Source organism: Coptis chinensis, chromosome 6 (assembly GCF_015680905.1).
Source record: "Coptis chinensis isolate HL-2020 chromosome 6, ASM1568090v1, whole genome shotgun sequence".
Classification (NCBI taxonomy): domain Eukaryota; kingdom Viridiplantae; phylum Streptophyta; class Magnoliopsida; order Ranunculales; family Ranunculaceae; genus Coptis; species Coptis chinensis.
Window position 1 is genome coordinate 94859804 of NC_141461.1, and position 72089 is coordinate 94931892.

The following is a 72089-nucleotide window of genomic DNA, read 5'->3' on the forward strand; positions in this document are numbered from 1 at the left end:
GGAGTAAACCATCTTCTGTTATTTATCGTAAACGTCAACGCACATGCCTATATAGAATATCACACACTACACCTGCATTAATGGCTGATGAAACAGAGACTCCTCTCTCTGACTTTTATAAAGCCCTTAACGATAGCCCTAAGTCTTGCATTGTTCTTGCATACCCAGTGGGGGATTTTCAAATTCCCTCAAATATATTTAATTTGTTACCGGTTTTTCAGGGGTTAGACCACGAGAAACCTTATCAGCATATGCGTAGGATTGAACAAGTTCTTACCACATTTCATTATCATACCGTAGGTTCTGAACAAATTAAACTTAGGGTGTTTCCTTTCACCCTAGCCGATAAGGCAACATCTTGGTTAACTACCCAATCGCCTAATTCTATGGACTCATGGTCTAACCTCGTTCAATTGTTCATGGAATAGTTTTACCCACCGCTGAAGACAGATGAAATGCTTTAAAAGATTCATTTCTTCTGCCAGAATCCTCATGAATCCTTTCCAGAGGCCTGGAATCGTTTCACTAATCTTCTTATCGAGTGTCCACATCATAACCTTGCGAAAGACATATTTGTTCATGTTTTTTTCAAAGGGTTTTTACATCACCATAAAGAGGTTCTTAATATAATGACTGGGGGTAGTTTCCTTAGTAAAGGTGCCTCAGAGGCTTATAGGTTTTTAGAAGATCAATCTAAGCATCAAACTAACCGGGGGGTAATGACATCCCCCAGTCCAGTAATTCCTCTTCCACAGTTAAGGCTGCCAGTATGTTTAAGGTTAAATATGATCCCGAGCTTAGAACTCTAATCGAATCTCTCACTAAAAGGGTATAAGCCATTTCTATTCAACATAAGCCTACTCCTATCATGAACATAAGCACTCTTTCATGTAATTTTTGTTACAGCCTTGAGCATATCGACTCCAATTCTCCTCCCCTCTTTGAACAACCACCCGCACAGCCAGATAATGTTTGCTCCGTAAATAGTGAACCTAACCCACCTTGGAGACAACACCCCAACTTCGGTTGGCGAAATAATCAATAAGTTACACCTCTGGGGTTTAATAATCAAAATGTTAGGCCAGCGAACAATTACAACCAAACTCCACCGAGACAAGGACAAAGACAAGGTAATTATAATAATTATAATGCTAATAGAGGTATCATTCCGGTTAATAACAACTATCGCAACCCACCTGTTAATAATCAATGTGAGATAGTTCTAGTCACACCACCTGTGGCCACTACACCTTCACAACCGGATCGCTTCGAAGCCTACATGCAGGCTAACCAATCGATTTTACAGTCCATTAATCATTCCATACAATAGTTAACCTAAGAGAAAGCCCAACCAAAAGGTGTGTTTCCAGGTCAAGCTATACCAAATCCAAAAACACCAAACACAGCCTTTGAAGTAACCGGTAATACTAGTAATGATAATTTTAACGTAGGTGAGTTAAATGTCATCACCACTCTTCGTTCTGGCAGAGTGGTTGATAACGCCGTAACTATGCCCATTAATACACCACCAGTGGTCGTTGAAAATGAAAAATTACTAGATACTGATATAGAAACTGAATATCCTACTCCTGTAGATGTACCAGTTAAACCACAACCCAAGAGGAAAGCAGCCAAGGTTAAAAATCCTATTGATCCATATGCTAAATATAGAGAGAAACCACTGTTTCCCAAGAGACTAGCCATGTTAAACAAGGATACAAATTTTGACGAGATTAGGGATGTTTTTAAAAATCTAACAATAAACCTACCTTTTCTTGAAGCTATTAAAAAATTACCACAACATGCTAAGTTTTTAAAAGAGTTATGCACTACTAGGCGGAAAACGAACATTCCAAAAGATGCCATTTTAACTTAACAGTTTCCAACTCTATTTGAACATAATGGAATTGTTAAGTACAAGGACCCTGGTCATCTTATTGTACAATGCACCTTAGGGGATACCCACATGACAACTGCTCTATTAGACCTAAAGGCGAGTGTTAACTTACTCCCTTATTATCTATAAAAACAAATAGGCCTAAAATAGATGCAACCAACTAAAATGACAGTGTAATTAGCTAATCGTTCTATTAAGTATCCTAAGGGTGTTGTTGAAAACATGCTAGTTAAAGTTTAAAATTTTTACTACCCAACCGACTTCGTTATCCTCGACACAGAAGTCGCTAATGACTCTGTTTCTATCATATTAGGGTGTTCTTTCTTAGCAACTGACAACGCACTCATAAACTGCCGTGATGGTTCGATGTCCATGTCCTTTGGCCATCTTTCTGTTGAAGTAAATGTTTTCAAAATGATACAACAGTTACCCAATACGACTATCAATGGAGAAGTTAGCATGATCGAGAGCTTAGCTCAAGATTATTTCAACAACACGTTTCCTGATAATCAGATGCACCAATTCCTTTCCTTCGGAAGTTCCGACTTCAATGCTTTCTTCCCCACACTAGTAGATACCCCTCTTATGGACGAAGACAAAGATCACAATTTCGACTCTTTGGATGAGATTTCTGACTTTCTCAAAGATGCGGATGAAACCATAATTATGTGGATGCGACCAAGCTAGATGAGGATTTCGACGAGTTCCTTAGAGCCTATGATGATCCACCCTCTCAAGAACTACCTAGAGCACCACCTACCTCGATTCCCCTCCCTCCACTTTTTCAAAGGAACCTTGAGTTTACACTTAACCTTTTTGCTTCTCCTGTGCTTCATGACTTCCTAATCCCATCCGGGTCGACATAATACCCAAAAAGAGTCACCTGACATCTTCATTTTCAGATGTGTGATATTACCAACCCATGCCACAAATAAGTTTTGTGCTAAATCCACATTCTCATTTTTTCCATTCCTTACTTCTAAAACTTATCCATATCACACATATCTTCCACAACCATCCATTCATTCACGACTATTCACTTGGCCACCCTTTCGTTGGAGGAAAAATAAGAAATTTGCATACTAGGTTAGGTCCTAGATCCTTCAGTGTTCACTCCCATTCCGCCACGCCACGTCATGGGAAATCATGGTGTTTGATTTTGTTTGGGTATGTTTTTTGTGATCATTATTTATGGAAAGATCCACAACTATTTCGGTTGTTGATATATGATAAACTATATGTTCATATATATATATATATGTGTGTGTGTGTGTGTGTGTGTGTGTGTGTGTGTGTGTGTGTGTGTGTGTGTGTTTTAGATAAAGTCTCGAGTATCTGACTATAAAAGACTCATTTTGTTTGGTGTACTTCCTTTCATTTCCATATATTTATTGGTAAGTGCACCATTAAGGTAAACATACACTCCCATTGGAGTGTATGGCTATAAGTACCGGATCCTAAGTCCACGTTTAACATAATTCATGCTTTCCACTCTTGCATGTTTTCTCTATTTTTGAGTCATGTTTATCTATGGAGTGATTTATGTCTTTATTGTTTTATTGTTTTTCCTTTATATTAAAACTTATTCATAAAAAATAAAAAAATATTAAAACCCTATAAACAGTAATCTAACAAGTATTGGGAATCTGACTTTAAAAGACCCACGTTTTTAAACAAAATTTCTAAACTATGTTTGCAAAAAAATTGTTTGGGGGTGGGGTGTTTTGTCTTTCCATTCTTGATCACTCAACTTTCTATTCTTATCCTTTCCTCATCTCGTGGCTAGTTGCTTTGATTAGATTATTATTGTTAGGAAATTTCCTATTTTAAGTAGAATAATTTTTATTCGAAAGTTGTTAGTTAAGTAGTTAATATTGAATTTTGTATTTGGTTGTTATTTGAATTTCGAGTTAATTTAAATTTTTGTCCGAGAATGCTTTCTATTTTTCATGAATCCCACCTTCCCGACTTGTTTTGGGGGTGGTATTATTTATTTAAGCATTGTATTTTTCCATATCCACTTGTTTTTTAAGTTAAAATTGCAAAGTTGTGAGAATATGGGTTATGTGAGCATGTTGCTAATGTGGTATAGCTATAATGAGCTACTCTTGGGTTATGCAACCTCAAAAGTTAGAATTTGGATGATTGTTGTTTTTATTTTCAGGCCTAAAGCTATTGGTTTGATTTTGGTTGTTGCACCTTATCTGTTTCTATTTTGGATTTAGAAATTTTCTTTTTCCATCATCCTGCCTTCACAATTTGGGCAACTTGTGGAACTTAGATTAAGAAACTAGTCCTCTATAAATACATGGTTAGCTATAATCTTCTCACTTTCACCTCTAAACTTCTCACTTTCACCTCTAAGTTTCATAACACATCCAACACTCGGAGCACGCCCGTGCCCTCTTTGGTCTATACTCAGAGCGCGCATGCGCCCAACAACCTAGAACACAGAGTCAGACTTGAGCACGCCTACGCCCTTAACTTAACAAGCCCTCCTGTTTTTTATTTTTTCTAGGGTGTTTCGAGGATACTTCCAGGAGTTCAATAGTGTGTTTGGTTGCTATGAAATCACCTAGAATCATTCCAGAGCAGTCCATCGAAGATTTGTTCGCAAGTGACACCTATGGGTCTTGGTTCCATGACTTGATCATACAGGCAGGATGGCAGCCTTCTAATGGTACATTCTGATGAACTATATTTTTCTGCACTTACAGCTTACTTCTATGATCATTGTAAGTTCTTTTATCGAATGGATGGAGAACAAGTGTTCTCTATCACCATTGGTGATGAAACAATGGACTTAACCAAGTTTTTGTTGGCTTTTGCTATTGGACTTTCTATGCCTACTGAAATCCAAAACTCATGGGGCTATTTGGTTGATAATATGTATGTGTACAAATATGAGTTTTTGCATAAGACCTATGGGGTAGGGATTTTTTGTGTCGAGGACCAAGGGCAATATAACGTAGCCCTTGTAGCTTGTCCCTTAACGTGGGCAATCAAGTATGTTCTTTATAATGCTAAATATCTTAGGGGAATGGCATTTTTCTTCTGCGAATGATGCCACTTGTGAAGTTTTCCTTGCTTTAGCTAAGGGATGTATACTCTATGACCTTCCCCAGACCTTAGTGTCCAGTTTAGCACGGGCCCATAGTATGAGGCTGACACATGCTCCTTTTGTGTGTGGAGAATGAGATGGTATATGGAATGTGTCGTTGAACAAAATAGAAGCGTATCAAAACCTAATTATCCATCAATGAGTAAAAGATGAGTAGGATATCGTTCCACTTTTAAGTGTATATTATATAAATGACAGTACTTAAAAGGGGGTTTTAGGGATTAAAAACTATAATTATAGATATTGTAGATTCTAATGCTAAACTAAACTAAACAAAATAAACTATTGAGAATTTATAGGATAGGGAATTCAAGAGATTAGAATCCACCAATACCTTTGATCTGTGACATTTTGCTTCATGGTTGTTCTCACAAGTAGAATACAATTAGGCAATCAAGCGAGTGTCAATGCCATCTTGGACGAAACATCAGTAACAAATAACTCTACTTAAGGTTGTTCCTATGTTTATGCTATTAATATATTCTTTCCTTTTATGTGAGCTTGGGTAGCTATTCAATGAATCACCATCTAAGGCAAACACAAGGAATACTTCTCTTACTCTAAAACACTACACAACTAGAAGAAAAGTAGAGAATAATAGTATAATATTCAATTACAATAAATAAAACCCTATTCTAGTATTATATTCAATTGCAATAAATAAAAGCATGTCACTGCAAATATTCAATTGCAATAAATAAAACCCTAAACTAGCATGATATTCGATTGCAATAAATAAAAACCTTAATCTATACTTCCATCCCCTGGTCTGGGCAATGGAACTAATAACTAAAAACATAAGGAACTAACCTGATTGGAGAATACCATGAACCAGAAGAATCAACGAACCCTAAGCATCGGCTTCATCTTCTCCCTTGAAAGAGAAGATTAGCCTTCCATAAAGAAGGAAGAATATGAAGAACGAGAAGAAGAAGAGTCAAAGAACATAAGACTAGAAAGACTAATTTATTAAGACTCGACTAGCTAAAACCGAATCTTTTATTATTAATCTCTCTCTGCCTCAAGTTCTGGAGACAAGAATGTAAGTAAATTGGCAAGTTTCATGAGGCACTTAGGTCCTCTATTTATAGGGTTTACAATGAGTTCTAGAAACATCCCAAATCGTGGTTTCTTTCCTATTACAAATCGACTTCTTTCAGAGTCCAACTTCGTTTCCGAAATAGTAAAAAGGGTGGGCTACAGTGTCAGTTCTCATGTCTAGACGCATAAAACTTGCGTCTCAGACGCGAGCATCGTGTCTGGACACACGATCCCTGCGTCTCAGACGCGAGAGTCTATTTTTCCTCTTTTGCTCCATCTTTCTTTCCTCTTTTGTGGGCTTTGGTCTAAGCAATGAATCATTTTGCCTTGGGCTTCCAAATAGGCTTTAAAACAGGTCCAAGTCGCATCTTTCACTACTTCAATTCCTTGGCCTTCTCCATGATTGTCCACGGGCTTCCCATGTGATCCATAATGCTCCGAATTGCTCCGTTTTACCCCTTTTTCTCTAATATTCTACAAAACTCTCTTTTTCACCTGTAGAATCATAAAACATAACTTACAAGCACTATTAGTCCACTAAGATGGCTAAACAAGAGGTATAATCAAGGTTAAAATGCACTTTTTGGGCACTTATCAGAGGCATAAGAAGGTGTTCTTATGCCTGTCTTGGTTTGCTGCATAATGCTATGTTTCTTTCCTGAGTTTTATACCCGTTTCACGGATTGGGATGAGGTTGACATTGTGAGACCCACCAATTGCATTATACGCTCATTTCGCGCAATGACTTGGTCGGGGTGGATGCTACAACCTAATTGGGTTGCCCCTTACACCCCATCCGACCAAGTGGTGCTTAACAGGTTAGAAAAGGTAGATGATAAATAGTGTAAGGCCTGGAAAATTGTCATGGCGTGGCAGGATGCAAAGGAGCCTCACTTCTTCATAGAAGAGGAGGACAACGCTTAAATGAGGGATATGAGCTAAGTTTTACTTTTTGTTAGTGTATGTTTATGTCCCAAGCAATTTAATTTTTTGTTATTCCCATAACGGGTGAAACTCATATAGAGTTGCGTTTGTTTTTATTTATCTATATTAGTATGTTCTGAATTTGTTTTGCAGGTGTTCTTAACTTTTCACGCGTTTTCATGGTATTTCATATCCTTCTTATTTTAATACTTTGATGACAAAGCATGTTTTTGTTTGGGGGTGGCATAGAAACACGCGTAATTTAAGACACCTATTAGAATATATATAAGTATAATATGCACTTGTTTTCTAGTAAAAAAATAAAAATATATAAATAATAAGTATTTATACTATGCACTTAGGAATATTGATATTGTTTCTTTCTCCATGATGATATTAATATAGAAGTTTCACGTTATCTCTTAAATTAGAATAGTTTTTGGAAATTTAAGTTAATATGTAGGTAATAATCATTGCATCTTTCCAAAAATATATTGCATGAACATCTATGTTTGTATTGGCAGTAAGTTTCTGAAATATAGGCTAGAGTACTTATTCTACAAATCCTGTGAGAATATAGCCTAAAAAGCCATATGAGTGAAATATCTAAGTAATGACACAAGGGAGAAGTAAATTCCGAATAGAGCAATCACACGTCCACTTGTTTGATCACATACCATATCCTAAGTGAGAATTTAGGCCATTTTTTAATCGATATAGCCAGAAATTCAAATCTATAAAAAATTATTTTCCGCTAGTCGCCCTTTTGAGCCTTTCTTTAGCCTTTTCATAAACCGCAAATCCTTTACCATTTTACAAAACAAAATAAAAATATAATAAGCCTACCCATTTTTGAATGAGTCTGAGAATAGAGATGAGATGAAGAAAAGAAAAGAGAAATACCTGTGGAAAACCAAGAATTTGGTAGTTGCCTCAAATAAGTAAAAAAAAAGAAAGTTTCCATCCAAAGAAAAGAAAAATAATAATAATAAATAAAATAAAAAGTTAGAACTCCAAAAACCGAATCAAAAGAGTCAGAAGACAAAAGAAAAGAAAAAAATGGCTAAGAATAGAAACAAAGTGTAGAAGCAAGGTTTTCTCTAGTTACATATTTTGAAGACCCTATTATCTCGGACTTGTCCTTTTGAATATCCATTTCCTTCCGTCTTTAAAGCATCACCTAATCCCCGCAACACCTAATAAAGACTTCTAGCTCAATTAGGAATAGGTTAGTGTGATAGTAAATGGTATATGTGTTTGATCGACTTTGGCTTCCTTGTACGTCATTGAGATTGTAAGGTAAAGTGTGCCCACCGCATTAATGGAGTGAGCTTAAACTTGAGTAGAAAAAAATCGAAAGTGTTTTTGTCTTGACATATATGTGAGGACCTACATAAGGACACTATTCCAAAGTTTCAAAAATAGACCTGTTATTGCATTTCATAGCATAGTTCCTTATATATGTGTTTATTCATAGATGATTGATTATTATGCACGTATTAGCTTAGATTTTGAATTGATTATTTTGTATTCATTGCTAGTGAGATGTATAGATATTTGAGAATAAATTAGGAAACAATAATTTTTATTTCTTAGTCGTTGTAGTATAGATGAAGTTTGTGAGTACCTTCTCTGGAAAACTCTCACGAGGCTATAACTCGTTCACTAGGGAATTCCTAGTGGTTTAAGGCATTATTGCATATGGTAAATGCAATCGCATCAAATCAAATAAACGAGATTAGTTAGAACTCCAGTTTTGGTCACTTATTTTAATTTCTCATATTTCCTTGCTTGAGGACAAGCAAAATGCTGTTTGGGGGTTTTTTGATAAGATAAGAGCCTAAAACTATAATTTTAACCCCTTAATAATATTACATTTAGACCAATTATGTGTATTATAAATAAGAGTTAGTACTGTTTACGTGTTTTTGTATATTTCAGGTCTTTGAGTCAAATATGTGAAGAAACATGTCACTTTTGCAAGATAAAGGAGCAAAGGTTGGTTGCTAAGAAGTTCTATGACTAAAGGCCAATATTCAAGGAGAAAAAGCTTTTTTAAAGCCCGGTCAAAGCTGAAAAGTCAAAGTTAACGCGGGCAGAAATAAAGCATAAAAGTTAACAGGACTTTTGCAGGTCATATCTTTATACTCGGAATTGGGCCTATTATATGTCAAAACGACCGGCTCAGAAGGAGCTTTCTAACGGTCTAGGCCTTGATCCAATAAGAGGAGTAAAAGTGAATGAAAAAGCTGTTGCAGTAATTTTCATCAGAGAAACCCTTTTTGGATCGAGTTAAGTAATTAGGTTTTGGGCTTGATTTAAGGGCCCAAAACATGGCTCCAAAGCCCATGCACGAAATTGTAAACCTAGCCCTCTCCTATATAAAGAGGACTAAGGCATGACTCTCAAGTACTTAGGTTTTAATTCATATAACCCTTCCATTAGTTTTAAGTTAGTTAATTATTCACTATTAGTTTTAATATAGTTTTTCATTCTTAGATTCTCTTCCATTAGATTAAAAAAGCCAAGTTATTGTTATTATGATGTCTTCTTCTTATTCTTCTATTAATGATAGTCTAATGAATCTTAGCTAAACCTCCATTAGAGGGGTTTAATGAAGCTTTGATGAAGACTTAATGTGTTAGTGTAGAAATAGTTGTAATAATCTATTCCACTCTAGAAGGTAGTTAATTCACCATGAGAATGGGTTTAAATTGCCTCACATGCTAATTATTAGTTGGTAGAGATTACCATGAATAATTAGGGATTAAAAATACCCAACCTTCATGTGAAAGCATAAAGATTAGGATTACAACAAATCTATACTGACGCATTAAAAATGAATCAAGGTGGAATCAAATCCACTTAATACCTCTCTTCTCATTCACATTTTATACTCAAATTGCCATATTATAGTTTCGAACATTTTCATTAGTTATTTCTACATATTAGTTTTATTCAATTATTGCTCTCGTCGATATTATAGAATTATTAATCTAGATAAATTATTACGTCTACGAACGAGGAGTGGAATGAATTTTTTACTCCACCATATCGCAAGATAATCGAGAGTAGAAAATTTTAATCTAGAGTAAATCCTTGTTAGTTTTACTTATTTTTAGCATAATTAGTTAAGAGTAGGTAAAACCATAGTTTTAATAGTTATCAGGAGCAAATTTGTTAACGGTTTAGCTATTTTTTTAAAATCTTTTATGAAACGTCTATAGAAACTTGCATGGCCTAAAAAGACCTTAATGTCACGTAAAGTGCGTGGTATAGGAAGAGACGCTATCTTATCTAATTTAGCTTTGTCTAATTATATGCCATCTTTAGATACAATATGACCTAATATTATGCCTCTTGTGACCATAAAATGACATTTTTCCCAATTTAAAACTAAGTTCTTTTTCTGACACCGTTTCAAAACTTTAGAAAGATTTGGAAGACAATCTTCAAAGAAATGACCATGAATGGAAAAATCATCCATAAACACTTCCATGAATTTCTCCACCACGTCATTAAAAATATGAAGCGTACAACGCTGGAAAGGTCCAGGCGCATTACAGAGGCCAAAGAGCATTGGTTTATATGCATACGTACCGAAGGGACAGGTGAATGTAGTCTTCTCTTAGTGATCAGGGTCAATAACAATATAAAAGTAACCTGAGTAGCCATCTAAAATCCAATAATAAGCATGGTCGGCTAGACGTTCAAGCATTTGGTCTATAAAAGATAAAAGAAAATGGTCTTTATGTGTCATGCCATTTAACTTCCTATAGTCGATACAGATCTTCCACGTTATAGGAACTCGAGTAGAAACGAACTCGCCATCTTCCTTACGGATAACTGTAACACCTGATTTCTTAGGGACTACATGAACTGGGCTCACCCATTCACTATCTGAGATGGGGTAATTAATCCAAGCATCGAGAAATCTCAAAACTTCCGCTCTAACTACCTCTTTCATGGCAGGGTTCAAACGACGTTGTAGCTCACAAGAGGTTTTCGCATTATCCTCCAAATGTATGCAATGTTTGCATACGCTAGGGTTAACACCTAATTTTTTTTTTTCTTTCTGTAAAAACATATTTTCTCTTTTTTCTCTAATGGGGAACTTGAGTTGGAGAAAGGGAATAACTTAGCTTACTCTAATTCTGCTGTCAGGTGCACCTCTTTGTTTTTCATTTTGACTATTTTTAGTCTTCTCCTCCAGGTCTATCTGTTTTCTACAAGGTTTCTTTCCTTTTTCTATTCTTGTTTGACCTGCCTGACCAAACCCTTCCCGCCATCCCCTCTCATTTGTCTATTTACTAAAGAGATAGATCAACCCCATCCCTCCATGATACTAGCCACCCCTTCCGCTACAAATGTTTCGTCTGGTCTGCATAACCAAGACTCATGGAGCTCTCTTTTTAGAGGAGGGTCTAGTAATACAAACACTTCTCTGAGAAGTTTTGAAACTCATCAAGTTGATAGAGTAGCTGAAATACGAGCTAGTATTTTAGAGCAAGGAGTATCTTTTTGGAGTGACTATGGCGTTGGCTTTTTTGTTGAGAAAAGACTTCCATTCCCTTTGGTCAAATCCACTCTAGCTAGATTATGGAAGAATAAAGGTAACTATACCATATATACGGATAGAGAATTGTTCTATTTCAAGTTTAATCTAGATGAAGATAGAAGACAAGTGTTGGAAGCATACCCCATCTTCATTGCTGGTCAATTATTTGTTGTTCGACGGTGGACTCGGGAAGTTGAAGCTCAGAGGCACAGGATCACAAAACTTCCCATTTGGGTTAAGATCATGGATATGCTAAAAGAACTATGGACTGATGATGGACTAGGTTATGTAGCGAGCTTGATAGGGAAACCAGTAAGTATGGATGAGGCTACAAGGGCAAGAACCAGGCTCAATTTTGCTAATTATAAGATGGGTTAGTTAGACTTACCCCTCCCCGCCCCCCTCCCCATTTTCAAAAATATTAGTGATACCCCCCTAGTTGCAAGATCCAACGGCAACGAGATGATTTTTTGTTCAGATGAAGAATCATGATTGTTGGATCTTACAAATGGGGGGGTATCACTAATATTTTTGAAAATAGAGGGGGGTAACACTAATTGCAACTAGTAATGGTGGGTAAGTCTAACTAACCATTATAAGATATGTGTTGAGGTCCCGATAGATTTCTCTTATAGGACCTCTATACCAGTGAAAATGGGTGAAGAGGTTGTAGAACTAGCACTAGAATATCCTTGGGTGTCTGCATCCTGTACAAGGCGTAACTTGTTTGGGCATAAATTCTCAAATTGCCCAACTGGACCAAAGCAAGTTTGGAGAGCCAAGACTATACATAAATAGAGCACAACACCATATATGGGGGAAAAAACAAGTCAAGAAGATACCTCTACTGATGGAGGCTCTACCTATGTTGAGTGTGAGGATGGTGAGGTTATGGAGATGCATACCTCTGGGTTAGAGATAGTACAGTATGAACCACAAGTGATACCTATTCAGAAAGATGCCTTGCAGAGTTTCATCCTTGTCTCCAACAGAATATCTCAAGCTATACAAAGGCCAGAAGTTGAGGAGTACCAGATCTCCACTGCTATCAGAACTGAAGAGTACAATATTGTTACCTTGCAATCATAGGGAAAAGGGAAGAGGGTTGATAAGAGCCCAAAACTGTAGTTTTAACCCCTTAATAATATTACATTTAGACCAATTATGTGTATAATAAATAAGAGTTAGTATTGTTTACGTGCTTTTGTGTATTTCAGGCCTTGGAGTCAAATATGTGAAGAAACATGTCACTTTTGCAATAGAAAGGAGCAAAGATTGGTTTCTTAGAAGTTCTATGACTAAAGGCCGAGATTCAAGGAGAAAAAGCCTTTTTAAAGCCCGATCAAAGCTAAAAAGTCAAAGTCAACACCGGCAGAAATAGAGCATAAAAGTTAACAAATCTTCCACAGGCTGTATCTTTGGACTTAGACCTCGGAATTGGGCCTATTATATGTCAAAACGACCGGTTCGGAAAGAGCTTTCTTATGGTCTAAGCGTTGACCCAATTAGAGAAGCAAAAGTAGATGAAAAGGTTGTTTCAGTAATTTCCAATAAAGAAACCCTTTTTGGACTTAAGTAATTAAATTTTGGGCTTGATTTTATGGCCCAAAACATGGCTCCAAAGGCCATGCATAAAATTATAAATCTAGCCATCTCTTATATAAAGAGGACTAAAGCATAACTCTTAAGGACCTAGGATTTAATTCATATAACTCTTTCCTTAGTTTTAAATTAGTTAATTCTTCAATACTTAGTCTTTAATATAGTTTCAATTCTTAGACTCTCTTCCATTAGATTAATAAAAGTCAAATTATTGTTCTTCATTATGTTTTCTTCTTATTTCTCTATTAATGATAGTCTAATGACTTCTAGCTAAACCTCCATTAGAGGGGTTTGATGAAGCCTTGCTGAAAACTTGATGTGTTAGTTAGAATTATTGCATTTAAGAGTTTCACTCTAGTAGGTTAGGTGATTCGCCATGAGAATGGGTTGAACTTCCTCACATGCTAATTATTAGTTGGCAAAGATTGCCATGAATAATTAGGGATCAAATACTTAATCTTAATTAGTTAGGATTGCAATAATCTACACTAGCATATTAGGAATACATCAAAGTGGAATCAAATCCCCCCAATCCTTTCTCCATATTCACATCTTAGTATTTAATTGTCATAGTATAAGTTACAACAATTTAATTAGTTAAATTCCCATATTAGAATAAACAAAATCCATTACTCTCATTACTTTTGTTAGAATCGATTAAACTAGTGAAACTTACGCCTCGAAAACTAAGAGTGGAATGAATTCTCTACTCCACATATTGCATGATAGACGAAAAGTAGATAACTTTGATCATCTAGTAATAAGCAAGCTTTAGTTTTACTTATTCATAGCATAACTAGTTAAGAGTAGGTAAAACTATTGTTTTACATATTTATCAAATGGCTTCACCATTGCCATCTTAGTTTTGTTTAGATTTGTTCTCTTTAGTATTTTCGTCCCTACCAAAACCCCATTAAACCCACCCACCCTTATTTGGTTCTAACTGTGTTTGTTTGGTTCAGAAGTAATATTTTTCGAATTTCTACCATGAAATACCATACGACGCTTATTTTGGGGGCCTTACACACCCTCAAAACACTGGAACTCGTGTCAAGCAAGAGCGCGCTCACGCCTTTGTTAGCCTATTTCCAAGTGCACCCGCGCCCCTTTCTGAAGTAGCCCGATTTTTCATAGGTTAGTTTCCAACTCTCTTCGTTCAAGTTATTCAGTGTTTCCAACTTCGTAAATACACTATGCTTGCGCATACAAGACGCTATTCAAACGCGTAGCAAGGAGGCATTCAGGTACTCCTTCTTCCACTCCTCACCTCTTCTGTTAGAAGAGTTCTTAATTTTAGCATATTAGGGTTGTTTGACTATTGTTAGTGGTTTGCTTCTTATTGGCCTTAGCCTTGCATGAGATTAAGGTCCGGTACTAGTAAACCATCTTCTGTTATTTATCGTAAGCGACAACACACACGCCTATCTAGAATACCACACACTACACCTGCACCTATGGATGACGAAACAGAGACTCCTCTCTCTGACTTTTATAAGGCCCTTAACGATAGCCCTAAGTCTTGCATCGTTTTTGCAGACCCAGTGGGGGATTTTTGAATTCCCCCGAATATATTTAATTTGTTACCGGTTTTTCATGGTTTAGACCACGAGAAACCTTATCAGCATATGCGTAGGATTGAACAGGTTCTTACCACATTTAATCATCCTACCATAGGTTCGGAACAAATTAAACTTAGGGTGTTTCCGTTCACCCTAGCCGATAAGGCAGCATCTTGGTTAACTGCCCACTCACCTAATTATGTGGACTCATGGGCCAACCTCGTTCAATTGTTCATGGAACAGTTTTACCCACCTCTGAAGACAGATGAAATGCTTCAAAAGATTCATTTCTTATGCCAGAATCCTCATTAATCCTTTTCAGAGGCCTGGAATCGTTTCACTGATCTTCTCATCGACTGTCCACATCATAACCTTGTGAAAGACACGCTTGTTCATGCCTTTTTCAAAGGGCTTTTACATCACCATGAAGAGGTTCTTGATATAATAACTGGAGGTAGTTTCCTTAGTAAAGGTGCGTCAGAGGCTTATAGGTTTTTGGAAGATCAATCTAAACATCAAAATAATCCATCCCCGGTCCAATAATGCTTCTTCCACAGTTAAAGCTGCCAGTATGTTTGAGGTTAAATCTGATCCTGAGCTTACAACTCTAATCGAATCTCTCACTAAAAAGGTAGAAGCCATTTCTATTCAACATAAGCCTACTCCTGTCATGAACGTCAACACTCTTCCATATAATTTCTGTTACATCCTTGAGCATTCCGACTCCTATTGTCCTCTCCTCTATGAACAACCCGGGCCCTTTTGCCGGATAATGTTTGTTCCATAAATAGCGAACCTAACCCCCCTGGAGACAACACCCCAACTTCAGTTGGCAAAATAATCACCAAGTTACACCTCCGGGATTTAATAATCAAACTGTTAGGCCAGCAAACACTTACAACCAAGCTCCACCGAGACAAGGACAAGGACAAGGTAATTATAATAGTTATAATAATTATTATAATGCTAATAAAGGTATCGTTCTGGTTAATAATAACTATCGCAACCCACCCGTTAATAATCAACGTGAGATAGTTCCAGTCATACTACCTGTGGCCACTACACCTTCACAACCGGATCATTTTGAAGCCTACATACAGGCTAACCAGCTGATTTTACAATCTATTAATCATTCCATACAACAGTTAACCCAAGAGAAAAACCAACCGAAAGGTGTGTTTCCAGGTCAAGCCATACCTAATCCTAAAATGCCAAACACAACCTTTGAAGTAACCGGTATTACTAGTAATGAACATATAAATGTAGGTGAGTTAAATGCCATCACCACTCTCCGTTCGGGTAGGGTGGTTGATAACGTTGTAACTATGCCGGTTGTTACCCCACCTGTGGTCATTACACCTAATAATTTACTAGATACCGAAATAGTAACTGACGATCCAACTTCTGTAGAGGTACCAGTTAAACCTCGGCCCAAGAGGAAAACGGCCAAGGTTAAAACTCATATTTATCCATATGCTAAATATAAAGAGAACCCACCATTTCCCCAGCGACTAGCCATGTTACACAAGGATACAAACTTTGATGAGATTAGCTCTCGAGTATCGCAGTTTACAATATGGGCGTTTACAAATGACCAAGTAGCATAATCAAAGAGGCAGAATGCATTATGAGAAATTTCTTGTGGAGTGGCAACCTTGCCACAAAGAAGCTTGTTACAGTATCATGGGAAAAAGTTTGTAAGCCACAAGAAGAAAGAGGTCTCGGAATTAGAAGACTTAAAGAACTAAACATGGCTCTTTTAATGAAGCTAGCATGGCATATACTTTACAAAGAGGACGACTATGCTAAATTCATGAAGCTAAAGTTTTTTACTAGAGATGGAGAGCTCATTAATTATTAGACTAAATCTACAATTTGGTCTGGTGTTAAATGGGTGTTACCTGAAGTGACTAGTAATTCTCGGTAGCTTCTTGGTATGGGGGACAGATTTGATTTATGGAGAGATGTGTGAATTGGATAGCAGTCAATCAAACAAAAGCTCCAGTTGTTGCCACAACATTTAAAGGGGTGTAGATCCAAAGTTAGTCAAATTATCATTAATGGTGAATAGGCAATCCCCTTTAATTTGAGGTAATTAATGTTATATCCAGGGTACAATATGAATCAACTACCTACCATGGCAGGGGAGGACCATGATATTTGGAAGCCAAATATGAAAGGGATTTTCTCCGTCAAGTATGTTTTTGAGACCATTAGAAGGAAAAATGCAACTACATGGTGGAGCAAGAAAGTGTGGTGCAAATGGATTCATCCAAAGATAGCAGGTACTAGCTGGAAACTGGTGAGAAATTGTGTTGTTACTGATGAAGGCCTGCAAAAGAGAGGATTTAGAATTGCTTCAAGGTGTTATAGGGGTTGTGAGGTATTCAAGACATTACAACATATATTGTGGGAATGCAAGGACTCTAAACTCTTGTGGGAATGGATGACAAGTCAGTTTTGTTTTAATACATCAACAACATGCCAGATGCTCTTAAAGTAAATAGAGGACATGGTCCTCTTATCAAGCAATTGTGGGATGCAGCAGTATTAGTTGGTATGGTGATTAACTAGAAGTAGAGAAATAAATGGCTTTTTGAGGACAAGAAGATCACTCTAACCCAATGCAAATGCCAGATGAGAAGTCATATTCAGAACTCTTTTTGGATGACTATTGGTTACATGAATAGAGGAGCTCATGATTATCAGATTCTTAAGAAATGGGGGTTACCGGATAAGCTTGGAAGGGCGCCAATATTCAAGGACTGTAAATGGTATCCCTTGGATGGAGATGTTATTAAAATGAATGTGGATGGTGCTTTGCAAGGAAACTCAGGCCCTTCAGGCTATGGAGTTGTGTTTAGGGATAGTAGGTGTCACTTTGTTGTTGTGGTATGCAGACACATAGACCTTGCCACAAATTATATAGCTAAATGCTTGGCTATACTTGAAGGTGCAGAATATGCGGTTCAAAGGAATTGGAAGAAGTTATGGGTTGATTCGGCGGCTGCAGTCCATGCTTTTGGGAGGTCACAACTTCCATAGGGGATGAAGCAAAGATGGGATAAATGTAAGGAGAAGCTAGAGTACTACAAGATAACACCTACATGGAGGGAATGCAACTTCTCCGCAGACAAAGTGGCCAAATATGCAGCAGACTTACAGACAAATGAACAACTAGTTTTTGATGCAAAACCACCATGGATTACCACATGGGAGGTTCCGCAACAAGTTTACTTTAGATTTGTCTAAAAATCCTAGTAGTGCTACTGTTATAGTGGACTATAGGATACACATGTACCTTCTCCTCTCTTCTGTTTTTACTCTCATCAATACAATATTTGCTTACTTAGAAAAAAAAAACTGTCTTGGTTGGTGGTCAACTGTGCAGCATATTAAGGGCAATGTGCATATGACATATGTTTTGTTAAAGTTTCTGGAGCTGATAAACAATAAAGCTATCAGTCACCATGTTCTTTTTGTACGTGAATAGATATAGGAACACAGTTATTCTCTTGAGTAAAGGGGTAGCAGGCGGCCATATCCTGAGCTGTGACATATTTATGTCTTCTTTATTATAAATAATTGAACAACTTAAAACAAATCAACTGATTGACCAAGTATAACTCTGTGATTCAAATCACATTATTCTTGCATAATATCGTTGTGTTGCTACAACAATCTTGGGATACTCGTTACAGACAGTGTAGTATGATTTGAGCTCCGTGTTATGGCTAAAGAGTGATGATGGTATAAGGGGAATGGGCATATGAGGGTGAGAGCTAAAATGCACCATCTCTTGTTAAGTCTCATCTTGACTCTTGTAGAAGCCCCATGTTTCTCAAGTCAAATAGGTCTCCTTTATTGACTTAAACAACAGAAAAACATGTTTAGGTTTGGAGTAGTAGTTAGAGCTCCAAGCCTAGTAGTTGAGCTCCGGATTTGGAGTTCATAGTTAAGAGTTGGTTATACGAACCTACTACTCCAACTAGTTCCAAAGCCCACGAACCTCCTCTTCTTGTCTCACTTTCGAACCTAGGAAGTGAGAGGATTTGGACTTGAAGTGTGTTCTGGTACTATCTACCCACACCAAGACCATATCCGAACCTTAAAAAGATGCTGCCAGGTGTTATATATCTATTTGCTAAAATATGCACACACAGATGCCCCCCTTTTTTATTCATGGGTTGTGAATCAAACCCTTAAGGAAAAAGGCCGGGTAAAAATATACGCGACGTCTTATGCCTCTATTTTCTCTGTGGAATGTATCGGAAAATTTCTGCATTACTTCAGTGCAAGGAACTGTAAATTCGGACCTACCATGACCATTCCCCGAACCTTGTATATTAGGCTGAACTTGGTGAAAACCGGTCCTGCCATGCCTTGTGATGATCCGGACTTGGTCAGATCAATCCGACCCATGTTTCACAAAGATCTGGACTTGGGATTACATTCCGAAACTAAACTTCGTGAAAGCCGAACCTGTCATGCCTCGTGTTTACCCGGACCTAGAATACTAGCTCATATAAGACACCGAACATGGTCACATACTCACATGGCCCCAACTTAGGTAGATTTTACTAAGTCACCTTGACTCGAAAGTGTAACCCAGAACTGGGCCTTGCGAAACTGGAACTTGACCTAGAGTTGAGAAATCACTCAAAGCCCAGCACATGTCTTGCTAATCCATCCGGACTTGGTCTTATTTCCTTTTCCTTATACCATTCGGCTTCGTTTATATTTACACCCAATGTTATTCATCCGGAGTTGAATTCACTCCATCAGGAACTAAACTTTTTGAAACCCGGACTTCACAAGTCTCGCCATGAATCGGACTTGGAGTCTTGAACAAATCAGCCCATGTCAAGCCCCGAATCACTCATCTGGAGTTGAGTTATCTATGGACTGCCGACCTTGGAACCGACGAAGGTCCCTTGATATTCCTTGGACTACTAAAGGCTGGACTCCGACTCCCCTTGCCTTTGTTAATGGCAGGTGCCCTCGAGTACTTCCAAGTCTCAATTAACAGAGTAATGCCTTGGTTTGTTCGCAACGTCACATACATGCACATATTGGGCCAAAAGCACAATATATTGGTGACTTGAGGAAATCGAAGTTTTGGTAGCCAATAACCACGTTAAGAACTTAAACAATCAGTTCCAATGTTAGTCAGTACTCAGTATCGGCTGTGCTAGTGAACCAGCACGTCCATATTGATCAAGTTAGTACCGCTGCTATCATTGCATATTCCCAAATCCAATGTCTCACCAATCAATGTCGGGCTCTTCAATCTACAAATTTCAGTTCCGAATCCAGTACTGGGCAATGCTATTGTCGAGGCAATTTCGGATATGTCAAGTTACAATGCAATTCGGATAGGCCGGGTACTATAGTTAACAATGTAGTTTCGGATTCTTTCGTCCACAAAACAGTTTCGGGTTTGTTACTCAAGAGAACAGTACCAAATTTGGACTTTCTGTGTTCCTTATTAGCTAGGAAGTGGAGTTCCGAACTTAGACAAGTTCCGAACGTGGAGTTCCAGGCAAGCTAGGAAGTGGTGTTCCGAACTTGGACAAGTTCCGAACGTGGAGTTCCTAACTAGCTAGGAAGTGGAGTTCCGAACTTGGACAAGTTCCGAACGTGGAGTTCCTGACTAGCTAGGAAGTGGAGTTCCGAACTTAGACAAGTTCCGAACGTGGAGTTCCTGACTAGCTAGGAAGTGGAGTTCCGAACTTGGACAAGTTCCGAACGTGGAGTTCCTGACTAGCTAGGAAGTAGAGTTTCGAACGTGGAGTTCCTAACTAGCTAGGAAGTGGAGTTTCGAACTTTGACAAGTTCCAAATGTGAAGTTCCAGACTAGTTAGGAAGTGGTGTTCTTTTCTCCTTATTTGCATAAATATGTATACACAGATGCCCCACTTTTCTCTCAGACGATGGTTGCACATTCGACCGTTGAAGGAAAATGACAAAAGTGTCAAATTATATTTTATACAAATTCGTATTCCGAATCTTAGAAAAACAATGTTTTGTAGGAAAATAGAGTTTGCCCCTGTGTCAATTCCTGTAAATACCTTTAGTTTTGTTAGGAAATAAGACTTTGTAGGAACGTAGGGTATGCCCCTATATTATTTCCTGTAAAGTCCTTAAATGATCTGATATCTAATGCATAAACCGACACTTATAAGCATAAGACATTATAACTGCTCTTAGGAGGATAAAATTCAAATTAAGTTAAACTTTCTCCATCACACAGGGAACAACACATGAGATCTTTCACTCATCATCCCGAGAAAGCTTTCTAAAGGTTCTGATACAACTTTGGCCAACATATGGGATCTCTCACCCAACATCCAAAAAGTATCCCAGCAGAAAATTATAAAAGAAACAATGCTCTGAAGAGAGAAATATAAATTTTATTGATAATTGATTGGCATAGATCATGCCCCCAGTATAGTGGAAACAAGTCCAAATTTGTGAAAATTTTGTCTCTTAGAAGCTAAGAGTAGTATAACATTACTTGGAAACAGTACATGTTAGCATCAAGATTCACCGCTGGAGGATCTTTCATGAACATCTTGTTCCTGGTTAACTTCAAAGATGTCCTCATAAGGATAAGTTAAAGTGGTAAAGTCCCTATCCTATAGGGGTAATTGCTCATTTCCTGACATGTCACCAATCTTCTGCCTCTTGGACTTATCTTGATAGGAATTCCTGTCGACTAACTTGTGCTCCGACTGTGGTTCCTCGGACTTCCTATCATTATAATGACTAGCAGAGCTCCTACCAATAGGAGCGGAGGTGACATTGGTTATCACTCTTTTATGAGAAGATTCCCTATCCAATTGGTCTTCTTCCAGTTCCATATACTTATCGATCCGAGCATGCAACTCTGTCATGTTCGTAGGCTCTTCTTTCTTCAAGGACATGTATAGACCAGAAGTGGGATCTAACCCCTTTCTAAAGGCCACAATGGCGAGGGTCTCATCGACGTTGTCAACATGCAATTTAACATCGTTAAATCTTTTGGTGAAATCCCTAATACGCTCGTCCTTTCGGATCTTCATGTCAAATAGTGCATCATCGGTTTTAATGTAGGTTCAGTTGCAACTGAATTTCGCAATGAAATTGATGGATAACACCTTAAACTCGTGAATGCTGCCCCTGGGCAGCTTTGTGTACCAGATGAGTGCCAAGTCTATCAAACTTGAAGCAAAATACCGGCACAAATAATGATCTTTCTTAGAAAGACCCACCATTACTTGACGATAAACTAGCACATGAGAGACCAGATCTCCTTTGCCATTAAATTTAGAGAACTTCGGTGGTTTATAATAATGGGGGATGTATCCACTCATAACATGTCGTGAAAAAGGAGTTCCAATGTCTCCCTCGATTGCTGACTGAACAACTAACTCATCCATCTTAGTTGGTATCGAACCTTGCAGTTCCTCTAGTATTTGCGCCTTGAGCTGTACGTGTAAGAGTAGGTTCATGAATTGGAGTAGTAGGTTCATGAATTGGAGTTCTCTCGTTGTTATACCTCGGACCTGGACTCTCGTAGTTCTCATCTCGATGATAACGTGGTTCTGGATCCCAAGATCGAGTGGAGGAGTTTGCAAAACTAGATCGGGGAACTGAGGGATTCCGAGGCAATGAAGGTTCCCTTGGAACTGAAAGTCTTCTTCGTACCGAGGGTGACCTTGATAGTTGTGGATTGTGAGAAAACACATTCGGACATCCATCCCTCGTACCTTAAGAACTTGAATACCAAGAGAATTCAGTTCCATGTGAACTCGAGTGTCGGGTTGGATCCAATTCCGGATTATAATCAGAATCTGGTTGGTCGCTATGATACCCAACAAAGTAAGGGAAATAAAGCGTAAGGACGTAACCCTCACCATGGTCGAGACTTGGTTGCGAGAACTGCCCCCTCGAGTTTCCATCAGTAGGCAACACCTTTGGAGGTGAACGACCCTCCTTCGTGCGGTAGTAGTCTTGGAAAAAATGCAAACGAGCTCCGGCCGACCACATTCGGCCATCACAGCATCCATAACGGCTTGGTTGGTTATGGCAGATTGGAGAGCATCATTGTTAGGCTCATCTTCTTCACTCCTCTGTCCAAAATGACGATCTCCTCTACGTTCAGATTATCTTTGAGAATTAACATGTTGATCTCGTTATTCCCCTCATTACCTTGATTCGCGTTGGCTCTTGTAGTAACCATGATTTTGAATAAAAGTGAAGAAAAGAATTATTTTTATTTTTTTTAAAGAACAACAAACCCAAGAAAAATTGGTGGGTAGGAAAACCTACAACAGAAAAAAATTCGACCAAGAAATCAAATCAATTCTATATGGTGTCCCCACAGACGGCACCAATTGTGTGATGATTTTTCCTAATCTAGAAATACAAATATTTTGTTGATGATCAAAGAACAATAAGAAGTATTGGATCAAGAAGAAGAAGAGATGTAGAAGATGATGAGTTGAACCACGTTCTTTAATGGCTGCCTATGTATCCTGTCAATAGGAATCAAACTCAAAGCGTAGTTCAACTATTCTATTTATAAGAATATATGAGGTTTCCCAATTAGTGTTTAACTAGGAGACCGTCTCTTGTTAAGTATCATCTTGATGAATAGATGAGGTTTCCCAATTAGTATTTAACTAGGAGACTATCTCTTGTTAAGTCTCATCTTGACTCTTCTAGAAGCCCCATGTTTCCCAAGTCAAATAGGTCTATTTTATTGACTTAAACAACAAAAATACATATTTAGGTTCGGAATAGTAGTTATAGCTCCAAGCCTAGTAGTTGAGCTCCGGATTTGGAGTTCATAGGTAGGAGTTGGTTATACAAACCTACTACTCCTACTAGTTCCAAAGCCTACGAACCTGTTCCGAACCTAGTAGTTGAGTTCTGGATTTGGAGTTCATAGTTAGGAGTTGGTTATACGAACCTACTACTCTAACTAGTTCCAAAGCCCACGAACCTGCTCCAAACCTAGTAGTTGAGTTCCGGATTTGGAGTTCATAGTTAGGAATTGGTTCTCCAAGCCTACTATTCCGGCCAACCAGTTCCGAACCTTCAGTTCTTCGAGCCTACTCCAACCAATTCCGAACCTCCTATTCTTATCTCACTCCCGAACCTCATAGAGGTGAGTTAGTCAGGATCTGGACTTAAAGTGTGTTCTAATACTTCATACCCACACTAAGACCATACCCGAGCGTTAAGAAAATGTTGTCACGTGTCACATATTTTTTTACTAAAATATGTACACACAGATGCTTCTCTTTTTTCTTCATAGGTTGTAGTTCAAACCCTCAAGGAAAAAGGATAAAAAGGTAGACACTCGTCACGTCGCGCAATCATATAAAAAGCAACGAGCAATATACCACTATCTGCTCCTTGAAATTTATATACAAAATTAGCCATGATCGCAGCTCAAGGAACAATGTCGGGCATACAATGACCATGACTCGGACTGGTCTTATAATAACCCGGACTTGAACATATCAAGACTTTTCCAAATCATCATGACCCGGACTTGGATAGATAAACTCCATCTATATAGCACGCATATATAGATCATTTGTGTCACGCGTAGGAACTGTAACTCTTTTTTTTTACAACCCGAACTTGGGTAGATCCCGACCAAGCCTCCTGATAACCCAGACCCTGAGCACATACCGCACAAGACCCAGACTTGAGAATAAAAAGGAAATCACTAAATCAACACATGTGATGTGACCTTAAATCCACAGTTTCCCCCATTGACAATTTCTTAAACTTCCAGGTGCTTGCTTGTTGTTTTAGAAAATAACTTGTTTCTTCACTGTCGATTGATTCCGTCAAAAACAGAAAACAAGCACTGAAGATTTTCTAGCAAAACTTGAGTTTGGTTGCTTCGAAGACCGCCATACACAAGGTGTTGAACCTGTTCTTTGTTTTATTGCTGCCATATTGGATTCATAGGAAAGTAGGTATACTGCAGTCGTTTTTCTCTTTCTTTCACTGATTGAGAGTTTGAGTCCAAAGTGTGTTAAGGTTTGTATAGAAGAACTTGAAGTTTTGGGTGTCAACAGCCACGTTTTCCTTTCTAAAGTTGAACAGGCAATTCGGCTTTGCTACCACCACTTCCAATTCGAATATATCCTTTTGACCGTGCACTCTTAATCAACTTTCAATGTCTCACCCATCGACTTCCGAGTCTTTTTTAAATAGCAAGGCAGTTTGGATTGATCGGGCAATGCTCTTTGTTTTCAGTTCAATTGCTATAGCAGTTCCAGGTTATATAGCAATTACCGATGTTTCTCTTTCGACCGCGCCAAAAACTAAAATCCCCACTTTTGACTGGAATATTATTCCATTAGGTGATATTCCGGATTTGGGAAATATCCGTAACACATTTGCAATTCCAAAAGAAATCAAAATTGAATATCCAAAATCATAGCCAGCCCTACGCAGATCCTTGGTTCCCATCCAAATGAAAAGTATGCTACATGATCCTTTGATGCCTTTGCAATTCCTTCTGAGAATTTCTCTGGTCTGAATTCATCTGCATCATCGCCCCATACTTCATTATCATGATTAATAAGAAGTGTTGGGCGAATGAGATGGACCCCAGCTGGGAGGGAGAATTCTCCAATTTTTATTTCCGTGGATGTGTATCGAAACTGATGGATCACAGAGGGATATAACCTTAGGACTTCATGTAGAATCATAGTAACCTGCAGTGAAAGTTGGTATGTCAGTCACAATGGCGTACGAATAAAACATTTTTATACTTTTAAAAGGCCAAAGAACGACTAATTAGTAGTAGTGTAGTACTGTATATGAGCATCTGATGACACCTTATTGTGTTAACTTTCTCATCTCAAGTTCTTTTCTATTACAAGTCATCAAATAGGCTAGTGATATCCCTATAAATTGCATATTGAAGGAGAAATACTCGCAATCTTTAAATGGTTTAGATTTTCGAATTTGGGCATGTCTTTCCCGCATACTGGTAAAACCTCTTCCCTCGCCTTCTCTTGCCAGCTTGGATGCATTGGTAAGACAATCATTGTCCATGTTAGCCAGGTTGAACTTGTTTCTTGGCCAGCGAAGTAGAACAACTTGCATTCCTCTATCACCTCATCAATTGTCATCCCATTAACTTTTGGATCAGTTGCTTCTATGGAGCACTGGTTACTAGACTGCAAAAGCATGCCTATCAAGTCATCATCGCCTGTATCTCCATTTCTTATTGCCTGTACTTTCCTTTCAATCAGATTTCATAGTTTTGCTTTGATCTCTTTGTCCAGATTCATTGAATGTTTGTGTGGTCAACATGTATGAGAGCTTGTGTGAGCAAGCATTTGAGCTTGGGGAAATGAAGTAGCCATAATTCAAAGAGAATTGAGAATGTACCTAAAACCTGGCATGTAAACAGATTTAAAAGCTTCAAGGACTAGTACATCTTGCTCCTTTTGAAGTTCAAAGATCCTCTTGCCTTCTTAAGTAGTTACTTCCAAAGGCAGTCCGTGAGACTACATCAGAGCTAAGGTTTGGATATCTGGCCATACATCTAATTGGTGAGATCCTTGAGGACTTACCATCTTCTTCCATTTCTCAATCAACTTGCTACAACTGGTCGAGAATGCGGGCATCATCCCCTGTTGTCGAGAAATTCATGATTAGATGATACGGAACCTAGAGGTGCGGAAATTTCAATCATAGTTTTGGTTATATTTTTGTCTGCAAAAGAAACATTCTTTAGCTTGGAAAATATGAAATACAATGTGGTATTAAGTTGTACTCTTGAACTTATTATCTTTACAGGATTGTTGCTGATAGGGAATAGAGGGGTAGAGGGGCGCACGCCCTTGGTTTTTACTCTCAGAGGGGACGCACGCCCTGGTGTCTCAGTAGTCTTTTATTTCGAGTGTTTTAAGTAAGGGGCGCACGCTCTTGGCTTTTGATGTCAGTCTTTGGTTTTTGATGTCAGTCTTTGTTTTCAGTCGGTGGACTTAGATCACCGCCATTCTTTGTTTTAGGTTTAGCATGCATAGGGTTTGTAAAAGACACTTTTGGTTAATTTATTTTATTTGATCGACGACTATTTTATCGATTCTCGGTTAGAGATTGATTATTTTAGATTGTTTGAGAGTTAACGCTTCGCATAACTGCATCAGTTGCCCAGAAGGCACACTTAGTTTCACTCGATAATAGATGATTGCACTCATTGACAAGGTTACATCTTGAACTACTAAATTGTCACAGAGATTTACCAGTCTCAGGGTCAATATTTTCTTTGAACAGGAGCGCTCATTGTATCTCTACTAATTCTCTGTATTACCACTCAATCTGTCTATCTTGAGTGTCAGTGTCTCTGGGCAGTAGCACTACGTTGCAGCTTGAGAAAGTCCCTATAGAAATGTAACTCGTGTGGTGGTATGTTTTAACAAGTATATATGACCTAACCATACCTAGTTTACTTCTTTCTTGAATAATGGGGGAAGTTTTATCTGATTAGTCTGTTCTTTTATGCAATCTTGCAGTTAGTATCAGGACTCAGGAGGACGTAGATATACAAAAGTCTGCATTAAAATGAGTAGATATGGATGGACGGAACAAACCTTCAGTTTTTCAATATGAAAAGCTGGGGTAACTATTTTTCTGGGTTCGAACCATTTCTCTCCTTCCATAGTTGAGAGCATACTACTCCAACTTGAGAGTCCCACAGTTAGAAGCTTAATATGTGGATTCTCTGGTGGTTTTTGAACTTTACCAAACTTTTCTGATAGGATATCCTTCACTAGTTCTAGATCCTTAATGATCAGAGTAGGAGTCGTTCCTAGCCAAAAAGAGAGTGATCTTCCCTGTGTTTCAAGTATCAAACTATCAAACGCAACTGATATATAATGAGAATTGAGAAAGCATATCGTAATAGTATGAACTTTCAAAATCTCAATTCCTAAAGCTGTCTAAGAAGAACAAAAGAACATAACATACCATGAGTTCACCCAAAGAAATTTAAACAGAATGACCAACTAGTTAAGATTCATCCAAAGATGAAACTATGTGACCATCCATATTGGTCTATTGTCATTCTACAGGGATGCTATGGATTATGTGTCCCTTCATTCACCATAATAGACATTCATGGAAAACTTAGCCAACAATGCAATAAGCATATTTTTTGTGGAATCGCTGTCAACAAGCACTACCAAGTATTTTGTTGTTTGTACATGAAAATAATTTATATGAAACAGATCAAAGTTGCGAAGAGAAAGCACATTTGAGATTTCGTCATTTGCATGAGTTATATATATGTAACCTAGATCTTATTTGGTGTTGAAGGGACTCAAACTTGAAGGTTTTGAAATATCAAATATTATGGGCACATTTGTAGGACACATGGTCCCTGGTTGGGCTCTCATTATCTTCCCAAATTTTGGACTTCTATCACTTTGAGTTTTCGTTCATGCTGGATAGTTTAGAGCATGCAACCATGTTTCTTCACCTTGCCATCTATGCAGGAATCGCCCTTGTCGTCAAATTAACACAGTTACCAGAGGTTTTTATGTGGTTCGTTGGACTCCTTGCAGCGTCAGTCTTTAGCCAAGAGTTATTTTTACTACATTTTCACTCTACAGACCATGTTGGTCTTGAAGGTCACTACCACTGGCTCTTGCAGCTTATAGTGCTAGTTTCATTTGTATCAGCTCTCGCAATGATCAGCTTCCCTAGCAGTGTATCAGCAGCTATAGTCCTTTCGGTCTCTGTCCTGTTCCAGGTGTGTTGGTTTTTGAACATGGGATTCATACGATGGGTCCCGAGATTTGTTCCTAAGGGTTGTATGGTTAGTTTCGTGGAGGGTGGGAATGACATGCATGGAGCAGTAAGCACTGGCCAACTTACAATTTAGTTTGATACTAGCTGCAATCATGATTCTCACATCGAGCCTTTGTTTGACGTTGGCTGGAAAGTATATTGCGAGGAGGCAATCAATCGAATATGAACGAATTCATAGCAGAGGTGCAGATGCAAATCAGATACCAATGGATGTTTAATTATGGCACCAGGAAAAATTCGCAACATATAAGTAAGAATATGTTTGAGGGCGTCCAACACTAGTTACGGAGAATGGATCCAGCAATTATCTGGAAATCTGAATTTTCTTCTTGAAAATTCTGTGAGAAATAAAATGTAGGCCGAAACAGAACGTCTATATAGTGTGCTACAGAGCCAAAAACAAAAATTGGCTCACTTATTAATCTTGGTGTTTAACGCAACTGCTTGCTTCTTTATACGTCGTATTTGTGGTATTGTGGTAAGCCTTTATACGTACCAGATGAAAGACTGAAAGAGGAAAAGAAAGACAAGAGTTGCTATAGCCTATAGGTCTAACAATTTCGATCACTTTGCAAAAAAGCACTTCAAAAAGCTTATGTTTTTTGTCACTGTCACTATAAACTAGCTAGCTACAAAAGTAAAAAGTAAGATCAATTTGAAGTCTTTGGATTTGCCAATAAAGACTACTTTAGGCCTAACAGCATGCATTAACAAAATTAAAGAACAACCAAAAAGTAAGTTGGTATTAGAAAACAATAGAGATCAGATAAGCAATTCTGAAGACTTCCAAAATCGTTCATGTTTTTTGTAAGACAGCCCATTGGTTAGCCCTATTGACTTTAGTTGTTAATATTTAATTCAGTGATGTATACCTTGTGCTGTATTGTAAACAATAACATATGCCAAGCAAAACATAATTACATGCAGATTGACTGTTAGTTCTGAAATCTGATGAGCATCAGAGCATCCATAATCCATTAGATCATCAAGTGTGACAAGCTGTTGTTCTGTGACTTGGCTGAGAATTACAAATTTATTCTATTCACCTAAACAGAATTATACTATGTACGTGATAACTTGTGCACGCTTCATTGCGCATGTAAAATAATTTGAGCTCCATGTTGTGGTTGAAGAGTGACAATGGTGTTTGGAGCATGGGCATATGAGGGTGAAAGCTGAAATGAGAAGTGTTGCAAAATCATAGCCAACGCCATCTTAGCTTCTATCATGGCAAAGTTCTGGCCTATGCAGATCCTTGGTCCCATCCAAATGGAAAGAATGCTACCTTTCGATCCTTCAACGCTTTGGCTATTCCTTCTGAGAATCTCTCAGGTCTAAAATCTTCTGCATCATCCCCCCAGAATTCACGATCATGATGAATAAGTAGTATTGGTAGGATGAGTTGAACCCCGGCTGGGAGGGTGATATCTCCAAGCTTTGTTGTCTTGCAAGTATACCGAATTTGTTGGACCAATGGTGGATACAGCCTTAAAACTTCATATAGAATCATAGTAACCTGCAATTGAATTTGGTACCATAGTCAAAACAGATGTAGCTAGTGAAGTAGTGAGCATATCTATTTCTCAACGAACATATGCCTGCTAAGTCATAGGTGCTGTTGCAAGCAGAACAAAGCCATAATGTATCACTATGAATCTATGATGCCAAAAAATTGATTAAGGTTTGACGTTTTCTCATATCAGAATCTAGGATTCTAATAAAAACCGTTATAGATAAAAAGTTTTGAAAGAGATGTACTCACAATCTTTAAATGGTTTAGATCTTCGTAACTGGGCATGTTTTTCCCACAAATTTGTAGCACCTCCTCCCTCGCCTTTTCTTGCCAGCTTGGGTGCATAGCTAAACAATCATAGTCCATGTTAGCAAGTTTGAACTTGTTTCTTGGCCGGCAAAATAGAACAGCTTGCATTCTTCTATCACCTGATCAATTGGCATCCCGGTAGTTTTAAGATTATTCATATCTGCTTGAGAACTTTCTCTACTATATTGCAAAAGAATGCCTAATAAGTCATCAACGCTCGACTTTCCACTTTCCAATGCAAGAGTTTTTCTCCGGATCAGATCTCTTAAGTTTACTACGATCTCTTTATCCAGATTCATTCTTCTCTTGTTTTCCTTCGTTGGAATAAATCTGTAAGATGTTAAATTGAATAGTGATGCTGTTGGTATGCTATTGGACCAGTTGCTGACTTTGATTGTTTGGGGAACCTGAATAAATTAGAAGAACCTAAAAGAAGTAAAGAACATGCTCAAATTAGAAGAAAAATGGCAATGCACCTGAAACCTGGAATGTATACGGATTGAACAGCCTGCATGACTAGTATACTCTGCTCTTTTTGAAGTTCAAAGATCTTCTTTCCTTCTTCAAAGTTACTTCCGAAGGCTGTTCGTAAGATAACATCAGCGGTGAACTCTTGAATATCATGCCACGCATCCAGTTCACAATATCCTTGGGAATAAGTTTTGTTCTTCCATTTTTCAATCAACTCAATGCAACTAGTCAAAAATGCAGGAGTCATACCCTACAATAACGAAATCAACAAGTATAAGAGATCAGTAATATTGGTCGCCAAATTTTACCTCTTCAAATCCTTACTCGTTGCCATTTGAAGCAGTTATTGGATGCCCAAAAGAAAATTTTCTCTTGTTGTTTCTGCGTTTATATGTACCTGCCTAACCTAACCACTATATTGGCGGATTGGCCTACGTTTAGGAGCATAATCTACGCAAGATTGCTTAAATCAATTCCAACGCATAGCACTGTGATTTTAAAGATTGCCAGTATAAGTTGAAACTGTCCCTCACAACCTAGTGCAAATTGAACCATAGCATCGGCAATAAGTCATAGGTGAAATATGACCTGACCTGTGAGTTTTAGCTTAAATTATCTATATTGTTAGTCAAAATTATTGGCATGCACTAGAAAAGCTGTTTGAAATTAGTATACAATGATAATCAGAGAACCTTTAATATTCCGTGAAAAAGAGAGAGTGAAAACCTTCAGTTTTTCTTGGCGGAAAGCAGGACTAATTAATTTCCTCTGTTTCACCCATTTCTCTCCTTGCAATGATGAAAGTCCATTCGATAGAAGTTTTATATGTGGGTTCCTCGGTGGTTTTTGAATGCGACCATACTTGTCTGATAGGACTTCCTTCATCAGTTCTGGATCTAAGATGATGAGAGTAGGCTTTGTTCCAATCCAGAAGAAAGACATTTTTCCTGCATTACCAATATTCCAACATCAGTGCTGTATAAGTATAATGAGGTTCTCGAAATCAAAGTGCCACAAGGGATCTTATAAAACAACATACAATGAGAAACATATCAGATAGGTATCGGTACAGTGAGGGCAACTGAGAGAAAAAGGCATTCGTTTTGGTTCCTAGTTATTGTTAACAAGTGGCGTGACCTCTTTAAGGTTCATTATTTTCTACCTCTCCGATCCATATTGAGCAATTAAACAACAACAACAAAAAGAGAAATAGCAGCTATGGTGATGTAGAAAAGCATTGGGAGACTTACATCTATACATGATACAGAAAAAAAATGTGAAATAAGTTCATCCTAAAAACTAATGAAGTTGACAAAGATAACTCGGGCCATGTTACGATTTAAGATTCCTAAACTGATTCCTATTTCGTTTTCTAAGATGAATAGTCTCTATTTCGTTTTGAGTTTTTCTCACCATTTCTTATCAAAACTAGCAAAACACCAAGGAAGAAATTTGTAAAAACTAAAGAAGGAAATACACACAGAAGTATATGTTACTGAAGAACATATAAGTAAAGTCTCTCAGAATACATACCATAGATCTTCACTGTTCTGTTGATGAAAGGGATGACGCGTGGCACGATCTGATGAGTAAGATTGATGGGTTTGGACCATATGCTTCTCTAAGCTTTTGGGCTTCCACCAAAGTGAATGAAATACTTTCACAGCAAACAAAAACGATAATAGGCAAGTGATGAACAAAGTCATGGACATGAGACCTTCCATTGTGTCTGTAAGCTAAACTAAACGAGCTGAAAAACCAAGATGCAAGGCAGGGTATTTGTATTTTCAAGTGCCTCTCTTTATTCCCATTTGGTTTCTTGTTGGATTGAATTGTCGCTGTTTCTTGATATCTAAGACGAGGAAAAAAAAATATATAACATCAGCATATTTTTGTTGATGACGATGTCTTTAAAGCAATATGAAAAGGATACGCTGGCATGCTGCTGTGGGAGCATGCATTAACCACAAACCAAAAGTTGCGTCATTCTGCCCCATGATATAACTTGTGCTTGCTACTTGCTAGCGACATTTGGCCCATGATGAATATTATCAATTTTTTTTTTTATTGGCAAGCCTGTTTCAAATGCGTTCATTGATGCTGGTATTATCAGCCAAAGGTTTTACAAGTTTAAGATCCGTTGACTTAAAGATACCTCTCATATGTACAATCTTAGTATTAAATATAATGGGGTAATTATAATCTTAGCCCAAGTTTGTTGGTGTTATCCCTCACACGAGGAAGAAGGAAAAAACAGTGCTTGTTTGTGTGAAGAAGTCGAGCATCTTGGCTCAGATTGGTGGATTTAATTGCCCAAAGGCGGCGCCCATATATGCCGTGAAAAAGAAGATAATTTTTTTCAGTCTCTCACGAAACATGTCTACTGGAAGTTTGGATGGAAAAATAAGAGGGCGCGTGCACGCTCGAATTGGCCTTGCCTAGAGCGCGCCCGCACTCATGCCTAAACATGTCTACTGGAGTTTGGGAAACTATAAATATAAGAGGGCGTGCACGCGCTCAGATTGGCCTTGCCAAGAGCGCGCCCGCACTCATGCCTAAACATGCCAGGTTTTGATTTTTCTACAGTAAACATGAAATTTCGCAGACGCGCCGAAATTTCAGATTACTATAAAAACAGAAGTTAGGTTTTGGAAAACCAAGTCTTGAATAGAAACCCAATTTTGAGAGCAACCAAAATTGAGATAAAACCCTTGCAAAGAGAAAAGCTTGTAAGGAGAAAAGAGAAATCTAGTAAGTTTGGAGAGACTTGAGAGGAGTGATTGTAATCTTCCTTTCCATACTTATAAAATGATTAGCTCTTGTGGAAGTAAGCATCATTGGCCAAACCACGGTACATCTTTGCATTGTGGTATGTTTTACTTTCTTTGCTTTATTATTATTTGTTTGTGATAGTTGTTGATTGCTTAGGAAGTTGGTTTGGTTGTTGGTTGTGGTGAAAGTTTAGATTTTTATTAGAGTAGTAAATTGTCCAAGTGTAAGCTATCTTAGTGGGAATCGATTAGTATCATTTTCCCCAACAAGTGGTATCAGAGCCGTGGTTAGATTAATCACAAAGATAGTTATCCAAATCTTGCTCGGAAGGTGTTTGATAAAATTTCTGAGAGGTGGTTTGAGTTGAAATAACTTGTTAAGATGGATCATTCTATAAACACTCACATGACTAGTCTAAATAGAGGTAACTACACCGTACTTTTGGAAAACCAAAAGATGGAAGACTTGCTTTATTGCAATGACTTGGCACAACCCATTGAGAATGGAGGAGTAAAACCGGATACAGTATCCAATATCAATTGGAAGATGCTTGATGAAAAAGTGATTGGGTGCATTAGACCACGAATTGACAACAATGTAATCCGCCTTGTATCCCAAGAGACCACAACTTTTAGCCTGTCGAAGACATTAAAAGACCTCTACGAGAAGACAAGAAAGGACGCACAAAGTAGCTCCTATCACTCAGAGATCCTTGTTACAGAAAAGCAAGAGAGAGGCAAAAGTAGAAATCTATCTCATTCTAGAGGCGATGACAAAAGAAAATCTAGGAGCGCGAGTAGACCTCCTAAGAAAGACTTGTCGTGCTATCATTGCAGTATCCGTGGCCACTTAAAGTATGAATGCATAGAATTGAAGATGGATGAGAAGACTAGTACCGTACATGAAGACAAGTTAGAGTTAAAAGAAAGCACCACCGATCGAGACTCCACTATCATAGCTTCAGAAGGTGAAGTAGGAATTGTGTCAGATTGTGACGAGTTATGCTTGAGCACTTCATACCAGGGTACAAAGTGGGTGGTAGATATAGGTGCTTCCTACCACGTCACACCCCACAAGAGTTTCTTCACTACCTACAAATCGGGTGATTTTGGTGAGGTGAAGATGGGTAACAATGAAGTCTCGAAGATTATAGGCATTGGTGATGTTTATATAGAAACCAATGTCGGCTACACGTTGACACTCAAGAATGTAAGACATGTCCCTGACAATCGGCTAAGCCTAATTTCTGCTGGAAAGCTGCCTCCTCCAACTTAACTTGTTTGGCTGCATTGAAGGAGTCTTCAAAAACATCAATTACTCTCAGAGCAAAACGAATGGCATTTTCAGCTGACCTCTTCTTTATCTCCTGCACCACTTTGGAATAGAACTCAGAGGTCTCCTCCAAGAGATCACCAGCTTTCTTTTTAGAACGTAGACGCTTCTCTTTGAGAGCCCTCTCATAACCTATCATGACTTCATTTGCATGAGTAATGACTTGGCCAAGGGTTCTCATCTCGGTATTCCTACAGTGAAGCTCCCCTTGGACTTGGTCATGCTTTGCTTGCAGGGTGGTAAATTGGGAGCGTAGTTCCAAGAACTTCACTTTCCAAGAGGCAGCCTCAAAGAACTCCTTTTTGCTTTATCTAGAGAGTTTCAGAGGTTGGAGATCACATCTCTCGTGTTCCTAAAACCAGCATCAGATTTCTTCTCTTTTGCCAAAAGTTGGTCAACCTGGGTTTGCAGCTCCTCAGCTCTTTTCTCAACAACTTCTTTTCGCCCGGATCGGCTCCAAGATAGCCATGTCATCGGTCGATTGTCAGATGGGCGGTGAGGCCGCAAAGATTGGGTCTTTCATGGCCAAAAAGTTATTTACTAACTGAAAAAGAATATAGAATGTGTAAGCAACATAATGAGATGAACAAGACATGGTATATAGAAAAAATTCTTACATTGGCCAGATAAACAACAGATTTGTGGAATGACAGATCCAGGCTACCAACCATATTGGCTTCAACTTTATCAATAGGAAGTCGCGTAGCTTTCATAACTCCAAGCGCGATATCAACATCATTGACTGAGTGTTTGTTGGTAACGGGAAGCTCATCAATTCGGCCCCAATACCTCATCTCCACAATCATCTCCCTTTCAGGAGAATCTAGAGATTGTGGCGAGAAGGGAATGTCATTGCTTACCCTCCTCCTATCTCCAAATTGAGGATAGGGGAGAACAACAGTTACAGCAATTGTCTCAGTGACGCCCTTCCCCTTTCGGTCATCGAGGAGGGAAGGATTAATAGTAAACAATACATAGTCACCAGCCTGTTCAGACCTATAGGAGGATCTGGAACTAGTAGAAACACTTATCAGAGTGGGGAATAGTCACAGGAACCTTCACAGATAGAGGGCGAAATTTTGTTCTCTTACCAGGTAGGGCAACATCAGAAGCAAGAGTAGGATCGGCTCTCTTCAACTTTGAACGATTGGACGCACGTACTTCCCTCTTAAAATTGCTAGCAGCCAGAAGTTCATGAGGCAGTTTAGGGCCCCTCCCGCCAGTGATCACACAATCATCACTGACATCAGGCTCCTAAATTGAACCCGATGTCGCAGCATCACTGGAAGCTACTACAGAACTATTCTCTTTGTGGCTTCCTCTTCTTGTAGTACTCAAAGAGGATTCATCTTGAACTGGAGGAGGAAGAAGACCAGCATTCTGATCCATAGGAGTAGAAAATACTGTGCACCCAGAACTCACAGTATTTATCCCAAAAGGGGAAAAGTCGGGGGCAAGTGTCAGCAGTTCTTCAGCAGACAAATTGAAATATTCAAAGAGATGGGTGGGGTCAGGAACTATCACCCAGGGCATCCTTTGATCATTGGGGATTTTCTTGATGAAGTCCACCATGGCAACATCAGTTGCAGTTAATTGGTTCCAGGGGAAAGAGTCATATAAGGAATAATAGCAAAGGAACTCAGTCGAAAGACTCTTATGATGATTGTAAAATTCATGAGAAAATAGACTTACTAGTCGGAGCATGAATGTGTTTTCTAGGAACAGGAATCCCCACTGAGCTCACTATCGGCATACAGAGGATGAACGTCCCACGCATCACCCAACACTCACAGGTGGTGATCAGCCCAACCCTCGACACTCTGCTTTCCCTAAAAAAAGACGATCGGAGAGTTCTTGTCTCTGGTCATGAGGTAGTAGTAAGATTGGTCTCGAATATGGTGGACCTTATAAAAATACCCAAACACCCAATGATTCAGAACGAATCCATGTTTCTTTGCCAGTATGGCAGAGCACATGACAATTCTATAGAACAGGGGTGTTGCTTGACCAAGAGCAAGATTGAAGTGGATCAGACATTCTCTCAACAGTGGGTGTAGGGGAAGGGTGAGTCCGACCCTAAGTTGACCGATTGTGATGAGCGTTACTTCCTTGTAGGCCAACTCATCAGACAATCTTCCCCACTTAAGACCAATATCAGCAGGGATGTGAAATTTCTCTCGGATCAGTTCCAGGGATGAGAGATCCCCGAAGTTTATAACTGACTAGTTGGGATTCATGATCAGAAAAGAAAGAAAGTTTGAAGTTTTGGTTAAACCCTAACGGAAGATCAAAGGGTTTCAGTATACAGGGAAAAGATAGCGGAACAGATAATGAGGGCTCTCTCACCAGATCCTTTATATATATATATGATGGACGGTTACGATTAGCCTGAGTGTTGCATCTTTTTGGGATGGAACTGCCATCATTACCTTTTTTGGGAAACGATGTGTCTGCTCGAGCCGTCTTTTCAGAGCCTTAATTAGGTGAGTCCGTAAGCAGTTCCAACAACTGTTTATGAAAAAGATTCTCGCGCCAAAAGCAGTGTCGCTTCAAGTGCTAGATGGCATGAGAGGGGGCATCTGTAAGGGGGATTTCCCATCATTGATTAGATGACACGTGTATGGGAAATGACCCAGGACTATAGATGTCCAGAATGAGACAAGAGCCATCAGATCAGTTATGTGAATAAGTGATCTCATGTTTATCATGAGTGTTTAATAAGCATGTGCTAGACACGTGACTAACCCGCCTCCAAGCATAACATTTTTCTAAGTCGTTAGGAACTGTTATGGACAGTTTCTGAACAGAAGAAAATTGAAAATGGCGATCTTTGATGATAAGGAGAGAATCAGAATGACGTATCTTTAAGAGTTGCCTTTTAGATCTAATCTTTCCATATGTGATGGGATATTATGACCAACAAAGAAACCTACCTCTAATAAGATACGGTTTAGATTCAGACTTCCATAAGGATAGGATTCCTAATAGAAAGGTAGAGTCTAAAGATGGAAGGGAACTCACAAGCGGTGAGGTTAACCCTAACCATAGGACTCTCAAGACTCTTCCTATATAAACCATATGAATTTAGTCTTAGGAACTACGCAAAATAGGGTTTGATTCTTCTAAATAAAACAAAGAGATACGTACGCAGCCACTAGGCGGTTCAACCTTGAACTCTAAATCATCTCATCCCTTCTCTATCAAGAAAAAGCTACTGAATCACAAGACACAGAGGAGGATCAGGGGATATCAGGGCATATTCAGAAAATCCCCTACAATGGCTATAATAAAGACATACATTACGAGCCGTTGTGGACGAGAGGATTGAGCGCTATGGAGGTTGCTTTGGGGTGAAGCGGAGCTCACGGGACGAGTACGTGAGATCGGTTGGTGGTGACATCACTTTGGGCGCGAGTTGAATAGTTTGCTTGCCTGAGTCGAGTCACTATGAAGCGAGCTCAGAGGACAAAGATTCGAGGTCGGTTGGTAGTTCTGTATGTGCTGGACATGTGTCTGATATCCATTGGTTATGGATATTAGCCCCTTACACATCCCCATCTCAGTAGGTCGCTATGTATGGGGAAGCGATATGCTGAGAGAGAACGAAAGCATGTGTGCGGTGCATGCGAGGGTGCGAGTAGTTTTGAAACTGAATAGGAACCGCTTCATTTTCGGGTGGGTGAAAATATTCGTACTTGAAAAGACGAGACATAAAAAGACGTATCGGTTAGGGTTCAGTGCAATGATGGCCTGCATTGGGAACTAAACGGCCAGCGTGTATAAGACGGTTTGGGGAATTGAAGAGTTAGTGGTTTGGTTCATTTTCTTCAGACTTTTGAGAATGTTGACTGCTCAGGTTAGTGCTTTCACTTCCATTTTTCTTTCTCTCGCTTTGATTGATAAACTTTGCTTATTAGGTTCTTCTATTTTTGTTTCAAAATATGTCTGATTCTGATGATACACGATCTAACGAGGTTATAGTAGAGTCGATAGGGTTTGAAAGTGGGGAAGAATATGTAATTGTTATGGGGAGTAGCTCTGGTCGTGATGAGGGTTCTACTTCTAGTGGATTGCCCCCTAGAATTGTAGATGAGTGTGTTGTGGAGAGTTTTGCAGATTTAAGGGATGCTTATGATATAGATGTGAGCAACCTAGAGATACATGAACTAGGGGACGACATGGATGCCTTAAGCAACGCGTTCGTCCCACGGGGATATGGGATGGTAGTTTGTGAGGGGCAATTGCGAGCTGGCATGATAATACCGTTCTCGAAGCTTACTTGTAGTTTTTTGAACTTTTGTAAGAAAACACACTGTCAGTTCGTTGGCAACACCTGACGTTTGCTTAGAGTTTTTGACCCGTTGAATGAGAGCGGGGAGTACCGCATTGAGGTCGGCGATATTATTGAGCACTTCGCTGTGAAGTGATCTTGTGCTAATAATTTTAGTTTGCAGACGTTGACGAAGAAGTCTAGCATCCTGGATGGTGTGAGCAACGAGCCTTGGGAGAGAAGGCCATTGTTGTTAATTGGAAATTATTGTGCTAGTGGGTTTGGAGTTCATACTAGGGTTTGTAATTTTGCTGGTATGTTTTTGTGTCATTTGTTGTATATTGAGCAATATTTGTTTTACTGAACTGACCTTGGAAGTGCTTGTCTTACAAAGGTTGCTATTACAAGGCGAACAAACCGAGGAATGATTGAGAAGTTTGCTAAGCTTAGTCGAGCTGAGAAGCTGCCTGAGGTAGCGACCTACTTTGTGGAAAGGGGAGGTCGTGAGATAAGGTTGAAGAGGAAGAGTCAAAAGAAAAGAGCTTGCGGTCAGGTTGATATTGAGTCTTCTCGCAAATTTGTCATGGAGAGGGATGATAGTGGTGTTGTAACTAGGGAGACTAGGAACAGGAGCCGGAGTGGGCATGTGAGGCCTGGGGTGGTGATGGGACCTCTGGGGGTGATGGTGGCGTGCCCAAGCGTACTGGTGGGAAGGGTCACCACTTTGGATCTGAGCCTACTCCCAGGGAACACACCAGGAAGTGTGAACCCTTGCTGTTAGATGTAGATGAGCTTAGTGTTCTAGTTCGTGAACCTGGAAGCCTGCTGAAAAGAAAGAATGACGCTCCTGATGACAGGGCGGTAAAGGAAGCTCGTTTGGAGGGTATTCTGAGGGGAGACTCGAGTCACTGAACTAGTGGTAGGTCGGGTGGACATACTAGGGAGGGCTCGAGTGGCCGGTTGAGGTCGATACAGAGGGTCAATCTAAGCGATCTGGACCTGGGTCCCCGTGAGAAAGAGAAGGGTACTACGGTTGTTGTTGCTCCTGCTAGGAGAGGGAAAGAAAAGGCTTCTAGCAAGGGTAGTGCCTCTAGGTAAGGGAAAGGGTGGTGCTCTTGAGAAGGGTCACCTATGTCGATCCAGACACTGGTGAAACTTAGTATATGATGAGGTCTGACTGTAGCTTCAAGTCGGCTCTTATTGTGAGTTGCTTGCTGGATAGCATTGCTCTTGATGGAGATCGGCAGAACCTAGATGCCATGGGAGACCTTGCTGCGAACGTGAGGGCAATGGACCTTAGGTATTGCCTAGTAAGTGTTTGTGTGATTTGGCTTTTAGTTGTGTATAAGTAGAATGATGTATTGATGTTGCTACGTAGGTACTATCTGGGTACCAGAAACTGAAAGAGCTGGCTGGGATCGCTGAGGCGGAAAAGAGCGAACGAGAAAAGTTGAGAGAAGAACTGGAGAACGTTCGTACAGTTCAAGTTTCACTCCAGGCTAGTTATGATGAACTAAAGAAGCAACACTATCAGGTCGCTTTTGGAGAAAATCATCTTGGCTGGGGCATTGGAGGAAACGAATGACGAGGTGGCATTGTACATGGGGTATGTGGAGAAGGCAACGACTACGGCCAAGACGCCAAAAGATGCCTATAAGGCTCTGTGCGGAGAGGTGACTGAACTGGCTAAAGACTATAATGAGCTGGAGCAGAAGTATCTTGCTTTACAGGAGGGACCAGAACGTGGGGCTTGAGGTGCAACAGTGTTAGACGCACCTGGAGATGCTAGTATCGTTCTTCCTGTATTTGAAGATCATGTTCTTTTGAATGACGTTGCCTTGGATCTAGCCCAGGATGTAGCCACTGTCTCCAATGAAGATGTTGTTAGAGATGAAGAATTGGACCCTCTTTGTACTGAAGCTCTTACTGATGTGTCTTAGAGTTGTTTCTCTTGAGAGATGTGAGTTATTCCCTTCTTTGTTGATGATACCATAGGGCTGGTTTCTACTGAATTGGCATGTGCCAGATACATTTAAGAGTTGGTTTCCCGGGGCGACCTGGGCAGCTCGTTTTATTATTTGTACTTGCGAGCTGGTTTCCTGGGGCGTCTCTGACAGCTTGATTAGATTATGAACCGGTTTCCTGAGTTTGTTCAGGCGGTTCACATTTTGCACTTATGAAATGCATGTTTGCTTTGAAGTATTAGCTTATTTTTTCTTGAATGCTTGTTGCATGTTGTTTTGACATCTCAATAGGAATTTGACCTAGAGATGTATGTCCTGTCGCCTTAGGAAGATTTAGGATGCCATGAAGCATTTGAGCTCGATTGAGCGTACTACGAAGAGTGTTTAACTCTAGAGAGTGTTTTGAGCTCGAGTGAGTGCGTTATTCTTCGAAAGCGTTATGTACTGAGTTGACCCTAGAAGTGTAGGTCTCCAACTAGTGAGGAGTGTTGGATCTCATAAGCCCCTGAGCTCGAGTGAGTGTTTTAGCTTGAGTAATGGTGTTGCTTTTAGAGAGTGTTCTGCACTGAGTTGACTCTAGCAATGTAGGTCTCCAACTAGTGAGAAATATTAAGGCTATGTAGCCTGTGAGCTCGAGTGAGTGTTTTAGCATAGAAAACGTTTGAGCTCTGGAGAGTGTTTTAGTTCAAGTAAGTGTTTTGCTCTGAGAGAGCAAGCTGTGCATATGTTTGTTAACATTAAGAGGCTGTTGTGCATTGATGCAAACAAGAACTATGTGTATAATGATAAGAGTAAGAACTCATGCAAATAGAATTATTATTGATAAAATTTCTTTAATAAGAAAGTATTCCAAGGGCGTATATATGGATTGAAACTTACACATCTATTCTCCAATCTCATTATCTCATCACTATTGGAGAATAGAAGTGAAAAAGAGGGGAAGAAGATGAGTTCGCGGCTGAATTATCACCTCTCTCTTTCGAATTTGATTGGATTGGTTTAGATTCAGTTACCAAAAGAAAAGACTTTGATAGCTATATTTTCGGTAACTAAAAAGAAAACGGTGTTAATTGACTTAATTCTACGTTAAACAATCCCAATCCCAAAGAATATCTAACGAGAATGGGTGCACCCACACAAGTTGATTTGTGCGGATACCCTCTCTAAATCCGGACTCAATCTATTCATCTTTCATTGGTTAAAATACCTGACTTTGTGTAAAGGCGGTAAAATAAATGGGCACTACTATTACTAAAGTTTAAAATGTGTATAAGAAAAGTGTTTACTTTATGGAAACAATATTATTTATGGTGTTATTATTCCTACTTCTACAGCTATAGGGTTGCACTTTTACCCAATATGGGAGGCAGCATCCATTGATGAATGGTTATACAATGGCGGTCCTTATGAACTAATTGTTCTACACTTCTTACTTGGTGTAGCTTGTTACATGGGTCGTGAGTGGAAACTTAGTTTCCGTTTAGGTATGCGCCCTTGGATTCTTTGTTGCATATTCAAATCCCCCGCGATTTGCTGCGTTGTTTTCTTGATCTACCCAATTGGTCAAGGAAGCTTCTCGATGGTATGCCTCTAGGAATCTCTCGGTACTTTCAATTTCATGATTGTATTCCAGGCTGAGCACAACATCCTTATGCACCCATTTCACATGTTAGGCGTAGCTGGTGTATTCGGTGGCTCCATATTCAGTGTTATGCATGGTTCCTTGGTAACCTCTAGTTTGATCAGGGAAACCACAGAAAATGAATCTGCTAATGAAGGTTACAAATTCGGTCAAGAGGAAGAAACTTATAATATCATAGCTGCTCATGGTTATTTTGGCCGATTGATCTTCCAATATGCTAGTTTCAACAATTCTCGTTCTTTACACTTCTTCTTAGCTGCTTGGCCTGTAGTAGGTATTTGGTTTACTGCTTTAGGTATCAACACCATGGCTTTCAACCTAAATGGTTTTAATTTCAACCAATCCGTAGTTGATAGTCAAGGTCGTGTAATTAACACTTGGGCAGATACCATCAACCGCGCTAACCTTGGTATGGAAGTTATGCATGAACGTAATGCTCACAACTTCCCTCTAGACCTAGCTACTGTTGAAGTTCCATCCACAAATGGCTAGGTCTTAGTGTACGCGAGTTTTAGTGCATATGAGTTGTTGAAGTTGCAAGAGTAATAACAAAATTCTTGTTTTGTTAAGAATTTTGTTATTACTCCTGCATTTTTTTTTTTTTTAGTAAAAATAAGAAAATAGAATAGATCTTTGGAAAATTCTTGATTATAATATGTTATGTATTATTTTCTTAAAAAATAATATTATATATAATACAATCTAAATATGTTCTTAACACTTTTTATTTTATAAAGATAATATAAAGTAGAAGGGCGGATGTAGCTAAGTGGATCAAGGCAGTGGATTGTGAATCCACCATGCGCGGGTTCAATTCCCGTCGTTCGCTCATTCAATAATCATATATTTATTTAATTTAAATATTAATATAATATTATTAAATATGTTATGTATGGCCGTGCCTAAGGGCATATCGGTTGAAGTAGATTCTTCTTTTTGATCAATCAAAACCCCTTCCCAAACTGTACAAGCTTCTTCCAAAGCATACGACTTTCTGGATGTATATGATGATATCTAGACAGATGGATCTCATATGAATCGTATGATCAAGTACCACATGAATGGATATATAGGAATCCAAATCTGCCGATCTTCTACATCCTAGGTCTCCCCGTTCTGTCATCTGGCTTATGTTCTTCATGTAGCGTTCAGACCGAATGACTCTTGAAATTACGTCGATACTTCCACATATTATGGGTAACGTAGGAGACATATCTATTTTTCCCTGGGGGGGGGGGTGGGTAGAATAACCCGTCCTCCTCTTTTTGAAACAAGCGGAGCTTCTGGCTCTGTCGGTGCTTCTAACAATTTTGTCTTCTCCATATTACTATATCTCTAGAGTCAATAATTTTATATGAGGAACTACTGAACTCAATCACTTGCTGCCGTTACTCTTCAGTTTTCTATTGAGGTCTATCCCGTCGAGGTACTCAAATTGGATCAGTGATCGATTTCTAGGTTTCGCATTAAACCTAATTGGTTACTTCTAATTACGTAAATCAATAGTTCAAACCGCACTCACATTTTGAAGGAATGAATCACTGCTTTAAAATATGCTACCAATTCCCAACGAATTGCAAAAATGACAATTAGTATCAAATTGGTGATTATGAACCTTAAAATGAAAACAATGGTAAGCCCCCTTTGAATGCTTAATGCTTACGCTTCACATTCATCCCAAATAGTTAACCAAATTAACGTATATGAGAATCTCATGCTTTTATCAAGTGCAACTTTTGCAAAATCATAGAGAAGTGGTACACACTTCTAGGCATTGCTAGTAGGTGATGTGAAGACTACATCACTTAATGTTTGAATCCTAATATTGTGTCATAATGTGTCACTGTTTGAGAATCACTGTTTGTGTCATAATGTTTGAGAGCAAAATTCGTGTAACGCTATACATTTTTGGTAATTCCTTAAGTGTTTGAGGGTACTTCAGTCTTTAGCCTCTTTCTTTTCCGTTTTTAGTTCTTTCAGTGGATAAGGCTCCTTCCTCCCTTATTTGGAGGGAAAACTTTCCATTTTAAATGGGTTGACTGGCTTCTACAGCCGTTGACTGAGGCCCCCCGTGGCTTCTCCGCCGGAGATCCTTAACATTTTAGTACGCTATTATGGAGAAAGTCGCTTCCTTCTGTCCATGGGGTTTCCTAAACTTTGAGGCAACTCAAAACCAATAGACAACAAACATAGTGCAAGAGACAGAGGTAGTAACTTAGGCAAGACCCTCAAGATCTTATGCAGCGGTGCTCAAACCGAAATATGGAAGAAATATGGATACTTCCTCGTTGCCAACTCCTGGATGGCAAGGTGAGTTCCCTACTATCTCACTTATTGAAGATGAAGTCGACAAAGGGATAGAGTATTGTTCTTAGTCCCTTGTTGGTAGACTGGATATGAACAAACACGATTTGGATCGCATAAGGGTTATGGTTCGAGTTCATTGGAAGCCATCTGGCTTTGTTCAAGTAACACCACTTGGAAAAGGCCATGTTATGTTCCAGTTTGATAAAGTTGAGGACTTTCAATAGACTTGGGATCAAGGGTCATGGATTTTTGATAGCCAAATTCTACGTTTAGTGAAATGGACTCCAAATTTCTCCACCGAGAAGGAAACACAATCACATGCTGGGGTTTGGGTTCGTTTCCCGGTCTTAGTCTAGAATATTGGGGGGTGAGGAATTTGTTGGCTCTTGGACGTGCACTTGGTAGGCCAATCCATGTGGATGAGACCACTGCAAAATGCGAAATGGGCTACTATACCAGTGTCTATGTTGATTTGGACATATCAAAGCCAGTCCCTGATAAAATTTGGGTAGTATCTAAGAAACATGGAGTTGGATTCTGGCAACCTGTGAAATTAGGCAAGACTCTGGAATTCTGCAACCATTGCAAGGGAGTTGGGCATTCAGTTGCTCGATACAAGTTTTTGAAGAGTGCTCTGGAGAAGGATAATGCTCTTCACAAAGAAAAGTCAACTGTGGTACAAAATATCGACAAGGAAACTTTAATCCCCAATGCGGTGGTGGATGTTGACTTGACGGGCATGAGTAAGCAGCAGAAGAAGAGATGGAGAAGGAAAAAATGCAAATGGAGCAAGCTCTTCAGGCAGCAAAGATAATGAAGTTGCACTTAATGTAGAAGTGGGCATAGAGCAAGCAATGGAAATATTGGACGACACAAACTCAGAGGCAATTCTACTTGAGAATCAAGGTGGGAAAGAGCGAGATACAGAGGAAACTGTTATTGTAAATGTAGTTGATTGTGGCAATAACATGGTAGTTGCAGAAGATATAATATATGTTCAAGCAAAGGATTTGCAGGCAATTGATTTGCACAGTAAGGACTTGGTGATAGAAACCAATGTTGAGATTACAAGCTTAACCAATGATTTGCCCTATAAGGAATTGGTGGCGGCTACATCTCTAGAAATTGCACAAGATGCATGTGAGATTCGTCCCAAAGGTAGACTTGAAGTTGTGTTACATGGGAATGCAGAGACTACTCAAGTCGTGGCTGTCCCAGAACAAGAAAATGTTATAGTAGATGTTAGTAGCTCTGGTGGTGTTCAGAATTCGGGTGCTCAAGGTGCTGAAGCTGAAAACTGAAATCAGTGTTGGATTCACAGTTGTGAAAAAAAGAAGAACTAAGAGGTTAAAGGGGAAAGGACAGTGTGATGGTACTAGTACTGACAAAGCCCTTTCTCAAGCAGTTGGTTCCACACCTACTATTAGTGTTCAGCAAAAGGTAACTTCTCCCCCCAATTCTTCTCAATGAGAATTATATATTGGAATATGAGAGGTGTTAAGAAAGAAAAGGCTATTAGTCGACTTAGGGACTATGTTAAGTCCTTTGGTCCAGATTTAGTTTGCATAGCTGAGCCCCTCATAAGGCCTTGTAGTACGTCTGAGACTTGAAAACATTGACTGCTCTTTCATACATAATGATTTACCTAACAAAAAGGGTAATTTGTGGGTTATCTAGAAAAGGGGCATCAATGTTAGTGTAGCATCCATCTCTCTTCAGCAGATTTCAGTGTGGGTGGATGAGAACATGGTGACTTTTGTACATGCTGACTGCCTCAGGGTGAATAGAAGAGAGTTATGGACTGAGATGTCTAACCTATATACTGACCGACCATGGTTAACTATTGGCAATTTCAATGCTGTACTCAGGATCGATGAAAAGAAGGGTGGCAAAATTCCTCTTAGAGTTGCTTCTGATGAGTTTTTTCCGCCACTAATAGTTGCCACCTGCAAGAAAGCAGCTATAAAGGGGTTAAATTTTCTTGGTGTAATAATCGAAAGGGGAGATTCAGAGTTCTCTGTAAGTTGGATCAAGCCTTTTTCAATCAAGCATGGGAGGATAAGTACCGAGGTTGGACATACAAGGTCGGGGGTAGATATAGTTCTGATCATTCCCCTCTCTTAGGAATGAGTCACTCCATTCCTAAACCCCAAAATGCTCTGTTTAGATTCAATAAGATGTAGATTAGTCATCATTCCTTCAATGATCGATATGGTGAAAGCTAGCTGGGAGGGGCATAATATTGGTACTCCTATTTTGAGGTTTTCCCAGAAGTTGAAAAGACTAAAAGCAGACATCAAGGTGTGGAATCATCAAGTATTTGGCAATGTAAATAATCAGGTGAAAAAGTTACAATCTGAGTTTGAAGTGTGTCAATTGGTAGCCGATGCAAATCCAGAAGATTGTGAGCTTCTTGAAGAGTTGGAAACTAAAGAAAGATGTTTAATCAATGCAGAATCAAATAGAGTAGCTTTATTGAAATAAAAGAGCAGGTCTAAAGATATTAAAGAAGACAGTCATAATACTGCCTACTTCATAAAATATGCCAGATCAAACAAACCAAGCAGATGATTGTGGAGGTCAAAACTGAAACTGGCGAGTTGATTACCAACCAAAGTGATATCCATAACCATTTTGTCAAGTTCTTTGAGGAGAGATTTACAACTGGTTCTACTTAAAGAAGTGATTGGTTGTTGAGACTCATTCCTGCACTAGTTACAAGTGAAGACAATGACAGGCTGTGTAAAATTCCAAATGAAGCGGAAATCAATTTGGTGGTGCATGCTATGAAAGGAGACAATTCCCCTGGGCCCGATGGATTCCAAGGGTGCTTCTATCACAGTTGTTGGGAAATCATAAAAGCGGACCTTTGCAAAGCAGTCATCTCTTTCTTTAATGAAGCGTATATGCCAATGGGAGTGAATAATTGTTTTATTGCCTTGGTGCCGAAGGATAGAAATGCAAATAAGGCTTCCCATTTTAGGCCTATTTGCATGAGCAATTTTCTGGTGAAAATTATGTCTAAGATTATGCAATTGAGGCTAAAGGAAATTGTGTGCAAATTAGTCTCAAAGGAGCAAGCAGGTCCGTTCAAGCAAGTATTGGAAAGGCGTCAGAGATGATAAATGCAATGCACAAGAACAAACAAGGAGGATCTATGGGTATGCAAGTGGACATTTCTCAGGCATATGATACGCTTAGTTGGGAATTTTTGCATGATGTGCTTGCTAGATTTGGGTTCGATGATAGGTGGATATCCTGGGTGCGGGTGTTGCTCAAGTCCGCAAAGATGTCAGTGCTTGTGAACGGAGGTCCCTGTGGCTTTATGGGAGTGGGAAGGGGTCTCAGGCAAGGAGACCCCCTATCTCCTCTACTCTTTACCATTGATGAAGATACTTTAAGTAGAGGCATTAACCACTTAAGGGACATGAAGTTGATTAAGCCACTTTGTACTGCCAAAGGGGTTCATAGCCCCTCTCATTTACTCTTTGCTGATGATATATTCCTCTTCATGAATGGGGATATCAAGGATATTAAGTGTGTGTCAGAACTTCTTGAAGTGTACCAACATGCAGCTGGTCAAGTCATTAATAAACAAAAGAGCAAGCTTTTTTTTGGTGGTTTGAATGCTACTAAAAGAAACGAGATCTCCGATGAACTAGATATACAAGAAGGTGCTCTTCCAGAGAAGTACCTTGGCGTTCCTTTAGTGCAAGGCAAAGTGAAATTGATGGTGTTTGGCACCCTAGTGGATAAAATAAAAAATAGAATTACTTCATGGAGAGGTAAAATTCTGTCTTTTCATGGTAGAGCAACCTTGATTAAATCAGTTCTCACTAGTATCCCAGTTTATAACATGAGCATATACAAATGGCCACCAAGTATCATCAAGCAAGTTGAGACTATGTTAAAGAATTTTCTATGGACTGGAAACCCCTCAACTAGTAGGGTAAGCACTATCTCTTGGGCAAGAGTATGTAAACCAAATGAAGAAGGAGGGCTGGGGATCCGAATACTGAAGGAAATTAACATGTCTTTGCTTATGAAAAATGCATGGCATATCCTTACGGCAGAAGACGAATCCGCAAAGTATATGAGAAGAAAATATTTTACTAGGGATAGTGAGATGATTAGCTATTATGTAAAGTCTTCCATATGGTATGGTATTAAGTGGGCAATGAAGGAGCTACTGCCCAAATGCCAGTGGGTCATTGGCAATGGTCAGAAAGTGGACATATGGAGAGATGGCTGGATCAATAGTGTGTCCCTTAAGCAAACTTTAAATATCTCTCCTATGGAGTTGAGAGGATGCAGAGCCAAAGTTGAAGACCTTATTGTAAATGGGAACTGGGTTATACCGGATATTATACAAGAAGTGATTGAATTTGCAGGATTCAATGTTGCCTCCCTTGCTGAGCCTGATGTAACTAAAGATGATCATCTTGTATGGACTCCTGATCTAGGTGGTGAGTTCAAGGTGAAGTCCACCTTTGAAGAAATTAGAGTAAAAAGAGAAAAGAATAGCTAGCATTCTCATGTTTGGAACTCCCATGTGCCAGTAAAGTCGACAGCCACGGCTTGGAAATTGATAACAAATGCTGTGGCGGTGGATGTCAACGTTCAGAGGAAAGGTGTCCACTTAGCATCAAGATGTTATGTCTGTTACACTCATGAAGAAAGTCTGAGTCATCTTTTGTGGCATTGTGAGCATGCTCAAACAGTTTGGAAGTGGGTGGCCTCTAAATTTGAGTTTAGATTATATTGCTCTTCCTTCACAGAAGCCATTAGTGCTTCTAAGTCTAGAAGCCCTATGATTAAACAGCTCTGGGATGTCGTTGTCACTTCTACCATGGTAACACTATGGCACCACCATAATTTGATATATCATGAAGAAAAGGCAATTAACTTCAACCTATGCATTGCGAGAATAAGAAGAATGGTTAGGGCCGCTGCTATGTTGATAACTGGGCACTCCTTCCATAGAGTGGCTGATCGAAGGATCATGACTTCATGGAATCTCTTGGTACTCCTACCAAAAGCCCCCCGTATTAAGAAATGTTGGTGGACTTCACCTACATAACACACAATTAAGATTAATTGTGATGGATCGGCAATCAGAAATCCTGGTCCGGCTGGGATTGCTTCGGGAGATTTTCTACTCGTAATGTGGAGAAAAATAGCTGTCAACACGAACTATATGGTTGAGTGTTTAGCCATCTTAGAGAGTGTAGAGATAGCTATTCAAAGAGATTGGAAGAATGTGTGGGTCGAATCAGATTCAGTGGCAGCGATTTCGGCATTTGGGTCAAGCAAACTTCCATGGCAGATTAAGGATAAATGGAACAAATGTAAATCTGCAATGCACCAGCTCATGATCACATCAACTTGGAGCGAAGTGAACTTCTCGGCAGATCAAGCGGCAAAAAAAGCAACAACTATGTCTTCTGAGTCCTGTTTTATGTATCATGGCAAGCCTCCATGGTTATATAAATGGGAGGCTTGTACAAGTACTTACTTTAGATTCGACTGAATGGGTGAGGTGCTTGAAGAAGTGTTGTATTGGAGGCCTACCTAGTAGGGTTACAATTCACTCCGTCAAGTACTATTACCTAAGACAGTATCACATTATGATTTTGGTTTTCTTTTTTTTCTTTTACACTTTCACTTTCTGTAATTTCCCTCCCCTTTTTCCTATACTTAATACAATTCTCAGCTCAGTTAGCAAAAAAAAAAAAAAAAAATGTCACTGTGAAACTACTCTTAGAGACCACACTATGGCACTATGCTAAGCTCTAACACATCAAGATCAATCACAGAATAACATGTCGTAAGGAACCTATTTATAAGCAAAACAAATAGGTGTTGCAATTACTGTTTCTCCTTTAGAAAAATGCATGTATTACTCTCTTTGAGTTGGAATTGGGCAATAGTAGGCAAGCTGTCATTAAGATTCAAAGACACAGAAATGAACATTTGAATACAACTCAATGGATAAATTATCCACTGCAAAAACGAGTACTTCTATGCTTTTCAAGTTGTCATGTACGTGTGATCTCTCAATATTGCTCTGGATCTTGCAAGATGTGGGTCACCAATGTTTGAATAACATGTACAGTTCAGAAATAGTGAGTAGCTAGAATGCTTCATAACCTCACCTTATAGTGAATTGATAACCCGTAAAAACTCAATTAGATTACTCTAACCTTATTCTTATAGTATCAATTATTTATTTCCTACTCTCACATATAAATTTATGCAATATATAGAGTACATAATCGTTCCACTCCTGAACTACCAAGACATAAAGAAATCAATTAATCAACACAAGGGAACAATGGTGAGAGCAATATTTATAGAGATGAATTTACACTATGAAACTAATTATATGAATTTACTTATAATAATTTAACTAAGCAATTGAATATGAATTGAATAAAATATAGAGAAGAATATGGAGAAGAGATTAAGGGGATTTGATTTCACTTAAATAAATTCCTAATATAAAAGTGTAGATTATTGCAATCATAATCAATTAAGATTAATTGTAATCCCTAATTATTCATGGCAATCTCTGCCAACTAATAATTAGCATGTGAGGAAGTTCAACCCATTCTCATGTCGAATCAACTAACCTACTAGAGTGAACTCTTAAATGCAATAATTCTAACTAACACATCAAGTCTTCATCCAAGCTTCATAAAACCCCTCTAATGGAGGTTTAGCTAGAATTCATTAGACTATCATTAACATATGAATAATAAGAAAACATAATGAAGAACAATAACTTGACTTTTATTAATCTAATGAAGAATTATCAATCATTCAATAACTAAATTAAAAATAAGGTAATAAAACTAATTAATGGAGTCTAAGCTAATTTATTTTCTAATCTAGGTCTAGCTAATATAAATAATATTCATTCTTGTTCTAACAACTAACTAGATTAATCTATATAAACTATATAAACTTGACAACTATAAAATTGACAACTAACTAGATTAATCTATATAAACTAATTCTAACTAACTAGATTACTCTATATAAACTAATTCTATATTACAAAAACTAAATTTTATGAACTAGAACTAGGTTTATTTCTAGATAGCTTAAGAGCTAAGCTTTTGTCTCTTGATATAGAAGAGTTAGATCCCCAAATTCGTGCATGGGCTGAGGAGCCATGTTTTGGGCCGAAAAATCGAGCCCAAAACCCAATTCGTTGAATCTAAGACTTTCCATTCTGGTCGTATTACTGTAGCACAAATTTTCACTAACTTATACTGATCTGATCGAGTCAAGGTCTAGACCATTGGAAAGAGTTTTCTGAGCCGGTCATTTTGATATAAAATGGGCCCAAATCTGAGGTCTGAGCCCAAAGATATGGCCTTTTGAAGTTCTATTGACTTTTCTTCAGCTTTCTAATTCGGTTTGACTTTCACTTAACAACTTAACTTGGGCTTTTTAAAGGTTTTTTCTCCATGAAACTTGGGCTTTCTTCATAGAACTTTCATAACAATCACTTTAGCTCCTTTTAGCGCCTAATTAATAACAAATTTACATTTATTAAACTCCGAAGCCTGAAATACTCAAAAACACGTAATTAGTGGTAAACCTATATTGTTAATAGCATAATTGGTCTAGCAGCTATATTGTTAAGGGGTTAAAACTATAATTTTGAGCTCTTATCATGAATCATAAGGAAAACTGATTGTCATAGGTATTTTTTAGAACACTAACTGAATTAGACAGCACACTGTTTCATAGGTCACTGGACATTGTATAGTCTCCCTGTACTGCAATATAGAGTCAATGTTGAAAATAGAATAAGAGTTTTACTCCACAGTCAGTTACAGATTAAGTTGTTAATTGGAAAGAGGAATTCTAAGTTTACCTTAAGCAAGAATGAAGATTCAGCTTGATGCTTCTTGGTTATAAACCTAAGTCTCTTCGCTACTTCAAAATCCGGATCTTCAGGTTCCACCCATCGAAACTATATCTTTCGATCAGGCTTTTTTGGGCGGTCACAGAACATATCCTCTTCAGCTTGCAATACAAACTTAAATTGCAGCAACAATACGATTTTTTTTTTATTTTTTTTTATTTTTTTTTTTATTTTTTTTTTTTTAAATAACTTTCAATAGTAACACTTTTATAGTTGTTTGCATACAATGACATGTCCACTACTATGTCCACCTTACATTTTAGTCAACTTCTCATAAGTCAATTACACAACGATATGCAACAAGAAATCTCTATATATATCAAATGGAAATATTGAAAAATAATCTTGACATACTGCGAGCCAATTACCAAACACATATTCACTTTGTTCTTCTACCTGAAACAGATTGTACCTATTATAGCTAGTATACTTAATCAAAGAATAACTTACCTCTGTCACCAACCAAAAATTGGTAGATAAGCTAGTTGAACTTATGATAACTTCTTGTCAGTCTTTCTCATTTATTTTGACCTGAAAATGCAACCACACTGAAACATTGATAATCTCAAAGATGTCTAACTTAAAAACAATAGAAAAGTGTCAATTGAGTCATAAAATTTTTATTGCTCATTAATGAAAATTTTCTACGCTAAAAAAGACCGCTACATTTGAAATGAAGTTAATAAACGATGCCTAACTAAAAAGTAAAAACTTCCCTAATTCTAGCAAAGAAATAAGCCACTGGTAGACCAAGAATCATATCCCACTAAGATTTAATAATATATTTCTATTAAAAGAAAGGATATCCAATCTATGTCTATGTTCAAGTTATTAAGTCAGGGTGTAAGAGTGATAATACATAATTTAGATGAATAATAAAAGAAGAGTAAGAAAACAAAGCAAAACTCATTGGTTAGAAATCATCAACTAAATTTTATCCGAGTCAATGAAGTAAAAAAGAATAAGAAAATACTGAAAATGAGGATAGCCAACGCACAATAACTCATCCAAAATGGTGAAACAAATGTGGCAACATGAACTCAGCCCGGTAAATTTAACCATTTGGTAGGTCTGGCTACAAAAGTCTATCAGTTGCAATTAGCTCGAAGCATTGTTACCAGGATAGCAAGACGAGTTCATGGTATAGTGCTCATCAAATATTCAAACAGTAATTTTTGAGACCATGTAAGGTACCAATCGAGTTTGTATTCTTTGGTTTTTCTCAGTTTATCATAATACAACTAATCCAACAAAAACTAAAACCGATGTTGCTTTTAAAACAAAAATTAAATAGGCTTTAATTGAATATTTACATTCAATAATATTGTACAACAGTTTTTTTAAACATGCGCCAAAATTCGTGATATACTAAAGCAATGTGGATCCAGCTCTACCTGGTTACAAAGGATGAAAATACAAAATCCATGCCGATCATACTGCTTCCATCTTTCAATTACAACCTTAAATTGGTTGTTGTCACATCCCAAATTTTCAGACAATATTTAAAACAATTATATTTAATTATCTAGAAGCCCGGGGTGAAACAAAACCCAAAACTTTATTATCAAACACGATATATACAAAACTGAAATCAAAAGAAGACTAAAAGGAACAATCCTTAAATCACATTATTAAACAACAAAGAAACTAACCAACTCTATTACATCTGTCCCATTGAAAAAGCACGCAACACGTAATTATTTGTGTCGTTGTTTGTGTTACGTATCTTTTGCAAATCTTACTTAGCCTATTATATATTGATTAGTATAGTGGCTAGCAAAGTATCAATCCTACTCTAAATAACTAAGTGATGATAATATAAATTCTTAATCTAAGTTACTCTAATGGATGCAAGTAAAAGATGTGGCTAAGTAATGACGAATATATAGTTGATTTGTTTTGAGATGTAAACTAAGCATAAACTAAACTAAATTAAATATATTAATATGAATCAAGAGAGAATATCTTGGGAGAGATGAATCCACCAAAATCAAAGAATTAGTCTAATAGATCTACCTATCATGATTAATATAAATCACCAATGGAAACTCACCATACCTAAAAACCTTATGCTCATAACCATGATGATAATATATGGCTTTCAACGTGCTTTCTATTTTTCCATTAAATACTTCTTCAATCTCCAATGATATCTTCTATCTAACCAAATTGTGCTTTAAGTGGTATTCAATATACAACTCTAGGTGCCATGGAAAATCCACATGTGGCATTAACCATACAACTAATTGAGGTGCCATAAAGAATCCAATCATCACACTAGAACACTAAAAACTAGAAGAAAAGAATATAGGGTTTGTGATATTTGGCTCTACCCAATCATAAATTACCCTAAGACCTCCTAACCTCCACAGGAGCGTTAGATCAATGGACGACTAAGAAGAAACTCAATGAGGGATTTAAACTAAAACATGATAGAAGAAGAACTAAACTAAAACATACGAAAAATGCTTCATCTCCCCTCCCAAGAGAAGGGAGATTAGCCAATCATACTATGCTATGAACACAATATGAAAAGGAATAATCTTTATAGCTATTAATGGTGAAAAGGTCTGAACTTTCTTCTATCTTAATTCTAGATCTAAGATGCAAACACTAAATTTCCTAGATCCTGTAAACTGAGGTTTTTGTGCCTTATATATTGGCTTACATGGTCGTCTGGATAGAGATCCGAATCCTATGTTTATTTGGTGTCAAACTCTCTGTAATCTTTCTAGAAGCAATCCTGGAAAAGTTAAATTCAGTTGGACCAAAGTTGGACGTGGCCCACTTTGCCTTGCAGGCTATTTCCCAAGCTGCAGCTTCTGACAGCTTTTAGTTTCCTAATTCTTGTGAAACTCTGACTTCTTTTCCATGTTGATCTCATCTTCCTATGAAGTCAAAATTAAGGCTTTGAGATCAGATTAAAGACTCTTCTAACTCAATTATTATCTTCTTTTAGAGTCCCATTAGGCTTGGCACTTATGGAGACAAATATGACGTTTTTGCCCTAGACCTTTAAATTTGTAATTCCCAAAGGACTCCTTTTTTGACTTGTTTGACTTCTTTTCCTTCCATATTTCATATTTAGGTTCTTTGACCTGCAAAAACTCAAATTGCATCATATTAGAATATTTAAATATAAAATAGAGACTAACATACACATAATTGGGGTTATAAATCATTACTTTTGAGCACTTATCACTGTCTCAAAACAAAACCATACCCTTCAAAAAATCTTAAACCAGAAGACTCCAAGAGCAACTCCAAATTACTTGTCCTTATCCACTGCACTCCACTATCTATGTTCCCAAGAACACACCCACGTTGCAAAACAAAACAAACATGGGTCAGCAAATTGAATTTGCTGGTATGAGTAGACTAACCACAAAATATATATAAAAATCTTTCAAATTAATAAATATAATATTACCAACCATTTCAACTTGGAAGACAATATAGTTCTTTTTTCTAAAACAGCGTGTAGTTTCTTCTCAAGTAAGATTTCACCCCCAATATACAAATTCCAAGAATCTCATATAACAGTACTCATCATTCCCACTTTTCAAAATAACTCACAACATAAATACCACTTACATTCCATTTATTAAATGCACATATGATAACCTAATTAAATATGAGTTTGGTATACCTTACCTTTAAGCCAACACGTCGTCTTAGGGTAAGATATTTACGTCCTTGCAGAAAAGATTAATAGATCCTACCCTCTTGCAAAACAGAGTTAGACATCACAATAAAATGATTTATCTCAGCCAATCAAATTTCCATTCATAACCAAAACTCATTTAAAACATTTAAGTCTAATTGATATAACCTGGTTCGTCCCACATATTCGGGGAATACCACTTATCATAATACCTATATCAAGGGTAGTCATTCATATGACATCATTACGTCATAAAGTTTCTGCATGCATAACTGATAAGTGCTCAAAAAGTGCAATTTAACCCTCGATTATGCCTCTTGTTTAGCCATTTTAGTGGACTAATAGTGTTTGTAAGTTATGTTTTATGATTCTACAGGTGAAAGAGAGAGTTTTGTGGAATATTAGAGAAAAAGGGGTAAAATGGAGCAATTCGGAGCGTTAAGGATCACATGGGAAGCTCGTGGACAATCATGGAGAAGGCGAAGGAATTGAAGCTATTAAATATGCGACTTTGACCTATTTTAAAACCTATTTGGAAGCCCAAGGCCAAAGGATTCGTTGCTTGGACCAAAGCCCGCAAAAGAGAATAGAAGGATAGAGCAGAAGAGACAAAATAGACTTCCGCCCTGGACGATGGATTGCAAGCGTCCGGACGATTGCTTTCGCGTCCGAGACGATGGATCGTAAGGCCCGTGACGCATGAAACGACAATCAGAGCCAATTCTTTTCTCAGTTTGGAGACGGTTAGACTCACGAAAGAAGTCTATTTGTATAACGAAACAAATGGCAGTTTGGAATGCTTCTAGAGCTCATTGTAACCCCTATAAATAGAGGACCTAAGTGCCTCATGTAATTTGCCAATTCACTTATACTCTTGTCTCCAAAACTTGAGGCAGAGAGATATTAATAATAAAATATCAGTTTTAACTAGCTGAGTCTTAATAAATTAGTCTTTCTAGTCTTATGTTCTTCAACTCTTCTTCTTCTCGTTCTTCGTGTTCTTCCTTCTTTATGGAAGGCTAATATTCTCCTTCAAGGGAGAAGATGAAGCCGGTGCTTAAGATTTAATGATTCTTATGGTTCATGGTATTCTTCAATCAGGTTAGTTATTTATGTTTTTAGTTATTAGTTCCATTGCCCAGACCAGGGGATGGAAGTATAGATTAAGGTTTTTATTTATTGCAATCGAATATCATGCTAGTTTAGGGTTTTATTTATTGCAATTGAATATTTGTTAATGACATGCTTTTATTTATTGCAATTGAATATAATGCTAGAATAGGGTTTTATTTATTGTAATTGAATATTATACTATTATTCTTTACTTTTCTTCTAGTTGTAGTGTTTTAGAGTAAGGGAAGTATTTCTTATGTTTGCCTTAGATGGTGATTCATTGAATAGCTGCCCAAGCTCACATAAAAGGAAAAAAGATACTAGTAACATAAAACTTAGGAACAACCTTGAGTAGAGTTATTTGTTAACGATGTTTTGTCCAAGAGGGCATCGGCACTCGCTCGGTTGCCTAATTTTAGTCTACTTGTGAGAACAACCATGAAGCAAAAGGTCATTGAATCAAAAGTATTGGTGGATTCTAATATCTTGAATTCCCTCTCTTATAAATTCTCAATAGTTTAGTTTAGGTTAGGTTAGTTTAGTTTAGCATTATAATCTACAATATCTATAATCATAGTTTTTAATCCATTAAACCCCCTTTCCAGTCCTGTCCTTCATATAAATATACACTTAAAAGTGGAACGATACCCTACTCATCCTTTACTCATTGAGGGATAATTAGGTTTTAATACTCTTCTATTTTGTTCAACGACCATCATCCATCTACATCATCTATCTACATCATATATCATCCACATCCCATATCTCATCTCACACACAAAAAGAGACAAGGTCAATAACCATAGATCTCAAACTATCACAAGTCATTAATATTTTCGTAATAACATATCAAGTTATAGTCATTTCGCAGTCACATAGAAATCACAATCATTTACTAATATTATTCACAGTCACACTCACATCCATAACATCACACAATTCATATACTTTTACTTAAAAACCACTCGTCTACTTATGAGAACAGGGAAATATCACACCCAAGGAGTACATTCATCCCTTGTGAGTATCAACTCATACAAACCATGTATATATTTCTCATATAAAATCATATACATCGCATGCAATAACTCCATCACACGTAAAAATCAATATTTTACTTTACTTATTAATTATCTCGTTGACTTATTTATTAAAAGACACATCCCAACCTTTAGTTCCTACTCCACGATTTGCACTACACACATTTGCCAAATCACACATATCCGTGTGCCTCACTCACACCGAGTACCACTACAAGACATATGTCCCAAGCGGGATATCGCCTCCAAGAAACATACTTTCATCTTGTAAACTCGTAACTTGTTAGTCACAACCATCTCTGGGCTTCCATACACATAATCACAAAGCCTCTTTTGGGCATAACAAATTATCAGGTCATTCATGGCATATTCAATGAATACCTTGGGTCATTCCCGCCACATTCAAGGAATACCCATCATAACACTAATGGGCCATTCATGGCACATTCAATGAATGCCCTGAGTCATTCCCACCACATTCAAGGAATACCCAAACCTACATTCCCGTACATTCAAGGAATACGACCAACCCGCAAAGCGAATACCTTAGTTCCTCTCTAGGGCAATCCAAACTATTGGGTCATTCATGACACATTCAATGAATATCCATCTATCACATGACCACACAAGTCATAATATCTCATGTCAAATCATGAGGCGTGGAGAGTTCTAAAGATGTGGGCGACACATTAAAACATTATTATCACTTATAATTATACTAGCATTACTCATGTCAAAACAGACCACACATGCAGAGAATCATTTTCGCGCGTCAAGGCAAATCAAGCACTTAAATATCATTGAATGTAAACAGACTTATAATCAAACAAATACAATTTATATAACCACACTCATATACACAATATCGTAAACAAGTAGTTCATTAGCCCAAATTCAAGTCCACACACACTAATGTCCAAAACAGATCTACAACTTCTATCTCACACATATATATTTATGTAGACTCAAAACAATAGTAATTTCTAACACAATCACATAGTTATCACACAAAATAATATATATATTATAGATATAGTGGCTGCACTTTTGTTCAAAGCTGCCTACGTATCCAAATCTTTTAGGATTAGAATCAAGCCTTCGTAGTTCTTAACCAATTCTCCAAATATTTTAATAATCACGATAAAAGAAAACATATAGATATCTTTTCATTCCACACCAATATTTCTACAATAATAAGAATATATCGAAAGTATAATAATCACTGACCATCTAATGCCATCATGTAACCACCCAACTATATCCATTTTAAACTTTAGATAATTCTAACAACCTTGTTAATCCGTGCCTTGACAAACAACCCACCATTGGATCTGCCTAAACTTTGTATATGTCATTTAACTGGATATCAATAATCTACGGATTTAAATTTGAGGTCAATCCAATAATAGGTTGACCTCCATCTAAGCAGAAACAAAGAACTGCGCCTATCAGTTTTCTGGTGTAGTTTCTACTACGACCAGTTCCACTAATGGAAGACTCGACAGATATCAAGCCGTTGGATAAATCTAAAAATCTAATATGGAAGACTAAAATGTGTCAGGAAACTATGGATTAAATTTCATACAAATCCGAGTATGGAAAGATCACCATCTAAGCAGAAACAAAAGACTGCGCACTGTAGTTTTTCTGGTGTAGAAACACTACGACCTGTCACGCTTATGCGCGCCTCGACAGAAATCCAACCGTTGGATCTGTCTAAAGTTTTAATATGTCAGACTAAAATGTCTTATAAAACTACATATTAAATACGAAGTCAATACAATAATAATTTGACCTCCATCTAGTAAGAAATTTCTGATTGCGCAATGTAGTTTTTCAGGTCACCCTTTTTCAGTTCATCTTCTTCTCAATTATTCCTAGTTAATATAAGTAACCAAACCTTAACAAAATTTAAGAGGAGAAATCCAGCACGTACAAGATAAGGGTATTAATACATACGAAATCATCCAACAGGAAACCAACGTGGAAATTACCCATTATATTTTAATTGTTAACCTTGACACCATATCAAACAACACTTGCATCATCCGTTCTAACCGATCTTTTGTCAAACCACAAGACATTAATAATTACGATAATAGATCGTAGAAGTGAATATATATCAAAGAAAAATCCACTCACTTGTGATACGCTCTTGTTGCCAGCAAATCCCCATCAATAAGCCTCCATTTTCTTCTTTTTGTAAAACTCCCTCTCTCCATTGTTTAAAACTCTCCGTGTAAACACAATTTTTTTTCAAAAACTCCTTAAAAATAGGGAATGGGGTTTATCCTCTTTACCCTATCTCTTTCTAATCTTTATCCTTTTTATTTTTATCTATTATTATTATTATTTAATTTTATATATATTTAATTAAAAAGGAGAATAAAAATAGGGGTGTTATAGTTGTTCCTCTTCCTAACTTGCAAAAGAGAAAATTATAATTGATGTGCAAATATCATAGTATATTTTCCTGTACGTGTAGCGCATATATCACATTTTGTGTAAACGATGGCAAACATGTAGCTGGCCCGAATTGACATCCCTGATGGCAAACTTCTAGGTTATCTGTTATTTGACCTGCACAGATAAGAAAAATGGATCAAGAAGCAAACTTGGATACTAAAATTGATTAAGGGTCTATTTAGATGATAAAATCTGGCATGCATTTTAAAATTTTAGAATTTGTTTTCTGATCACCAATCAAAACATGTATAATTTGAATTGGTTGAATCCATGATCAATATTGAGCTTCTTGGGAACAAAATCTCTGCATGTACACTATCAAGGGGTTACACACTTAGGCATATGAACACTATATATCAAATTAAAAGTTCACTATTAAGTAGAAAAATATGGAACTATGAAAATAATACTATCAAGAATAGATAGAGAGGTGACTGAAACTAACTTAGTTGTGAATACATAAAGTAAGTTTTCTTTATTAATTTAAAGTTATAGTGTGCAGTCTAATTTAAAAACCATTGCTTTTGTGTTACTACGAACCTAAAGTTGTTGCAAACATTGTGAAGTCTCACAAAAAAGTGGTTGGTTGGCTTGGGTTCCAACCACTCTCCATTACATAGCCATCTGAAATAGCTAAACAAACTAAAAGTTTGGACCAAGTCATATTTAAAAGGAAGTTTGGTAATCTACATAACATCACAGTAAAGTTAGAAAAGCTAAAAGCACATAGCCTTAATGTAATACAATAAGGATCGGGAGAACAAATCAAGCCAAGATCGAAAAAGTTGCAATAAATTTAACCTGCAGCTGGCATTAAAAGTATTAATAGCACCTAGGAAAGATTTAAAATTGTAACTTCATAGAATTTTCAATAATTGTTGGTAATATACATCTAGAAAAGGCACACTGATATAGTTTTCAGTAATATTTTGAACCTGGATTAAATATATCTTCTAGAGAACTTCACTTCTCTTGCTTAATTGACAAATCTTTGAACTGTGATCTAGTGCAAGTAAAAGAAAACAACCTTATTTCCTTATAACTAAAGTTTTAGAACCATATTACGTACAAAACCAGCCTTTTTGCCTCCTATGCCAAGTCCTCCTGTGCTACTTTGGTTGTTATATGAATCTCCTCTATTTGATTAACTTCACTACCATGTGACTGTCATCCACTACACTAAAAATATTTGAAATCAAGGCTTTCAAGAATATTTACTCTACATAGAAAAAAGTAGCCCATTAGATCCAAATTTGTTGGTATTGAGCTTGTATACAAATATATAATACAATATGTAAAAAATCGCCAAAGAAAAGTTACAATAGTATTTGCATAACAAAAAACAATAAGATGGATGCAATATTGTTAATTACATAAAATGAGCATAAAAAACCAATCACAAAGCGACAGAATCCAACTTCAACACGAAAACATAGATGCAAAACTCATAATCATAAAATAATCATAATCATAAACTAATGTTTTACCATAACTGAATTAGTTTACTCTTGATAGTAGATAAAGCGGACAGAGAATGAGAACGCGAAGAAGCAAAGATAAGAAGTAGCTAAATTTGGAGGATTGATAATGAGAGTGCCCATTTTTTTCTATAAACTTTCGGAATTTATTATTCTTATTGAGAATTTGGTAGGGTTCTTTATCGGAGTTGAATCCGGTGAGTGAGGGGAGAAGAAAAGGTTTCGGTCAGGGAGAGAGTATAACTGTATAAGTTGGACGGGGAAGAAAGGGTTTTTTCTATATGAACAAACTCTTTTGAACAAACTCTCTTGGTTTTTGGTTAAAAGTACCGCAATCAAGTTTAACTTGGATCTATTTGTTCAAAATTTTGTTCCAATTTTTTTAGTGTTTTGACGTTATTTTTTTGTTTAATATCTATGCAAACTTCCAATTTTCTCTCCTATTTTTTTTGTAATACCCTGTTGACGTGGACAACCTCAATTTGCTTGAAAGGGGACTTAATACTCCAGCTGATGTGAACAGCCTCATTGAGCTTGAAAAGGGATTGCTATTATACAAGGGGGGGATCCCATAACGAATTGATCAAGAAATATCTAAGGTTATATAGACACGCCATATTTTGAAAAAAAATCCGTGTCGGATACGTATTCGTGTCGACACATATTATATGTAATTTAGCTCTAATTTTAATATTTTGCCGTGTCCGACAATTCGTATCCGTGTCCGATATAGGCACACCTACTCGTGTCAATGTAACCTAGAGAAATATCAATATAATAAGTAGATTATGATATCTCTAATTGGAACCTATATATCGACATTAATCTTTTTCACTTAATGTTCATAATTCCAGGCACTTTGAGAAGCATTAAACTATATTAAACAACACAAAATTCAAAAGAATGTGATGCAGCTACTATTTGTTATTGTGCACCTTCACACACTGATTGTTATTGTTATTGTTCTTGTTCATTAGGTTAGGCCGTTTCAATGTGTTTCCTATCACTTGTAATTTAAACTACATAATCAGCTACGGATAAGGAATGTGTTCCAATATAATAAAATTAAAATAGAACAAGTGTTTGTTGTTACTATATAATACCAATGAGTGCAAAGGTACATGTTGTTACTTTCCAGACTTTTTTCAGGGCGAAACATGGACATTTTACCGAGAATGGTACCCTACTTTTTATAATATTTCTTTCACTGGTCACCTTCGTATAGTAGGCTTAATATTTTAGCGATCTAAGCGTCTCCTAGTCTTCACCAAACATAGTATTTGAGATCATATCATCTTCAAGATTGACATCTTTTTCATTTGAGACAAAAACCCTATTGCTCTCAAACTACCGAGCCTCCCACATCAATATCAATATCTTCCCAACCTTAACTCTGACGACCTAAACATTTCAGGAACTTGTAAATTCATTGCAGGTCTACCATAACTTAGTTATAGTGATAGTAGTCTTTCTAGTCTTTGACCTTACTGCCAAAGATCCGTCTATTCTGAATATGCTACAATCAATACCACAAACCATACAAATTCCCCAAAGTAACAAATACCCATACTGCATATAATACCCAAAAAGATTATCATAGCAATTTATATGTTGTTCAGTTGTATTGGCCCAAATAATATAACGATAACAACCTATGGTCTCATGAAGTTCCTTTAGGTTGCAATAGATACCGCTATTCATCGAATATATATTAGTTTTGCATAACAAAATTTTGGCTTCAACATATAAAATAAACCCTAGTAAAGAACTAAGCAGCACATGTAACTATGAGTGTAAAAAAAAAATCGTTGACCCATCATCCGGTAGGGTATCCAATCTTCACCCGCCACCCAAATCCGCACCGACCCGAAAATAGACCAGCCCCGCCCCGCCACCATTTTTACGCGGTCGGGCTATGAGTGTAGGTTTTATGCTCAAACCCGACCTGTCAAGCCAGCCCGACCCACACCGTGTCAAAAGTCGTTGACCCAACCTCGTTGACCCGCACAATTTCAAGACTCTAACTTTAATATGTTTGTATTTTGTTTATATTTTCTTTTAACTTTTGTAGGAATTTGGGAAATATGAGCACAAACTTATGAGTTCAACATCAATTTCAAATATTCAAGTTTAAACATTGGGCAAATATCAAAAGTTCAAATTCAACTTTCGAATTTTGGAAAAGATGAATCATTCATCCATCTATTAATTTCGAATTCTTTTAGTTTATATTTTATTGTTTTGTACCATAGATTCTCGCTCCCATGCATTTTCATTTTATCATGCTATGAAAAATAATCAATTTACAAATAGTAAATCACGATAAATAAGTTTTGAATTTGTAGATATGATTTTGGGTTCAAGTTCAAGTTTTTTTATTTTTGTTTATTTTTTATTGATTGATTCCATTTTTTTCTTTATATTGTGAATTGAAAATATATTACTTGCAGAATTAGAAAGTTTTTTTTTGGTGAAATTGGGTTAAAATGATAATTTCCATCCGACCCGGATGACCCGCCTTGTAAGTTGACCCAACAGGCCGGGTGATGGTACTAAGACATGACACTTCAACCCGCCCCGCCCCATCACTATTTGACCCACCTCGCCCCGTATTACACCCCTACATGTAACCATGCTCAATCATATATAAATGGGCCATAACACATTATGCTCAATCAAACCGGCCTCTATTTGCATATTTTTCATGGTCTATAGTAATAGAAAATAAACTCGAAAGACCAATGCCACTGAAGAATACGCAATGAAATTACCTTTGAATTGCTATATAGCTTTGATCATTTCCAATTTCCACGATCTCTCATGGTGAAGATATAAGAGATGACCAGTAGTTTAGGAAAAAAAAACAATGAATTGCTATATTCTTATACGAATAAGGAGCTTAAATAATAAGAAACACCATGAATGATAAAAAAATTATACAATTGAATATTTTAGACAAAAAGTCAACCATGGTCACATGGTTACCATGGCTGTAATAATAGAATTCTATTTTAAATATACTGAAGAGAAAAGAAAGTGTTCTTGATCTCAAAAACATGCCATGCATAGAAACTGGCTCCATTAGTTTACCTACCAACCAGGACATGGGCACATGGCCCACTAAATTTTGATGTTGAGAGTTGCTCTACATGGTTCAGCAGATGTATAACAAACTATATGTGGTTCAATAGATGACATCTTGTTGGAGTATAGAAAGAAAATGGGCATAAAAATTATGTGGAAGAGGTGACATACCAGTGGTGAGAGAGGGAGTCAACCATGAATAGATATATTGGATTTTCCAAAAGGAAGCATAATCGAAATTAGATACACAATTTGTTCAGAAGAAAAACGCTAAATTAATAATAGAGAGAAACCAAAAACAATAAAAAGAAAAAGAAAAAGAATACTTGATTTAATGTAAACGAAGTGGTGGATCTGGTGTGTCGAGAGACCAAAAAGTAGAAGAGAAAGCTACAGAGTGTAGAAAGCAGAGTTTGATATGGTTTAATAAAAATCCCAAGTTTACAGTAAAAAAATATTGGATCTCGTAACGAAATGTAGATGAATCCTTAACTTTTCGAGATTAGTTGATAAATTGATTTTCGGAGAGCGAGAGCGATTAAAAATTAATAGAGACAACAAAGAAGATAGAAGCATTGGTCTTAGGAATGGGGGAGACAGAAAGAGCAGATGTGATTTTTTCTTTTTGCTTTTTTTTTTTTTTTGCTATGCAGACGGAGTGATCGAAAAGAAAGGATTTTGGGTTTTTGTTTTGCTGGAAAATTCCTGATTTGTCTCCTATATTTTTGTAATAACCCTATTGACGTGGACAACCTCAATGAGCTCGTAAAAAGAATTTGCTATTATATATATACTAGTATACCGCTATGCAGTGGGGGCATGAGCGGAGAGGGGGAGTGGAAAGGGAGAGATTGAGAGGGTGTTGAGAGGGAGAGGGAGAGGGATGAAGAGAAGAGATGGGGAATGAGCTACGAGGATAGACAAACCGACAGTCATAAACCAACTAAATGACTTTTTGTCTAGATACACCCCCTCGGCCCAAAATCGTTCACTCTGCTCACTTGATAAAAACTAACTAACTAACTAACTAAGTTCTAACAAAATAATGTACTTCACTGTTTCTATCCTTCTTGGATCACCTAAGGCAAGAAGTCTTTGATTGTCAATAATTAGATTCGACAATCGGTTCTATCTTCTCTGAACTCATTTTTTCTCTATTATCTAAAATAATTGGATTATTATGTCTAAAGATCGAGTACTATATATTACATTGCTTAATTACCAATTTATTCTCCAAATAAGTATGTATATATGCATATGAACCCTTAAGGAGTACCTATTTACCATCCGCTAGAGCAACTACAGTCGCAACTTACACATTAACCCATGGGAAAGCACCAAAACTGGTATAATTTTACATACATATACCTCGCCATATCTGTATTAACTCCAAATAAAAAAATAAAAGTGTTATACACTTGTCTTGTTTATTCAAAGAGACCCGTGGCAATGCAAGTTTTGCACCCAACCCGTTTTCCTAAGCTTAACTATATATTTCAATTGTCGTTTTATCCCCACTATTTGAGTCACCATTTCTAAGCTTTTCAAACAATGTTCAAGTTTATCATAGTGATGGTGGCAAAAACATCAATGCAACTGTTAAGACACCCAATACTTACCAAAAGTCAAGAGGCCCGCCCCTCAATATTGTATTATGTTATCCTTAGCTCACTTGTACAGAGTCTTCTTTGTATGTAATTACAACTTACAATGAGAAGGTCTCACAGATAGGCATTTGGGTAAAAAAAAATAACCCATAAGCTAAAAAATGATTAAAAAAACACATATGAACTACAATTTATTGGGTATATATAAAGAAACTTCTTAACGAACCCAAACAACAATAAATCAGTTTCCATTTACAGGACCAAATACTGAACATACTATCTAATAAGTCTCCAAGTTCCTAATAAATTAACAGAAATAAAAAATTACAATAGTCCTTGACCAATGAGGTCCAATCACTCCTACACTCAAAACTTGTATAATCAGTTAAGGATAAGGAAGAGATAAAATGACCAAGGCAATTGTATCTTTTATATCTAGTGATTCACTAAACATAAATGACCACTTCACCCTTAGCTGTCCTAACCAAAATCCTTAGGATGATGGCTTGGAGTTTACTTGTGGATCAATTTCTAGCTAGTGCATGTAGCACTGACTTCCCTTCATCTCAGAATTGCTATGCTGTCTTTATTCCATTGTATATGTACAAAGTTTTATTTATAGCTTCTTTTTTTTTCTATGTTACATGGACACCATGTTTTAAAATTAATTGGTGTTGGATACCGGACACATGTGTCCGTGTCAATATAACTTACTTTTTTTTAAACAAACACAAAGAGGGGGAAAAAAAATGCATTTAGCAGGTAAAAGAATAGGGAGAATAAGAAGTAGCTTAGAGACTTCATCGATTATGAATAGAACATCATTGCTAGTAAATTAGTAACATAAAGCTAAAGTATGGAAATGACTCACCTTTTAATCAACATTTTGCAAAGATTGGCATGGCAAAACACATATTACTAATCTATAAAAAGAAGAAACAAAAGAAAAACTATTAACTCAAATGAAAAATCTTAAATTCTTGGAAACTGAAAATACCACCAAGAAAATACATTGTTCGTTGTTTAAACTACTGAAAGTCCCATCAAGGGCATTGTGCAAATGAATTGTCTATGAAAATTCTTTGCTAGCTTACTCAACAAACTTATAGGGCTTGTATCACAGGTGTTAAACAACGCAAGCATACGTTTAACTATTACTGATTCAGGTCGAGCCAGAATAGTGGTTGGGCAAGTAAATGTAAACACAAAATGATCTAACTATTTTGTTTTTGATAGAGGATGAATCTGGCCAATGTAAGAGAACTCGATGTCTTAGAATCCTACAAATTAAAACCCATTATAAAAGTTTTAATATAAAGCAATGCAAAATGCTTATAGAAATCAATTCAATGAAACAAAGGTAATTTGAAAAATTAATGCTACTTTATTCATTTTTGTTTATACAAAATATGGTATGTAATTTTTATCAACTTTTGGTGATTGAAAAGAGGGAAATCAACAAAAGTTCAATAGGCTTTGATAATTCTACCATTTGCCGAGCGGACCCAAAAAATTATGGCTTGTGATGAACCACAAAGAAAAATAATTGTGTCAATTCCATTGTAGATGAATGGTAGTTATCATGTGAAACAAACAGGTTGCACTTTTGCATCCCCCAAAATAGCTATTTTGTAGTTACTATATGAAACAACAAATTGATAAGTCGACAAAGGGGGGAAAAGAAAAAAAAAAATGAAAACAACATTGACTAATTGATTAAACCATAATACTACTGAAGTCAACCAATAAAGTCTTAAAGAAAAAATAATAATAGTAAAATAAAGAACAAACTCCCAGAACTTTTGCTGCAATTTATTTTTCATACTCAAAGTTAGGAAACATTAGCAACATCTAAAGGAAAAGAAACAAAAGAAAAAACAAAGATTTAGAGAATGAAGTACATATATACCATTATCTATGTGGAAGCGGTTAGTATGGTGCATCGACTGAAGTGGTTAACCCTCCATACTTCTCAAATTACTTTAATTTGTGAGCGTAGCTGAAATGCATAACAAACAACAAATCAACCTCCAAAAATAAAATAAAAGCAACACCGTACAATAAAATAATTAAAGATCAAATTTAATTTAATACAAAAATATGACTTTTTGATTGTGTTATAGATTGAACTAACATCAAACTAATTCACTTACTGGAGTACATATTTTTTATTAAATATTTGCTATAATTAATCAAATCAAATGCGAGTAGGTTTAGTTTATGGATGACAAAACACGTATGTTCAATACTATTTTCTGAAGTAATTAGTAAGCTTTGAGGGTGTGTCTAGACTCTAAAGTAGTGAAGGGTAAACTATAGACAATGTATGCAAAAAAAAAATAGCTAAATATACTCAAAATCAAAATTAACTTTTGACTTATATAACAAAATGGAATAACTAACCCTAATACAGATCAATCAAAAGGTTTTCTAAAATTGATGCATCATACTTCTAGGTCTAGATGTGTTTGAATATCTTGAGCACCTCCAAGATGAACATAAATGGTGAAGAATGAGAGAGAAAATACCTATGCGAGGAGGTTTGAAGGAGAAGAATGAGAGATCAACAGTATAGTAACCACATTTTCTTTTTTGGTCTAGGGTCAAGTAGTGAAGGAGAGCTTTAAATGGTTGAGGTTTGGCTTTGCCACTTTAAAAGGACATAAAGTCCGTCACTAACACTGCCCAAAAGCTTACCCTCAAAGTGTTTCTTTAAAGAGTTTGAACTTAAAATCCCACAACGTACCTATGAGATTATGAGAGTGATCATATGTTCGAGATTGGACACCATCTTCTCCATCATGACAATTTTCTTGATATAATGGAAGGAATGGTATGAAATTAAAATACAAAAAACTAAAATAGATTGTTAAAAACATATAGAGATGAGATGCAAGCATTTTATTATTTTATAAAACTGTTGTAAAAATTACAAATAAGTAAACAATAGCTGATGAAAAAGAAAAGGAAAACCCAAACAAATAGCCACGAAAAAAACTACTTGGGAATCCTTACACGTGATGGAAGATACACTATATCAGCTTAAGATGGAAGAAAGAAAAAGAGGTGCAGCTATTAAACTTATCAATTTTTTAACGACCTTGCAATATCAAAATATTGTTCTTTAGGTGTAAGCAATGTACTTACACCTTGACTTCTAATTAATCATTGAAAACCTGTCTTTAATTAAATTGAGAAATTGTAAACTAAGACATCACCCAAAATCAATGGATAAATGAAGCCACGTATAAGAAATTTTACATCTTAACAACATAAAACTTGGAAAGCAAAAGAAAGGTTGAGAAGAGGAGAAATGTATAAATAATCGGAGTGAACATAGACATAGAAAATAATCCATTTAAAAATGGCAAAAATGACAAAAATTTAATAAATCAGCATTTTCCGGAAAACCTTCAAATTTTTATAAAAGTGAAAATAGTTTAAAATTTTTATGTTGGCTTTGGTTTCGTAAATCATCAATAATTTCACACCTCAGCGTGTGTACTTTTCCCAAAAGAAAATTGCACAAAAAGTTTGGAGAACTCAACTAAAATCAAGTTGAGCAACCAAATTTTTTTTGAAAATGTTCTTGGTGAAAATTTGGTAGTACCTACTTCCCATCAATACTATGATTGAAATGGATTAATGAATCCTGCATATTCATCTAATCAACCATATTATGATATTGAAAAAGTTCTTAGCTACTGCCATCTCTTAGTAAACAACCCTCCAAGGCAGCCAAGAAATTATATTTAAAATCAGGCTCAATTATTACCTTTGAGCTTACAATGTTTCGTATTAGCCATATTTCAAAAGGGAGGAATAAGTTTCTCCTTGTCCAGCTGAGCCTAATTGTACTGTAATGGTAACAACCTATCAATCATATTCTGGTTACATTACAAACTCTTCTCACCGAGTGTAAAATTCCAAGCAATTTGCGGAAAGTTAGTTACATTATGAACTCTTCTCACCTGATTAAAATTAAAACAATGAGCAGCCCTCGTTAAGTGCGATCTAATCACTTAACGGTTGAGAATTTACACTCCAAACACAACCTGTGGAATGCACAAAGTGTATATCCCAACCACTTGAGAATGGTGTGACCCAACAAAGTTTGCAATAGCCGCAACAACAATCTCAATACTGAAGTATATATGCCATATCCAATCCTATCAAATAGTATAAAAGTTTATCTATGAAGCACATCTACTGTGGGGGGACTAACAATGTCAATCGATCCCCACTACTAAGATAACTTGTACTAGGACCAACTACAATCTCCAGACTAAAATATAAACTTTCACTACAACCAACCTAGCATGCCCAACTCTCTAAATAACTATCACAAATAAATAATAATGCAGAGAAAGTAAAACATACCACAACACAAAGATTTAACGTGGTTTGGCCAATGATGTCTACTTCCACAAAAGTTAATCCTTTTATAACATGGGAAGGACGATTACAATCACTCTTTTTAGTCTTTCACCTTACTAGATCACGCATCTCTCTTTACAGGCTTTTCTCTCTCAAAAGGATTATCTCTCAATTTTGATAGCTCTCAAAATTGGGTTTCTAAG

General features: G+C 37.3%; 1 long non-coding RNA gene and 2 pseudogenes across 2 annotated transcripts; 2 read left to right on the plus strand and 1 right to left on the minus strand.

The window, feature by feature from the left end:
• Window positions 1–24298: 24298 nt before the first annotated feature.
• Window positions 24299–26796, plus strand: LOC147495648 (uncharacterized). The gene is made up of 3 exons (XR_015199256.1): window positions 24299–24627; window positions 26006–26399; window positions 26523–26796. It is a non-coding gene; the product is annotated as an uncharacterized LOC147495648 (long non-coding RNA).
• A 116-nt stretch (window positions 26797–26912) lies between these two features.
• LOC147495649 (uncharacterized) lies at window positions 26913–28978 on the plus strand (annotated as a pseudogene).
• A 499-nt stretch (window positions 28979–29477) lies between these two features.
• Window positions 29478–32696, minus strand: LOC147495650 (cytochrome P450 72A397-like; annotated as a pseudogene). Its single transcript, XR_015197622.1, has 5 exons — window positions 32365–32696; window positions 31558–31778; window positions 30837–31081; window positions 30301–30690; window positions 29478–30054 (listed from the first exon to the last, which is right to left on the minus strand). The product of XR_015197622.1 is annotated as a cytochrome P450 72A397-like (transcript).
• Between the last annotated feature and the right edge of the window lie 39393 nt (window positions 32697–72089).